At 37.9% G+C, this 72,089-nt stretch overlaps 1 protein-coding gene and 1 pseudogene across 1 annotated transcript; both read left to right on the forward strand.

Moving 5' to 3' along the window:
• The first annotated feature begins 12,813 nt into the window (after window positions 1-12,813).
• Window positions 12,814-19,130, forward strand: LOC131057395 (ribonucleoside-diphosphate reductase large subunit). Its single transcript, XM_057991566.2, has 17 exons — window positions 12,814-13,242; window positions 13,343-13,404; window positions 13,835-13,922; window positions 14,419-14,682; window positions 15,136-15,376; window positions 15,586-15,662; window positions 15,775-15,945; window positions 16,043-16,135; window positions 16,233-16,382; window positions 16,469-16,555; window positions 16,671-16,835; window positions 16,931-17,050; window positions 17,332-17,534; window positions 17,622-17,771; window positions 17,864-18,011; window positions 18,546-18,629; window positions 18,718-19,130. The coding sequence occupies exons 1-17, from the start codon at window positions 13,015-13,017 to the stop codon at window positions 18,814-18,816; spliced, it is 2,430 nt and encodes an 809-aa protein (XP_057847549.2). The 5' UTR covers window positions 12,814-13,014; the 3' UTR covers window positions 18,817-19,130.
• Window positions 19,131-21,098: 1,968 nt separating this feature from the next.
• Window positions 21,099-27,685, forward strand: LOC131057331 (ribonucleoside-diphosphate reductase large subunit-like; annotated as a pseudogene).
• Window positions 27,686-72,089: the final 44,404 nt, after the last annotated feature.

A 72,089-nucleotide genomic window follows, 5' to 3' on the forward strand; every position in this document is an offset into this window, starting at 1 on the left:
AAGATGGAACTTTATTGCGGATCTGCGATGCAAAATGTTGCTTTATTGCGAATTGTGCGCGGATAGACTGAAGAGAGCTGAAAGAAACTGTACTCCTCGAAACATGTGATGTTCTCAGTTCCACACCCATTACTAGACGCAGGAATTGGCCGTAGTCACAGATAGGATCTGATTTATTATGAATGGCTAACCAATCTCGGGTAGATCAATAACAAGCCATGATGGGCATGGGTAAGTTTATTGTGAGTGAATTGGTCGCGATTGTGTGCGAAGTGAAAGAATGAAAGGGAATCCTGAAAGAGGGAGGAGCAAAGTCCCTACGCATGGCGCTGGTGACCCAGTTTTCACCATGGTACTTGCCCAGGGCGCCACCGAAGTGGTTTTCACCGTTGGACGAAATTATTTCTCTGTACTTTCTTGGATTTTGCAATTTTTTTGTTGTCACAAGGCACCTGTTTGCCAGGTTTTCACCAAGTAACAATTTTTTTGTTTTTATAATTTTTTTTTGTATTTTTGAATTTTTTTGATTTTTTTGTATTTTTGCATTAGGATACTTAAAAAGAGCTTATGTGTAGAACCTGCGAAGGTGCATGCTATTGATAGGGTCCTCCAAAGATTCACCTTCTGTAGTTGAGAGCTGATATGCCCCAGATCCATATGCTGCTGTGATGATGTAAGGACCAAGCCAGTTGGGTTCAAATTTGCCCTTCTTTTCTCTGTCTTGCTGATTCTTGGGGTTCTCTCTGAGGACTAAGTCACCTACCTCAAATGTGCGAGGCTTGACCTTGTGATTGTAACTGCGACTCATTCGTTGTTGGTAAGCCTTGAGATGATTAAAAGCAGTGTGTCGTCGTTCCTCCAACAGTTCTAGTTCTTGTAAGCGAGAGACCCTGTAGTCTTCATCGTTGATTATGTTTCTCAAGGAGACCCGTAAAGAAGGTAACTCGACCTCAATAGGCAAGATGGCTTCAGCACCATAGACAAGTGAGTAAGGTGTAGCTCCTGTAGGTGTGCGGACACTGGTACGATATGCCCAAAGTGCGGGATTGAGTTGGACATGCCAGTTACGGCCAGCGTCGTCGACTGTCTTTTTAAGTATTTTGAGGATTGTTTTGTTAGACGCCTCAGCTTGGCCATTACCTTGGGGGTAATATGGTGTGGAGAAACGATGAGAGATATGGAATCGCTCGCAGAGTTCATGAACATCCTGATTCTTGAAAGGACGCCCGTTGTCGGTAATAATGGAAGTAGGAATCCCGTATCGGCAAATGATGTAGTTCAGGATGAAAGTAGCGATTTGTTTCCCAGTAACTTGTGTGAGAGGCACGGCTTCAATCCACTTTGTGAAATACTCTGTGGCTGTGATAATGAATTTATGTCCGTTGGAAGAAGGAGGGTGAATCTTGCCTATGAGATCGAGTCCCCACTGACAAAAGGGCCAAGGAGATGCAAGTGGCTGTAGTTCTTGTGCTGGTGCGTGTATGAGGTCTCCATGAATTTGACACTGCTTACACTTCTTGACAAACTGATATGCATCTTTTTCCATAGTAGGCCAGTAGTATCCAGTCCTGATGAGTTTCTTGGCCAAGGTAGGACCACTAGTATGCGGACCACATATCCCTTCGTGCACTTCTCGTAACGCAATCTGAGCTTCGTCACTCTCTAAACATCTAAGGAGGGTGCCATCTAGACCTCGCCGGTATAGGATATCAGCTAGGATAACGTATCGGGAGGATTGGCGGATGAAAGTGCGGCGTTGGTTGTTCGATAAATCGGGAGGTAAGATGTTGTCGCGAAGGTATGTGAATATGGAACCATATAACTGGGATTCAGGACCAACAACACATATCATTTCCGTGAGAGTGATCTCATATGACGGAATCAGCAGGTTGTCAACCAGGAACTCATAATAGGTCTCATTTTGTGGTAGGTCAATGAGTGAAGCAATTGTAGCCATGGCATCAGCAGCGCGATTCTGTTCTCTTGGTATCTGCTCAAACTCTATCTTTGCAAAGTGTTGTTTCAGATCATCTACCAGTTGTTTGTAAGGCATTAGCTTTTCATCTTTTGTTTGATAATCATCAGTTGCTTGACGGATGACAAGTTGAGAATCGCCAAAAACACGAAGTTCCTGGATCTTCCACTGAACTGCAATTCTTAACCCCGTTGTTAATGCCTCGTATTCCGCTATATTGTTGGTGCAAGGAAATGATAAGCGGTATGACTTTGGTATAGAATCGCCTTGGGGAGTTATAAAGAGTATACCCGCTCCTGCCCCGTGCTGTGTGTATGAGCCATCAAAGTATAGTTGCCATGGCTTTGCAGGTGATATTGTTAGAATGGACTCATCTGGAAATTCTGACTGTAGAGGAACATCATCTATCATGGGAGCATCTGCCAGTTGATCTGCAATGGCTTGTCCTTTGATTGCTTTTCTGTCCACGTATTCTATGTCGAATTCACTCAAAATCATTACCCACTTGGCCAGTCGCCCAGTAAGTGTAGCTTTGTTGAGCAGATATTTTAGTGGATCAATTCTGGCAATCAACTTGGTCTTGTGAGTGAGCATATAATGTCGTAATTTTTGTGAAGCGAAGACCACAGCGAGACATGCACGCTCAATTGGTGTGTAGTTGAGCTCATATCCCACCAATGTGCGACTGATATAGTAGACTGCTTTTTCCTTGCCGTCAGGTATTTGCTGTGCTAGTAGTGCCCCCAGTGCTGTTGGAGTAGCTGATATGTAAAGTAGCAATGGTTGATTCGGAATTGGTGGCATCAAAACTGGCGGGTTCAAAAGATAGTCTTTAAGTGCCTGAAAAGCCTGTTGACAGTTCTCGTCCCATTTGAACTTAATGTTTTTGTGTAGCAGGTGCTGGAAAGGATTACACTTATCTGCAAGTTGTGCTATGAATCTTCGTATGGACTGGAGTCTCCCTTGTAAAGACCGAAGTTGACTGATATTCTTGGGTGGCGGCATGTCCAAGATAGCCTTGACTTTTGCTGGATCCGCTTCTATTCCTCTTTTAGACACAATGAATCCTAGGAGCTTCCCGGAGGTTACTCCAAAGACACATTTCTTTGGATTTAATCTTACCTTGTATTTTTCCAGCCTATCAAAAGCAACTGAAAGTATGTCCAAGTGTGTATTTCTGTCTATTGATTTAACCAAAAGGTCGTCGACATAATCTTCCACCTTTACATGCATGAGATCATGGAAGATAGTAGTCATGGCTCGTTGATACGTGGCACCTGCATTTTTCAGCCCAAAGGGCATGACATTCCAGCAGAAGGTTCCCCATGGACAAGTAAATGATGTTTTATGTTGATCTTCAGGTGCAATCCTGATCTGATTATATCCAGAGAATCCGTCCATTAAAGATAACATCTCATGGCCTGCTGTGAGATCAACAATTAAATCAATGTTTGGTAATGGGAAATCATCCTTCGGACAAGCCTTGTTGATATCCCTGAAATCTGTACATATTCGGATGCTGCGATCTGGTTTGCTAACAGGCACTAAGTTGGAAATCCATTCAGGATAATCAATTGGGCGTATGAATCCGACATCTAGTAATTTCTCCAGCTCTGCCTTGACTAATAATGCCACCTGTGGATGCATTTTTCTCAATTTCTGTTTTACTGGTTTTGCCCCCGGTTTGACTGTTAAATGATGCATTACTAAGTCGGGGTCTAGTCCAGGCATATCAGCATAAGACCAGGCGAAGTTGACTTGTCGTGCCTTACAGAAGCTTATGAACCTTGCTTTCTCGGCCTCTGTCAATGATTGAGCCAAAAATATGTTGTGTGGAACCTCGGCTGTACCAATGTTTGTCTTTATAGTCTCCTCTACCAACATGGATGATTTTTCCTCGTATGATGCTGGGAGAATGTCAAGCCTTCCATCTTCGGGCGCCTCAGAGAGGTTTTCACCCTCAGATACGTCCTTTCTTTTTACTTTTTTAGAGTCAGAGAGCGCCACAGTGTGGTTTTCGCCATAAGACCCTTGTTTTGTCTTTATTTTCACATTTTTGCGACTAGAAGGCCCGACACCCTCACCAAAGTATGCCATGTTATTTAGCTCTATGGCGTATCCTGCTTTATGGTCTCCAAGAGGAAGATCATCGCGAATGCCAAGATAATCAACAATAGCTTCGTCATTTTGAAATGTATCGATCTGTGGTGGTCCATCCTGATCCCAGTCAATGAGTTGGGGGTGAACGAGGGGAAGGTCTTTAGTGTTTTTAGAATCCGCAAGGCTAATAGTGAAGATGTGGTTATATTCAGGTATGTCAAGGTAGTCATCGAGGTCGTCAATGGCACTCTCCTCATCAGTGTCGATCGTGAGTGAGTCCAAATTATCATCACTAGTAGCACCCTCAGGGACAGGTGTCCTCATCCTATGTGATCCTGACCTAGGGCCCTGAAACGAAGCTTGTGCGGGATCCTTATGGGTCGGTTCTTGACCAACTCTGAATTTCTTGTAAAACTCCTCCTCCTCTGTAGGTTCATCTGGCTCTCTAAATGTCTCATTAAGTTCATAATCGCTGGAGGATTTGTCTGAACCCCATTCCCACTCATTGGAGTCTGTGGAATAATTATCCTCTTGTTGAACTTCAGCCACTTTGACTTGCCATATCTGTTTTGTTTTCTTGTGTTGAATCTTGGGGTTTAGAAAACCAAGCCCCTTAGAGCGTTCCCTTCTTGTAGTTAGCTCAGGTTGTAGAGGCTCCATGACACCTTCTTTGCGTAGTCCGAGAGGACTTTTTCCATCATACCCGAATCTCTGCAGAATTTTGAAACCTTTACCATAGTTTTCACAGGGTATTATAATTTGATCATGTGTATCATCTTCAGCGTCCTTATATAGCATTTTATATAAACTTTCTTCCTCTAGTTCGCCCCATTTTTGAAAGACGGTAGGATCCCATTTGAGGAGCATGATGGAGATTTGCTTATTTGGATGTGGTCGCCCATATTCCTTGGGGGAGTTCATGACTTGTCGTAAGAACATTGTTTGATTCAGAGTGTATTCTCCCATGCCTTTGTCTTGAAACTTGGCTCTAAGTTCACCCTGTTTGGATGTCGAGGGCTTTAATGACTCAGGATCAATATATGCTGAAGAAGGAGTAGCCTCACGATTGCTGGGAATGATAACCTCAGTATGTGATCTCAAGTTATTGCAATATATGAATGGATTTGGATCACCATTGACCGTTACCTCGACTCCATTATGAGGAAATTTTATGCACTGATGGTATGTTGATGGGACCGCTCTCATTTCATGAATCCATGGACGTCCTAGCAATATGTTATACGTGAGGTCTAGATCCAGGACTTGACAAATCACGTCCTTTGTTACTGGCCCTATTCTGAGTGGTAAGATGACCGTGCCCTTGGACGAGCGCTCTTCATCATCATAAGCCTTAATAGTGATTTGGTTTGTAGCATTCACAGCTTTGTCAGAATATCCCAATTGTCTGATGGTGCTCAATGTACAAATATTAAGACCTGCTCCTCCATCTATCAGGACTCGTTTTATTCGGTGTTTATGTATGAAGGCTTCAATATGTAGAGGTGCATTGTGAGGCTGACTTATGGAGGCGTCATCGGTTTCTGTAAATGTGAGGGAGTGTGGAACGGATAGGTATCCCACCATGGCTTGAAACTGATCCACGTTTAGATCCGTAGGGACAGCAGTATCTCTCAAGGTTTTGTCAAGGACAGCTTTATGTGCAGGAGATATACGTAAGAGCTCAAGAATAGAGATGAGTGCGGGTGTTTTCCCTAATTGCTCTACAAGATCGTACTCAGGCTTAGTTGACGGAAGATTGGTATTCTTAGAAGAGGTTCCTGGCAATGTGATCTTACCTCGACGAGTTGTAACATGACATTCAGAGGTAGCTTCGGATGAAGATCCCACACCTTTTAGGACAATTTTAGGTCGCTGAGGAGGATTCTCAGGATTTTTATTTTTGATAGTAATGGTAGAAATATGATTGTCCATTGAGATGTGGTTAATAGTGGAATCATAATTGTAAGATGTTCTGGTGTAATTGGCTTGATCATCTGTGACTTTGCCTTTTCCCTTGTCATGTTTTGGGAATGGTTCCTTAAACACCTCATGCTCTTGGTTAGATGAATGTCCCTCAATCTCAATATCTCCTCTGTCAATGAGATCTTGTACAATGTTTTTCAATCGATGGCAATTACTTGTCTTGTGACCCTTGCTCTTATGAAATTCACAATATTCATCATCATTCCACCAATTCGGTTTTACCTTTGGTTCATATGGAGGAAAATCTGGGACCGTGATCACTTTGTTTGCTACAAGCTTTTTGAATACTGATTCAAGTGGTTCTCCCAATGGAGTGTACTTCCTTCGTGGTTTGGAAGCTGTTTGATTGTTCACCTGATTGTTGGTAGAATTTGATCCAGAAAAGATGAACTTTGGTCTCACTGTGTTAGCATCCACAACACCATCATTAACTGTGTTCTTGTTCTTGTTCCAAAACTTTGGTTTGTCTTTTCCCTTAAAGTCCTCTTTGTTTTCTTTGAATAGTTTGATAACTCCTTGTTCAATTAAGACTCTTTCTGTTGCTAGGCCCTTTTCAATGACATCCTTGAATGTAGACAAACAAGCTTTTCTGAGATCATAACCAATAGCCTTGTTAACATTTTGTGTGAACATTTCCACCATTTGTTTTTGCGGGATTTCACAAGAGCATCTGCTAGCTAAGTTCCTCCATCTTTGCAAAAATGACGCAAAAGATTCTCCTTCTTTTTGTTTCGTATTGCACAAGGTAGTAACTGAGACATCTGTTTCAATGTTGTAAGAGAAATGTTGAATGAATGCCTCTGCCAAGTCACCCCATGACTTAATACCAGGAGGTAATTGAGAAAACCATTCCATCGCTTGATCTCCTAAGCTCTGTGGGAACAACCTCATTAAGTATGTTTCTTCTGCCGCTACCTCAATGCAAGCTGTGAAGAATTGTCTTATGTGTGCCTTGGGATCTCCTCTCCCTCTATATTTGTCAAATTTCGGTGTTGCAAAGTGCGGAGGAAACGGAGGCATGGGAATGCTCTTATCAAAGGGATAAGGGCATATATCTCTCATAGTATATGTGGGTTTTGATGTGCCCATGTCTTCCACTTTCTTTTGTAGATCTCTAATTTGTTGCTCCAAATTATTTTTGGGAGGAGATGGATTTCTTGTAGCATATCCCATGTTTGAAACACCCATTTGAGGAGGAGCTTGTTGCATGTATGGATGATACTGATCGTAGACATGTCCATATGGAGGTCTATATTGTTGCGACATGTATGGAGCACTTGGCATAATTTCTTGTTGAGGAACCCCATATCTGTTTTGTGTGTATAAACCATATTCAATGGGCCTTTCATTTTCCATTGTGTTGCCCCCAATTTTGGCATGAGGTCTTCTTGTGTCAAAATTTTGAGGAAGTCCTTGAGTATCCATGTGTCTTGGTTGACCTATATCTTGAGCATGTGTTTGAACATAAGGCCTCCATGATGGTCTTTGAGTGTAAGTATCGTGCATTTGAGCTTGTGTATGTGGGATTGCTGGTTTCTGAAGCAAAACTGATGGTGACTCCGGCATCATATTATTTGGTCCTCCACTATTTGGTTGAGTTTGTTGTGAAGGTCTACTTTCCATAAGTTGAGATAAGTCAAAATCATGTGGTATCTTAGCTCCACTTTGTGCCATCATGTTTAGAAAGTATTGACGATCCCTCCTCATTATCTCTTCAACCAATCTATTGAATTGAGGATCCATTATAGATTCTTGTATGTCTGCTGATAGTATTGAAGAATTGTCCACATTATCATTGTGTGTAGCGTTGTGTATAGCGTTTGCGCTTTCCATATTTGGATTGTGTCTATAAACATTCATGTCTGGTAATGTAGTGTGCTCAGGATTGTAGAAGACATCATTGTCATACTCATAAGAACTCATGTTTACGGGTCCTTGAGCTTCTTTAGCTTTTCTCCTAGATTTTTGAAGACGGGTTTCAACCATGAACTAGGTGTTAGACCAATATGTGAGAGACTTAGACGAAAATGACAAGGGTATGTAAGACCAAGAGTTGTATGGAGTGTAAATGAATCTGAAGTTTACTTGCAATGTCCAAAGTGTAAGACCAAGTATGTATGTTGTAGAGTAGGTGTGACTTCCAAAGAGAGGATAGTTTCTCTTGATGAGGTAAGCTGACCTTGACTCTAAGTAAGACCAAATGAGACCCAAAGGTAAGAAACCTTGATGAGGGATCACTTAGCAAAGTGTTGTAGTATGTAGTGTGTTGACAAAGTATAGTGAGGACAAGCAAGTGACTCTTTGACTCAAGTTTAGACAAGTATGACTGTAAAATGAGGTATGAAGCAATGGTGGACTGTGTAAGACCTTAGAACAGGCTGAATGCTAGATGAACCTGAAGAGATAACCTAGGAAGCTCAAGTGTGCCGAAACTGATTTCTTTGTTTGCTTGACTGTTAAACTTTTTTCAAATCCTGACACAGACGCCTCTGTATACTTCACAGACGCGGTTTTAAGACACAGACGCTATTCTGTTTGACACAAACGTGATTCTGAGATTTCCTGTTGATGTTTGCTAAGACTGACAATTTTTGCAATTGTGGACACAGACGCACCTGTATACTTCACAGACGCTATTTCCAGACACAGACGTGTCTCTGTTCGACACAGACGCTGATAAAAACACAGACGCTATTCTGTACTTCACAGACGCGTTTATCAGACACAGACGCGGTTTTAACAGACACAGACGCGTTTCTGTAACCTTAGTGCAATCTTTCCTATCTGTGAATTTGTTTTGCTGTGACCAAATCTGATTTTTCGACTGTTTTTCGTGACAAGAGGACACAGTGTTGATGACCCAATGTTTGCAGACTGTTTAGACTCCAAAAAGTGTGTTGTTTGATGTAAAAAGTTTTTGCATACACTTGAAGACACAAAAGACACAATGTTTTGCTGTTTTGTCTTGATTGTTTGAATGTTTATCATAAGTCAAGCACAATTCTTATGGCTGGCCAAGACAATAATTGTTGATCCCACATGGGGTTTTACCCCCGAGGCTACGCTATTCAGAGCGGATACTTAGATGCTTGACCTCACTGGCTCCACCCTCGGCACTCACTTCTCGGGTCAGCCAAGCATCAGTCCCCATGAAAACTCCCCATGGCGAACTTTGTATCTCTACTAAGAACCGTATGTGTGTGGGCCGCTACCAGAGGTCCGACCTCCTGCCTCAACAACTAGAAGGATTTGGGCATCTAAAACAATGAGGCGCTAGTAAGGGCATCCGCTCGTGTGGCCATACATGCGGCACTTTCAGCTCTGTAAATACAGAAGGCTCCCAGCCGGTAGGGGTTACGCCCTACAAATGATCAAATAAATTTGATCAAACGGGTTTATGGGGAGACATAGTGTCGGTATGAACTAATCAGCACACGTTATTCATAGTTTTCACCATGAATACATTTGATTATAGTGGTTTGGATGAGGTGGGTTTTCCTCGCTACCACTTGGGTCGTTCTCTTCTCACTAGTAGTCCTAATGACCACATGGGAAGACAGGCCCTCTAAAGAATAAACACAAAGAGCCTATTGCTCAAGACACAAAAGACAATGGTTCAATTTTAGTGCACCAATTGAAGTGTTTGCTAAGCTATGAAGACAAGGCACACAAATAAAATTACAAAACCCTAGCTAAGGCCCTGCAACAAAATTGTTAGTAGTTTGGGTTGTTTCAAATGATAACCCCTTCCTGCAAACACACAAGTTAGGTAAATTTTAAGAAAAACCCAAAAAGACTTTGTGAAAAGGGGCCTTCAACAAAAACGTATTTGCCTCCAAAGTAAGCTGCACAAACCAGGTTAGCTAGATCTGCAAAGGTTAGCCAAAAATAAACCAGATCTGAAAACCCTAAGTACAAAATCCGAAAAGCCGAATCGAAAAACTTGAAAAAAATTTGCAAAAACAGAATGCACAGACGCTGTTATACCAGACACAGACGCGTCTGTCCGACACAGACGCGGTTCTGTGATTTGCAGACGTGATTTCAGAACACAGACGCCTCTATATTCTTCAGACGCGATCAGAGGGTTCACAGACGCGATTCGGGATCACAGACGCGACTTTCGGAAACCTGCAAAAATAGAAAATGACAGAAACACAGACGCGATAAAAGATGTCACAGACGCCTCTGAAATACAAAAACGCGATCCGAACACTCGCAGACGCGAAAAAAACCTAAAATGTCGTCGAAATCGTCCGATCTGCAACTTCAAAAATGCAAAATCTGCAACAAAATGTTAAATGCAAAGGGACAAGAGTCCCACCGGGCGTGCCAAAATGTATATGGTGAAAATGGATAGCAATAAACAACAATATTGAAAGACTAAAATGGATTCAACCACCAAACCCTAGCCTAACAATGAACAAAGATCCACCATAACATATGAAGATAACCTAAGACAATGCAAAATAACTCAATAACTCACAAAGATTATACCATCACATGTCCACTAGGGTTTTTGATCTCCATTCTTCCTATCTCCATTGATCTTGTTTGATATGCTTGCTCTCAGATTTTTGTATGCACAAGAGCTCAACAAAGAACGGAATGTGGTTGCAAGTAGGATCGTAGTGTAGCCAAGTCCTCCAAAATTAGTCATTAGGGTCTTTGGTAATGAAGAAAGCATCTCCTTAAATAGAAGACACAATAGAAAATGGAGGGTTAAGATTGAGAGGTGTAAAAAGAGAGGTCGGCTAGGATTAGAGGGTAGGTATAAGAAATACCAAAATAATGAAAGGGGTAGGTAGTGTAGGAAATAAGAGATGAATGACATGTGTCATGTGTAGAAAAGGTTAATGAATTAATTAAATAAATAAAGATTTATTTAATTAATAGAAGAAGTAGGGTAATTAAATAAATAAAATATTTATTTAATTTAGGAAAGGGATAATTTAAATAAATAAATGTATTTATTTAAATGAGAAATAAGGCTAGAAGAGGATAAATGAATTAATTAAATAAATAAAGATTTATTTAATTAATAGAAGAATTAAGCTAAAGTAATTAAATAAATAAAATATTTATTTAATTAGACATGACAATTTTAGGTGTCTACAATATGAATGAGAAAAAAAAAATCAAATGGCTTGGGCCCCACTCAAAAATACGAATATCAACATCACAAGTAAAACATTGCAGAGGAAGAAGGCTGCTTGGTGCACACCTCGTCTAGGGAGGTACAAGTTGAACTTTGACAAGGCAATTAAAGGCAATCCTGGTTCGGTTGGGATAAGATGCATAGTTCAAAATAAAAAAAAGGACATTGTGAGTGGTATATGTTCGATTCCGTTGGGAAATCCACCAATAATGAGGTTAAATTTTTGACTTAGGATAGGGGATTGCAACTGTGTTGATTAAAAAGGTTTGAATGCCATTGGCATAGAAGGAGACTCTCAAGTTATGATAAATGCAGTAAAAAAGGGGACACTTCAGAATTGGAAGCTGAAAGATAAGCTAGAAAACATTCTTAAAATTTAAACACAATAAATGACTACACAGTTACACATGTATATAGAAAGGCTAATAGAGTCACAAACCATATTGCAAACTTTAGGGTCACATCTAGTTCCAGAGAAATAATAGAAAACAATATTGAGAGATATTCAGATTTACATGCACTTATTGAATCTGAATGTCAGAGGAACGAATGTACAAATAGAACAAGTGTTAGGTAATTGACAAATTCTTTAGAATAAGATAAGGAATTAGATGATTGCAATATTATGATAAGAATGAAAAGTAGGAATTGGCAGAGATTTGTCATATCACATAGAGAAGGTTGCAATCTCTATGTTTGGTGGCTCGTGATCAGATTTACAAGCAATGTCTCACGCTTCATTCGTTGACATAGAAAGTTACACTGTGGTTCTTAGCCAACATGGGCCAACATGGGAGTTAGAGATGAGATCCATCCACAAAAAGGCCTGGGTAGTTACAATATGACTATATTTGGTAATTATGTAAGTTTGTTTGGAGATTCGTCTTTTGTTTCACAGTTGGAGAGAGCTAATGTTTGGCCGAGGGGATCATTACCTTGACCCGTCGGATGTACTGATTTTTTTAACTTTCAATATAAGGATCTACCCCTTTGGTAGAAACTTACCATATATATATATAAATAATTTTAAAAGTAGATTGAAATCTAAATAAACTAAAAAATAATTAAAAACAATACTTAAACAATAAAACACTAAATTAAGTACAAAACAAGATAGACAAACACATTTCTTATTAATTTTTATATAATCGCATAACCTAATTTACTCGTTTAAATTAATAAAAAATATATTTAACAGTAAAACATTAAATTAAATACAAAACAAAATGGAAAATCTACAAATTATTACAATTTCTTATCCAAATTACATTAAATTAAATACAAAACAAAATGGAAAATCTACAAATTATTACAATTTCTTATCCAAATTTCTACCTAATCTTCCTCCATGGGACCATAACCTAATTCACCCTTTTAACATTGAATAATCTAAACCACGAAGAAAAGATGGGAAAAAAATCGGCGCCAATTCGAAAAAAAGGGGTAGCAGGGCGGGAAAGAATCGGGCCCAAGCATCCAAACAGTCATAATGCCAACGACTCATCTCACCCAAACCCACTCTGGCTAGGTATACCCTTTTTCTTTAATGCTCTCATTTGAACACTGTAATAGCGGGAAAACCCAAGAGCGGGACTTTAGGACAATTCAACTAGTTATTTAAGCCTCACCCCTCCTTGGCTTCTTCGTCAAGCCTCGACAGAGAAAAATTCAACATCCAATTGAATGCTCATCTCAGAGGCTCCCTTTCCTATTTAAAGCCTCGATACCCATTTACTATTTTCATTTAAATTTGAATACTCTTTCGGTCTTTTTGTAGTGTCTTTGTGAAGCTGTAACAATGTATGTCATCAAGAGAGATGGGAGGCGCGAGGCTGTGCATTTTGACAAGATTACCGCAAGATTGAAGAAGCTGAGCTATGGGTTGAATTCTGAGCACTGTGATCCAGTTCTAGTTTCGCAGAAGGTTTGCACTGGGGTCTACAAGGGTGTTACTACCAGTCAGCTGGATGAATTGGCTGCCGAGACTGCTGCTGCCTTGACTGCAAACCACCCTGACTATGCTCTTGTAAGTTGTAGGTTTTCCATTTGTACACTCGAAGATCAAGTGCTCTCAATTCGTGAATCCTATATTGATTTTTTGGTATTCGCTTGGCAATGGGTTGCAGCTGGCTGCCAGGATTGCTGTCTCAAATCTTCACAAGAATACCAAGAAATCGTTTTCTGAGACGTGAGTATTATATTACCACTAGCCCTAAATCAGAGAAATGCATGCCCATTTTGTATTGTATATGTATTGTAGTCATGCCATGCTAGAAGCTTTTAGTTGTATATACACACTATATACGTCCTCATTGCAGTATCCCGACCGTAAGGTTATTTTGTGCAATGTGTGTTTTGTAAACGCTTTTTGTAAGGTTTTCCCATGGCACAGTCCTCTATGCCATGTATGCATTGCATACTGTTATTATCTGGTTTTTCTGTCATATATGCATTGTGTATGTCATTATTGCAGGATTTGTCTCTACCCTACATATGTCCTTGTTGTAGTGGTCATTTATACATTATACATATATATTGGGTGCATCCTTGCAGCGCTTTGTAAAATGTTTGTTATCCTGAATTTGACATTTTGGTGTCTGGATCTATTTGTGATGCAGAGTCAAGGACATGTACGCCCATGTAGACATGAGATCTGGTCAGATGGCACCTCTGATAGCGGATGATGTTTACAATATCATCATGAAGGTACCGTTCAAAGTTTCCTTGCATACTCTGTAAATTCTGTAGTTGGTGAAACTTTTGCTAGAAATGTCGTGAAATTTCATTGGGGCTTTAAAGAACGTGGTTCATAAGTGGAAATCCTTAAAGCTATTAATCAGCATAATTTTGGCAATCTTATTTTTGTTTTCGCATACTCTGAAAAGAATAACCGCAGTACTGTCTACATTCTGTTTTAAACTTTTTAGTTTTCTTGTGAAAACTCCATTTAGTTAAATTAATGTTTTAGATCAAACTTTGTAGTTCATTATTGGGACAAAAGAGGTGGTGATCATGGAGTGTGATCGCAAAATCAGAGAAGTTAAATGTAAATGGTTTTGATCAGAGGCCTGTTAAACCGATGCTGATGATATTACGCCTTCATAGATCATGCCTTTTTAAAAATTTTTTATCTTTGGTTTTCTGTGCATTCTCATTTATGACTCAAATACTGGTTATGACTTGTGCAATTTTGTGCTTCCAGAATGCTGTTCGTTTAGACAGTGAAATAATATATGACAGAGACTTTGACTATGATTACTTTGGCTTTAAGACTTTGGAGAGATCATATCTTTTACGATTGAATGGGGTTGTTGTGGAAAGGCCTCAGCATATGTTGATGAGAGTATCTGTGGGAATTCACAAAGATGACATTGAATCTGCTATTAGAACTTACCATTTGATGTCACAGAGGTGGTTTACACATGCTTCTCCAACTCTCTTTAATGCTGGAACTCCAAGGCCCCAGGTATGTGTCTCCTGTACCTATCACACCTATGGTTTTGTTTGGTAGTCTTCCAAAAGTTAGACCAAATGTAGTCGCATATGTTCAGTCGAGCGTATGATTTTAGTGCATTTTTTGTTCAGAATTGGTATCTTGAAATGCTTCTAGCAGTAACGCATTATGACATCTTGTGAAATTGTTGTTGTAGGGTAGGGTTTACCTGAAGGTTGCATGCATCAAATGGCATAAGTCATTTTTGCTTGCAACCAAGATCTTTAGAACCTTGAATTGATGCTTGTCTGATATGACAATTAAATTTGGGATACATTTTTGCTTCACACATTTAATTTTGAGAAACATTCGAGACTTCGAAGGTTGAAATTGAAACGTTATGGTTTGATTTATACTGTTTTTAGGAGGTGGGTTCCTTTTCTGTTTTGTCCATCTGATACTATATATGTTTTGGCTTTTGGGCAGTTGAGTAGCTGCTTTCTTCTCTGCATGAAGGATGATAGCATTGAGGGTATCTACGACACCCTCAAAGAATGTGCTGTAATTAGCAAATCAGCTGGGGGAATTGGAGTTTCTGTTCATAACATTCGTGCAACAAATAGCTACATTAGGGGAACAAATGGCACATCAAACGGTATTGTCCCAATGCTTCGTGTGTTTAATGATACTGCTCGCTATGTGGACCAGGGTGGAGGCAAGAGAAAGGGTAATGCTTGTAATTCTTTTAGATTTAGTAGTGCCATTTTGTCAATCCACTCTTCTTGGATATGGTTAATATGAAACATATACTATTATGATCTTACTTTTAAGCTAACGATGCATTTATTCTTGTAAGGGGCAGCTGGTATGAAACATACCCTGTCATGTTTTGGTTTTCAAATGAAAGTGGGAAATCCGATTATAATGTTCCTGCAGGTGCCTTTGCTGTATACTTGGAGCCATGGCATGCTGATGTTTTTGACTTTCTTGATTTGAGAAAGAACCATGGGAAGGTAATTTTTCTTTTGTTGTGGTATTAAGTAATTGACATTAATTAGGAAAAACTTGCACCCTAGGTGTTTGATATTCTAGGGTCTCATTTAATTGATTTCTATTATCTTACAGGAAGAGAGCAGAGCTAGAGATTTGTTCTATGCGCTCTGGGTTCCAGATCTCTTTATGAAGAGGGTTCAGGACAATGCCACCTGGTCATTATTTTGTCCGAATGAATCTCCTGGCCTAGCAGATTGTTGGGGTGAAGAGTTTGAGAAACTGTACCTGACATACGAGCAGCAGGTAAAGCGTTTGTTTCCCTCTTTACGGTTTAATTGTTTGGTTTAATCTGCCACTAGCAGTGCATTTTGGCTCAAAAAAGCTTGCACCTTTGAATCAGGGAAAAGCAAAGAAGGTTGTGCAGGCCCACAAGCTTTGGTTTGCAATACTGGAAGCTCAGATAGAAACGGGAAACCCTTATCTTTTATTCAAGGTAGCTAAATACTTATTTGAGGAATTTAACTATCTCTTAAATTGTATTTTCATTGTTTGTTTGAACTTTGAAGCATTAATCCTATTTTGGATTTTAGGATCATTGCAATAGAAAGAGTAATCAACAGAATCTTGGAACAATTAAGTCCTCGAATCTTTGCACTGAAATTATCGAGTACACTAGCCCAACAGAAACTGCAGTTTGTAATTTGGCATCGCTTGCTCTCCCGAGGTTTGTAAGAGAAAAGGTGAGTTGAATGATAACAGATTCTTCTCACTGTATTGAATATTTTTCCATAGGACTGCTAACTGATTTGGGAGCTACTTCTTGCAGGGAGTTCCAGCTGAATCTCATCCATCCAAGCTTGTTGGTAGCAGGGGTTCTTATAACCGTTACTTTGATTTTGATAAGCTAGGAGAGGTCAGCTTCTGATTTCCATTTTGTAATATATTAGTATTTTTGGCTGGACGATAGTGTTGAACTTGTCTCTGCGGTTTTGGCTAATGTGTCGTTAATCTTTACAACACTGTAACAGGTCACAGCCATAGTTACTGCAAACCTAAACAAAATCATCGATGTGAATTACTACCCTGTGGAAACTGCGAAACGATCTAACATGCGACACAGGCCAATAGGCATCGGAGTCCAGGGTCTTGCTGATACATTTATTTTGCTTGGCATGCCATTTGATTCTCAAGAAGTGGGTGGTTAAACAACAATGAATTGGTTATTTCATGATTTAGGTTTCTCTTCATTAATATGCTAATTCTAACTCTTACAATCTGGATATTTTAGGCCCAAAAGTTGAACTCTGAGATCTTTGAGACAATCTATTATTATGCACTCAAAGCATCCAGCGAACTTGCTGCTAAGGATGGCACCTATGAAACTTATGCTGGAAGTCCCGTGAGCAAGGTATTTTAGAGTACTTTTTTTTAAAAAATGATGCCCCTTTTGAGCTTGGGAAGGCTGTTTAAGCTTGGTTATCTATGGTCTTAGTTAAGACCACATTAATTAATATATGCTGTGTTATAGCGTATACCTCAGTGAGAAGTATTGCTTTATAATTATACATTTAATATGGGGTGTTATAGGGTATACTGAAATGAGAGTAATTTTGTTATAATCTTATGAAACGTATGCAAGGTTTTTTAATGAGATGCATCGCATTGTATCTGTACCATGCAATGCTACAGGGTATACTTCAACCAGATATGTGGGGAGTTAAACCTTCAGATAGATGGGATTGGGCTGCCTTGAGGGAAATGATTGCAAGGAATGGAGTGAGAAATTCCCTTCTACTCGCTCCTATGCCAACAGCCTCAACCAGTCAAATTCTTGGGAATAATGAATGTTTTGAGCCATACACATCTAATATCTATAGCAGGAGAGTATTAAGGTGAGCCCCTTTCGCCTTTGAGTGCGGTACTTGTATTGTATTTACCAAGGAGTTATTAAGTGTATAATCTGTTTATCGAATTGCCAGTGGCGAGTTTGTAGTGGTGAATAAGCATCTTCTCCATGACTTAACTGATACCGGGATCTGGAATCCTGATTTAAAGAATAAGATCATTTATCACAATGGCTCTGTTCAAAATGCTAGCGAGATCTCTGATGATCTCAAGGCTATTTACAGGTGAATCTCTTAACTCATTTGCAAGTTCTTTTAGTTATGCCATAGTTTAGAAGAGTCTCTGAGGTGTTATATGTTGGGTCATAATTAAACAGGACTGTCTGGGAAATCAAGCAGCGTACAATTGTTGACATGGCAGCTGATCGGGGCTGTTACATAGATCAGAGCCAAAGTCTGAATATTCACATGGATCAACCCAATTTTGGGAAGCTAACTTCACTGCATTTTTACACTTGGTCAAAGGTAAAAACTCTCAAATTTGCATGATCTAATTTAACGGTATCAAAACCAGGAATGCATATAAAATGGCTTATTGCCCTGAGTCACTTATAAGCAATTATATCAAATTTCAATTATTTTGTCACACGGCTACATTAAAGCCTTTGTGGGTATTCTTATTAAATCTGTAAAGTGAGGCCAAATATAGATTTATGTCAAAACCAAGACAAGGTTGCCAATTTTATGAACTGCTAATCCAATCTGTAACTTCCTTATAAGCTTCCCTGTTTATTTGCTCCATGTATTTTTGTTTTTGTCGAATTTACATTCACTGCATTCTACTTGTTTTGCATTTGCTTGATACACAAGGGGGTAATTGCCAGTAAGTTTTTGTGTATTTATTAATACATTGGAAGGCACTCAGGATCAACTCAATCAATAATGGAGATCTTGTTGAAATTGCACATTTTAGGTAGTCGAATATTCAGTATAATATCTAGGCTAAGAATCATTTCAAGGTAGTATCTTAATTGACAAGCTGGTGTTGCTGCTGATCAGGGCCTAAAGACTGGAATATATTATTTACGGTCTAGGGCTGCTGCAGATGCAATCAAGTTTACAGTGGACACTACCACTATAAAGGTACTCATCATTTCGTATTTCAATATCATATTTGTTATTGTGGGTGTTGGGTTTTTCGGTAATTGCAATGGTTTTCTTTTTTGTATAGGAAAAGCCCAAGTTGGCAGATGAAGATGTGGATGCAAAAATTGCACAAATGGTATGCTCTTTAGAGAACAAGGATGAATGCCTGGCTTGTGGGAGCTAAAGCACTAATGGAGCCCATTTCTATTCCGAAGTATTCAAGCACACAAGGCTTTGTTGAAGCAATTGGATGACGTAGTGTGCAAATCCTATTGCAAAGGCTCGTGACCTGAATGATAGGCGTGTTGTAAATTTAATTTCTATCGTGGTTGAAATTGCGATCTTCGAGATTGGATCTGAATCTTTTCATGAGATCCATAATAAGTCTTAATACCTATTGCCAAGCTGATCAGGTTATGTAAAATTGGTGCTCTGATAGTTTCTGCGGTGTAATTGCAATGGCTTATAATTAATTTGCATTAATATTTGCGTATATAATCTCATGAGTCGATTTTTATGTGTTTTTGTTTGTGGATAATCTCTTTGGATGGTGTTGAACATGTTTATTTTCCTCACAAGATGATTCTAAATGGAATATAAAATGATTTTTTAAAAGTAAGATCACTGCAAAATGAAACAAAACAAAAATAAACATCTGCTAAAGTCAACTATTTATTTTTGGTATGTCTCTTATTGGTATACATCCTAACTGTTTCGAACACAGTATCTTTTTCATGGAGCTTTAAAATTTAAAATATAGTTTTTTCACATGTTCATTGGGAATCTTTGGATAATTGAGAACATAAAGAAACAATTTAGAAAATGATTTTTTTTTTTTAAGGAATGTTATGATTTTAAAACATTGATAAACATCTATTTTTTATATATTAGATGTATTTTTATATTTCAGAGTTTATTACAACATTTCAAATATCAAAAGTTTATTAACTTTTTAACATTAAATTCATAAAAATGATAAAAAGATAATTAAAAATAATATTTAATATTTTGCTCACCAATAATCTCAAAAAGTGTGTTTCAAGTTTTTATTGTGTTGAAAAATGGACATTTAATTGTTTGAACTATCTTACATCTCAATTTGTCACCCATAGGTTTGAAATATAAGATTTTCAAGCTGGAATTTGAGCAATAATCTTAATTTTATTACTTCTAAACATGAGCATTCAATTTTTTTTTGTCTTTTCTTAGAACTTGCCTTTCTATTTTTGATTCGACCTTGGATTTAAAGACTAAGTTCATAGGAATTAATGATTTAACAAATGACAAATTCTTTCACTTGTTGCTTAAGCAAAAATAATTACAATGACTTCATTGCCAAGTCGCTAGGGTTTTTGTTCGTTTGAATTTTGTCATAACTTGTGATAGTTTGCTCTACACTTATACCTATTTCATAATAGTTAGATCTAAATTTGTACACAAAAAATGGGAAAGAAGAGTTGTGCTATATAAGGGCTTGCTTAAGGCAAACCTCACATTAGTGTTTCCACCTCCACAACAACTAACAATGATGTAAAAGAGAGCTTATCCCTAGTAGGACAAAGGTCGAACAATAATGGAAATTCTTGAATTGATATTATATTACCTCAAATATGAAACCCTTGGCAAGGAGTCTGACATAAGGCTTGATGTTGCTACGAGATGTTAATGCATGCTTTCATCATGTAGAAATTTATAGATCTATAAATTTATAAATTTACATACATATAACTGTGCAAGAGAGGGGTTTTATAGTATTCCCCATGTGTGGAGTCATTCTAGGGTGTTGGATAATCCATAACTCCATTGCTAATCAAATTAGGACAAAAGTTGTCATGACAACTTTTTGCAACTTTGCACTTTTTGCTCTTCTAATCTATGAAACCTATTCTAAGTCATCACTCATGAATTTTAAAGCATTCTTAAGACTAATTTAACCCTCCCTAATGCCTATACCAAGTTTTGACACTTTTGACCATTAAGAAGGTCAACTGCCTACTCAAACCACTACCTAGGTACAAAATGCAAACCTAAAAAGAACTAACTCAACCTAGGCCTACATTTTACTCATCACACTCACTCTTGGACCCACATGGAGTCTTTATTCACCACTTGACTTGGCTAGGGTCAGTACAAGCCAAAATTGAGAAAACTAATAGAAAGATAGCAAAGATAGATAGTACAGTTATTTTTTTACGATATATATAAAATTTAATAAATGTTACTTTAAAATTATTTATTTATTACCTATTTATTTAATATTTTGATGTATGTTAAAAATAAATGTTGGCTACTCCTTTCTACCAATAGTAAATTAGAGACCTCTCAATATAATTAAGCAGGTCTAAACCAAATAATATCATAGTTTAAAACGCCATTTTTATTCTCTTACATGACGGTGTTCTTCAAATAGCCATATGCAGATTGTGTTTCCACGTTACGAAAAAAGAAGTGAAATTACAGTTCTTCAACTTACAAAACGGGAGCACACGTTATTACAATTATGACAGCGTTCGGTTAGCTACAGACGAAATTCATCTCATTCCATTTTGGATAATATGAAAGTGAAAATTATCTACTACCAACCAGAACTACATAGGGCACACTAATAATTACGCAGAAGGAAGATCAGCTATGACAGTAGACAGAGATGCCACCGACTCATCTAACTGAAACCTAACCTGGCCACACCTTATATTCTTTGATGCCTCCTTAGCTTCTTCCTCAAGCCTCACCATTGAGAAAGATTCAACTCCAATTGAATTCTCCTATTTAAAACTTCAATACCCATTTGTTCATTTTGTTCAAAAAGTCAATGCCCAACTGAATGCCCAACTGAATGCCCATCACAGAGGCTCCATTTGCTATCTAAAACCTCAATACCCAAATGCTATTTCTGTTTAAAATTTGAAAGTCATATAAAAGAGTGACTCCCTGATACATGTCGTTTAGAATCTTTTGCATGTACATCCCCGTATTGAAAACCATTTATGGTTTTTTCTTTACCTCGGAAAATATATTGGAGCTTGGAGTAGGAGATAAGTGTTTTTCCCGATACTGTAACAATGCATGTTATCAAGAGAGATGGGAGGCGAGAGGCTTTGCATTTTGATAAGATTACTGCCAGATTGAAGAAGCTGAGCTATGGTTTGAATTCTGAGCACTGTGATCCAGTGCTTGTTGCAGAGAAAATTTGCACAGGGGTTTACAAGGGGGTTACTACTAGTCAGCTGGATGAATTGGCTGCTGAGACTGCTGCTGCCATGACTGCAAACCACCCTGACTATGCTCTTGTAAGTTATGGATCGCCCATTTATACCTTGGAAGATATGTTCACTAAATTCATGAATCCCAAAATGGTCTTACTGATTTTTCTGGCATTCGTTTGGAGATGGGTTGCAGTTGGCTGCCAGGATTGCCATCTCAAAACTTCACAAGAACACCAAGAAATCGTTTTCTGAGACGTGAGTATTGCATTATGTAACTAGGCTTAAATCAGAGAAATGCATGTTCATTTTGTGGTATACATGGCTTATTGGAAGCTTTTAACTGTATATACACATTATATACGTCCTCATTGCAATATCATAGTCATCTAATTAGAAGTAGTCATCTACTTGAGGCATGAGTGATTCATTGTTGTACTCAGCCTCGTCAACTTTGATTAGGATTTGTTAGATGTTATATATATGTGTATAAAATTGTTAATTGTTTTCAAATATATATTAGTACAAAGACCAGATTAATAATAAGTCTTATTGAGTCACAATTTAGAAATTTATTTATTTATAAAACACAGTCATATGAAAAGCAAGAATCACAATTTATAATTCTATATTAGATATCTTATTAAAACTTCTATTTGAATTTTCACATTGAATACTCAATACTTTAACCAATTAAATCAAACTTTTTATATATATATATATATATATATTCTCTTGCATTAGGTGCATCTTACAGCAATTTGTAAAATGTTTCTTATGACCAATTTGACATTTTGATGCCTAAATTTATTTGTTGCAGAATCAAGGACATGTATACCCACAGAGACATGAGATCTGGTAAGGCGGCCCCTCTCATAGCGGATGATGTTTACAATCTCATTGTCAAGGTGCCGTTCATAATTTCCTTGTATACTCTCTAAATTCTGTGGTTGAGGAAACTTTTAACTTTTGTTAGAAATATGATGAGATTTCCCTAGGGTTTCGAATGGTGCACTTCTTAAGTGGAAATATCTGAAGATGTTAATATATTTTTGTATTTTATTTTTGTTTTACACAGATTTTTAAAAGAATAAACATGAGATTTTCAGTCTGTTTTAAACTGGTGAAGACTCTGCATTTGATTGATGTTTTGGATCATAGTTTGAAGATTTGATTCAACTATCCAGTCTAAAATTTTGACTCGGATTTGAGATTCAGCAAAAAATTCAGCATAGATTACAAAAAGAAAATTTCATAATTACACAAAAAAAATTCATGCATTTAAAGAACAGAAAAATTTGATTTGACTATCTATGTATTATAATATTACATATTCTATGATTTTTAAACTCACAAAATTTAAAATTTCATAGTTTCAAAGTTGAATAAACACTATAATACAACAAAATTATAAATAATGAATGTGTAACAGCATTATAACTGTTTACTCATCATGTAAAAAAAATAAAAAATATCGTCATCTTCAACTTTCTCTTTCTATTGTAACATAATTCAAACCTTGAACCATATGATAAGTCAGTATCAAAATGATAGATTGTTTCTTCAAAAGTGTCTTTTGCTTTCTATCATTGCATCCAATTTTACTTCTGTTTGATAATTTCATCAACTTTGAATGCTTAATATATTGATGCTTCACTGGGTGAAATGGGTGAATAAGAAAAGAAAAGAAAATAAAAAAAAAAAAATAAAAAAAAAAATAAAAAAATAAAAAAGCACGACTGTTATGTACAAGCACCAAACAGAAGAGTCTGAGCTCAAGACTCGGGAGTACTCCCCAAGATTCAGCCAGACTCGACACAAGAGTTTGGTCAACTTTCAACTTGGCTCTCCTAACTCAGAGACTCAAGAGTTTGCAGAGTTGTGCAGAGTACTCAGAGAGTCGTCAAACTATGTTTCGGATCATATTCTATGGTTCACTATTGGGATAAAAGAGAGGAGATCATGGAATGCATTGATGTAAATTGTCAGAGGCATGTTAAACTGATGCATACTTTTTTTAAACGTTTGGTCTTATGTGCTGTCTCATCTGTAATTCAAATTCTGATTATGACATATATAATCTTGTGTCTCCAGAACGCTGTTCGTCTAGACAATGAAATAGTGTATGACAGAGATTTTGACTATGATTACTTTGGCTTCAAGACTTTGGAGAGATCATATCTTTTAAAATTGAATGGAGTTGTTGTGGAAAGGCCTCAAGATATGTTGATGAGAGTATCTGTGGGAATTCACAAAGATACATTGAATCTGCTATTAGGACTTACCATTTGATGTCACAGAGGTGGTTTACACATGCTTCTCCAACTCTCTTTAATGCTGGAACTCCAAGGCCCCAGGTATGTGCCTCCTGTACCCATCACACCTATGGTTTTGTTTGGATTATCTTTCAAAGTTAAGGCCAAACGCAATCACGTATGTTAAATCGAGTTAACGATTTTGGTGCATTTTCTATTCTGAGTCGGTATCTTGAAATGCTTCTAGCAGTAGGTTATTGTGACATCTTCTGAAGCTGTTGTTATGAAGCAAGGTTTACCTGAAGGTTGTATGCATCAAGCGAAATGAGTTAAATTTTGCTTGCAACTAAGATCTTCTGAATTGATGCTTGTTTGATATGACAATTAAATTCGGGAAGCATTTTTGCTTAACATAACTAATTTTGGGAAACATTCTAGATTTTCAAGGTTGAACTTGAAGCATTATGGTTTGACTTATATTGTTAAAAGGGACGAGTCCCTTCGCTTTTTTGCCCTTTTATTACCCTATAGTGATTCACTTCATATTTTGTCTTTGGGCAGTTGAGTAGCTGCTTCCTTCTCTGCATGAAGGAAGATAGCATTGAGGGTATCTATGACACCCTTAAGGAATGTGCTGTAATTAGCAAATCAGCTGGGGAAATTGGAGTTTCTGTTCATAATACTGCTACAACAGGGGAACGAATGGCATATCAAGTGGTATTGTTCCAATGCTGCGTGTGTTTAATGATACTGCTCGCTATGTAGACCTGGGTGGAGGTAAGAGAAAGGGTAATGCTTGTAATTCTTTTCGACTTGCCAGTGGGTAATTTGTCAATGCATTCATTCTTGGAAGAGGCAGCCGATATGGAACATACCCTGTTATGTTTTGGTTTTCAAATTAAAGTAGCAAGCTGCTCTTTCTGATCACAATGTTCCTGCAGGTGCCTTTGTTGTATACTTGGAGCCATGGCATGCTGACGTTTTTGACTTTCTTGATTTGAGAAAGAACCATGGGAAGGTAATTTTAGTTTTGTTGTGGAATTAAGTGTTTGACAGTAATTAGAAAAGACTTGTTAACAATGTTGTTTGACATTTTAGGATCTCCCGTAATAGATTTGGATGATCTTACAGGAAGAGAACAGAGCTAGAGATTTGTTCTTTGCGCTCTGGGTTCCAGATCTCTTTATGAAGAGGATCCAGGACAATGCCAGCTGGTCGTTATTTTGTCCGAATGAATCTCCTGGACTAGCAGATTGTTGGAGCGTAGAGTTTAATAAACTGTACCTGACATATGAGCAGCAGGTAAAGCCTTTGCCTCCCTCTATTCCATTTATTTGTTTGGTTTAATATTTTCTTAGCATGCAGTGTGGCTCAAAGATTGCACAATTGAATCAGGGAAAGGCAAAGAAGGTTGTGCAAGCCCATAAGCTCTGGTTTGCAATTCTGGAAGCTCAGATAGAAACAGGAACCCTTACCTTTTGTTCAAGGTAACTTAATAAAATTGTATATTCATTGTTTTTTTGAAGCATTAATCCTATGTTGGGCTACAGGATCACTACAATAGAAAGAGCAATCAACAGAATCTTGGAACAATTAAATCCTCAAATCTTTGCACTGAGATTATCGAGTACACTAGCCCAACAGAAACTGCAGTCTGTAATTTGGCATCTCTTGCTCTCCCAAGGTTTGTAAGGGAAAAGGTGAGTTGAATGATAGTAGAATCTTCTTACTGTATCAGATGTTTCGCAATGGGACTTATAACTGATTTGTGAGCTATTTCTTGCAGGGAGTTCCAGCTGAATCTCATCCATCTAAGCTTGTTGGCAGCAAGGGTTCTTATAACCGTTACTTTGATTTTGATAAGCTGGGAGAGGTCAGTTTCTGATTTCCATTTTGTAAAATATTAGTTTTTCTTTGCTGGATGATTGTGTTGAACTTGTCTCTGCAGTTCTAGATAATGTATCTTCAATCTTTACAATATTGTAACAGGTCACAGCCATAGTTACTGCAAATCTAAACAAAATTATCAATGTGAATTACTATCCTATGGAAACTGCCAGACAATCTAACATGCGACACAGGCCAATAGGCATTGGAGTTCAGGGTCTTGCTGATACATTTATCTTGCTTGGCATGCCATTTGATTCTCAAGAAGTGGGTGTTCCAACAACAATGAATTGGTTCTTTCACGATTCTGTCTTCTCTTCATTGATATGTTAATTCATATCATCTTACAATCTGGATGTTGTAGGCCAAAAAGTTGAACTCTGAGATCTTTGAAACAATCTATTATCATGCATTGAAGGAATCTACCGAGCTTGCTGCTAAGGAGGGTCCCTATGAAACCTATGCTGGAAGTCCTGTGAGCAAGGCATGCTAGAACAAAACTTGGTTTTACTTCTTGTCCGTGTGAGCTTTGAAAGCTGTTTAATCTTGGAGTCTTAGCTAAGACAATGTTAATTATCATATGGAGTTTTAATAGGGTACACTTATATGAGATTTATTATGTTATAACAATCTTATGAAATGTATAAAATGTTTTTCAATGAGATGGATCCCATTATATTTGTCCTATTCAATAATACAGGGTATACTTCAGCCAGATATGTGGGGAGTTAAACCTTCAGATAGATGGGATTGGGGTGCCGTAAGGGAAATGATTGCAAGGAATGGAGTTAGAAATTCTCTTCTAGTTGCTCCTATGCCAACAGCTTCAACCAGCCAAATTATTGGGAATAATGAATGCTTTGAGCCTTACACATCTAATATCTATAGTAGAAGAGTGTTAAGGTGAGTCCCTTTAACTTTCAGTACAGTACTTGTGTTGTATTTCCATAGAATTTATTTAAGTGCAAGCTGTTTATTAAATTGACAGTGGTGAGTTTCTAGTGGTGAATAAGCATCTTCTCCATGACTTAACTGATGCTGGGATCTGGACTCCTGGTTTAAAGAATAAGATCATTTATCACAATGGCTCTGTTCAAAATATTAGCAAGATCTCTAATGATCTCAAAGCTATTTACAGGTGAATCTTTAACCCATTGGCAAGATCTTTTAGTTATGGCATTCTTTTGGGTTGTCTCTGAGGTGGTATTTATTGGGTTATAATTAAATAGGACTGTCTGGGAAATCAAGCAGCGTGCAATTGTTGATATGGCAGCTGATCGAGGCTGCTACATAGATCAGAGCCAAAGCCTGAATATTCACATGGATCAACCCAATTTTGGGAAGTTAACATCGCTGCATTTTTACACTTGGTCAAAGGTAAAATACTCTCAACTTTGTAGCATTTAAGTTAACCAAATAAATACCAGGAGTATGTATAAAATGGGTTCTTATCTGTGCTCCATGGGGACGCGTTCCCTGCTCCTAGGGGCCTGTTTTCTGTAGGAGACGTCCTGTCTCCCACACCTTCCCTTTTTGTAGTTATGAGGAAAAGTAAAGGGTTACAATTATAAAAAGAACACACAGTTTTTATAACCTTGGAGAGATTTATGAGACCTTTGATAGCATGCTTGGACAGATAAAGCAAGCAATTCATAGCAGGGAATCTACTTTGGGATTTTATGAGAATCATAGGCCCACTGTGATGTGACAGTAGAACATTATGATACACCCCGCTATGCTCTTAATCCCAAATAGTATGCATCGTGACTTGGGAGAGTGCCTCTATTTCGTGATGAAGAGGTGAAAGAAGGCTTCATGAACATTAGAACATTATGATACACCCCACTACGCTTTTCATATGCGATCCTACTTGCAACCACATTTCCGTTCTTTGTTGAGCTCTTGTGCACACAAAATCTGAGAGCAAATATATCAAGCAAGATCAATGGAGATAGGAAGAATGGAGATTCAAACCCTATTGGACATGTGATGGTATAATCTTTGTGATTTCATTTGATTTGTATTGTCTTAGGTAATCTTCATATGTTATGGTGGATCTTTGTTGTTGTTAGGCTAGGGTTTTGTGGTTGAATTCATTTAGTCTTCCAATATTGTTATTGTTGTTATCCATTTTCACCGTATACATTTTGGCACGCCCGGTGGGACTCTTGTCCTTTTTTGCATTTAACATCCTTGTTGCAGATATTGTATTTTGAAGTTGCAGATCTGACATTTTCGACGGCATTCTGGTATTCTTGCATCTGCGTACTTTCGGATCGCGTTTATGATTTTCTACCGCGTTTGCGACATCTTGGATTGCGTCTACATCCTCGACAATATTTTATTTTTGCAGATTCTGAAAACCGCGTCTGTGTTCTTTAGTCGCGTCTGTGGTGTTTTTAGGCGCGTTTGTGTCTAGAAGCCGCGTCTATGTTCTGAAACCGCGTCTGTGTTTCACAGAAGCGCGTCTGCGTCAGAGAGCCGCGTCTGTGTTTGGGGTAATCGCGTTTGTGTACACTTATTTGCATTTTGGATTTTTATTGATTCAAGTTTTTAGTCATTCGGTTTTAGTTTTTAGATCTGGTTTATTTTGAGCTAACAGTTACAGATCTAGCTAATGAAATTGGTGCAGCTTGCCTTGAAAGCAAAATCGTTTTGTTGAAGGCCCCTATTTTCACAAAGTCTTTTGGATCTAAAATTTACCTAACTTGTGTGCTTGCAGGAAGGGGTGATTATTTCAAACAATCCAAACTACTAATAACTCTTTGTTGCAGGTCCTTGGCAAGGGTTTTAGATTTTTATTGTGTGCCTTGTTTTCATAGACTAGCAAACACTTCAATTGGTGCACTAAAATTGAATCATTGTCTTTTGTGTCTTGAGCAATAGACTCTTTTTGTTTCATCTTTAGAGAGCCTGTCTCCCCGTGTGGTCATCAGGACTACTAGTGAGGAGAGAACGACCCAAGTGGTAGCAAAAGAAAAGCCATCTTCTTCCAAACCACTATAAATAACTGTATTCATGGTGAAAACTATGAATAACGTGTGCTGATTAGTTCATACCGACACTATGTCTCCCCATAAACCTGTTTGATCAAATTTATTTGATCATTTGTAGAGCATAACCCCTACCGGCTAGGAGCCTTATGTATTTACAGAGCTGAAAGTGCCGCATGTATGGCCACACGAGCGAATGCCCTTACTAGCACCTTTTTTTTTTAGAAGACCAAATCCTTCTAGTTGTTGGGGCAGGAGGTCGGACCTCTGGTAGTGGTCCACACACATACGGTTCTTAGTAGAGATACAAAGTTCACCACGGGGAGTTTTCGTGGGGACTGATGCTTGGCTGACCCAAGAAGTGAGTGCCGAGGGTGGAGCCAGTGAGGTCAAGCATCTAGGTATCCGCTCTGAATAGCGTAGCCTTGGGGGTAAAACCCCATGTGGGATCAACAATTATTGTCTTGGCCAGCCATAAGAATTGTGCTTGACTTATTTTAAACATTCAAACATTCAAGACCAAACAACAAAACATTGTGTCTTTTGTGTCTTCAAGTGTATGCAAAACATTTTTACATCGAACAACACACTTTTCTTTGAGTCATTTTGTCTAGACACTTGCAAACATTGAGTCCTTATCAACACTGTGTCCTCTTGTCACGAAAAACAGTCAAACATTCAGATTTGGTCACAAAATAACTTCACAGATTGGAAAAAATTGCACAAATTTTGCAGAAACACGTCTGTGTCTGATATAACCGCGTCTGTGTTGTATAGCCGTGTCTGTGAAGGGTAGCAACACATCTGTGTTCTTAGTATCAACATTGCATTTACAAAGTCTCAGAATCGCATTTGGGTTAAGCAGAACCACGTCTGTGTCAGGAAATCGCGTCTGTGCAGTATACAGGCGTGTCTGTGTTCAGTATTGAAAAACTTTTACAGTCCAGCAAACAAACACAGTCAGTTTCGGAATTCTTGAGCTTCCTAGGTTATTTCTCCAGGGTTTCATCTAGCATTCAACCTGTCTTTGGGTCTCACACAGTCCATCATTGTTTTACACCTTACATTACATTCACATTTGTCTAAACTTGAGTCAAAAGGTCACTTGCTTGTCCTCATATTACTTTGTCAACACACTACATACAACAACATTTTGCTAAGTGGTCCCTCATCAAGGTCTATCACCTTTGGGTCTCATTTGGTCTTACTTAGAGTCAAGGTCAACTTACCTCATCAAGAGAAACTATCCTCTCTTTGGAAGCCACACCTACTCTACTACATACATGCTTGGTCTTACACTTTGGACATTGCAAGTACACTTCAGATTCATTTACATTCCATCCAACTTTTGGTCTTCCATACTTTTTCCATTTTCATCTAGTCTCACACATCTTGGTCAAGACCTAGTTCATGGTTGAAACCCGTCTTCAAAAATCTAGGAGAGAAGCTAAAGAGGCTCAAGAGTCCGCAAACATGAGTTCCTATGAGTATGACAATGATATCTTTTTTAATTTTGATCATACTACATTACCTGACATGGATGCCTATAGAAACATTCCAAATGTTGAGAACATGGTGTAAAGCGGAAAATCGCGATCGAACCCTAGTTGCTCTCCCCTCTTCCAACTCCAAGGAGAGAGAAGGGAGATTCACTAGGGTTGATGGTTTTCACTTAGGGGAGAGACTTTACATTCAAAAGAGGGGTTGAAACCCACAAGATCCAATCCCATGCAATGCAAGATTGGATGCTAAATGTGTTTCAAGGGTTATGACAGCAAGGCTACCCTCTTTTGTAAAGAATGTGCATAGAAGAATTAAGCTAGGAATGCATAGAAAGTGAGAAAGATTCGCTTATAAACTGAGATAGGAATACAGTATGAAGCTGCGGACCTGGAATTAACAGTAAAATGTCGATACGGCGCTGTCCTGCAAATTTGAGCAAAAGTTGTCGGGACGATGGCGCCCGAGCGCCACGGTCCTCCGAAAAATCCGCGAAACGAAGGGGGATCTGTTCGTCTCTGCACAAGGATTCCAGATCTTCAATTTCAGCCGCGTACCTGCAACCTACACACAGAAAAGCGAAGACGATTGGGGGGTTAGGGATTAGGGGTTTGCCTTTAGGTCAAACCCCGGTTTTGGAATTAACCAAGAAATGAGCAATGCTGTAAATGTAAATGTCTGTAATGTAAAACAAGTACTAATACCTTGTTGTAAGGATGTTTGTATCCTTATGTGCGAAGGTATAGATGTTGTATGTTGTATGTTGTATGTTGTAGTAGTATGTAGTAAGTGATCTCCTCTTCAATGGTTGAATCCTTGTCTTGAATGCAACACTTAGCCTTGAATGGAGACTTGAAATGATCAATTGCTTGAAGTAATGCTTGAATGCTTGAATGCTTGAGTATAATTTCCACGCCTTTTCCATCATATCGAATGAAAGAGGAAAATGTAGTTTATATACTTGTCAATTAGGGCTGATAGACTGATTTTCCCGACCTTAGGCCGACCAGGAAAGTTAATTTTCCAATTTGCAAACAAAAAGACCCGAAGTCCGAAAGAGATCGGGCCCAAAATAGGACCCAGGGACCAGGGCGCCGGGCGCCATGGTCCTGGGGGACCAGGGCGCTGGGCGCTCTGGTCCCACCTCCCGGGACAGCAGGGTGCAAAGGAGGTTCAGGCCAGGGTGCAAGAAAATGCAGTTTTTGGTGTCATAATCAGGTTTCGGGGTCTCCATTCAGGTTGCGTGTTGCGTCGCCATCGTGAAGACCGAAATGCAGTCGAAATTGCAAGTGTCGCAATTTTAGGACGCTACACATGGACACTACAAACAACAATGATACACACAATTACAATATGGACAACTTCTCCATACATTCGGTAGATGTGGAAGAATCCATTATGGATCCCCGTTTCAATCGATTGATTGAGGAAATAATGAGGAGGGATAGACAATACTTCATACAAATGATGGCACAAAGTGGAGCCAAGATACCTCATGATTTTGACATGTCTCAAATAATAAAAAATAGACCTTTGCAACAAACTCACTCCACCATGGATCAAAGGAGACCTAATAGTGGAGGCAATAGAGGACCACATATGGTGCCGGAATCACCATCATCTTTGTTTCAAAAATCAGAGGTCCCATACACACATGGCCAAGCATATGATACTCACCTTCGCAGACCATTATGGAAGTCTTATGCAAAAAAAAATGCTCAATCACATACCAATGCTAAGGATCAACCACCAAAGCAATTGGATATTCAAAGGCATGCTCAAAATTTGGACACAAGGAAACCCCGCGTCAAATTTGGGGACAACACATTAAAACATGACATGCCTGTAGAGTATGGTATACATGGACAAAGCAGATATTTCGTTCCTCAACATGAATCTATACCAGGTGGTCCATATACGCAGCATCATTACAAACCTCCTCCATATGAACATGTGTATGATCAATATCATCCATATATGCAACATGCTCCTCCTCCAATTGGTGCCTCAAGCATGGGGTATGGTCCAAGAAGTCGATCTCCACCTAAGAGCAATTTGGAACAACAAATCAGGGACTTACAAAAGAAAATGGAGGACATAAATCCACCGAAGCCAACATACACAATGAGAGACATATGTCCTTATCCATTTGACAAGAGCATTCCAATGCCTCCTTTTCCTACACATTTTGTGACACCTAAGTTTGATAAATATAGAGAAAGGGGATCTTAAGGCACACATACGACAGTTTTTCACAGCTTGCATTGAGGTAGCTTCAGAAGAGACATATTTGATGAGATTATTCCCACAGAGCTTAGGTGATCAAGCTATGGAATGGTTCTCCCAACTTCCACCTGGAATTAAGTCATGGGGTGACTTAGCAAAGGCATTTATCCAACATTTCTCGTACAACATAGAGACAGACATATCAGTCACTACCTTGTGCAACACCAAGCAAAAAGAGGGAGAGTCTTTTGCATCATTTTTACAAAGATGGAGGAATCTAGCCAGCAGATGCTCTTGTGAAATCCCACAAAAACAAATGGTAGAAATGTTCACTCAGAATGTTAACAAAGACATTGGCTATGATCTAAGAAAAGCTTGTTTGTCCACCTTTAAGGACGTCATTGAAAAAGGCTTAGCGACAGAAAAGGTCCTAATTGAACAAGGAGTCATCAAAATATTCAAAGAAAACAAAGATGACTTTAAAGGAAAAGATAAGCCAAGATTTTGGAACAAAAACAAGAACGCAGTCAATGATGGTGTTGTTGATGCCAATACAGTGCGACCTAAATTCGTTTTTTCAGGATCAAGTTCTACAAACAATCAAGTGAATACTCAAACAACTTCTAGATCACGGAGGAAGTATACTCCATTGGGAGAACCACTTGAGTCAGTTTTCAAGAAGCTAGTGGCGAACAAGGTAATCACAATTCCAGATTTTCCTCCATATGAGCCAAAGGTTAAACCAAATTGGTGGAATGATGATGAATATTGTGAATTTCATAAGAGCAAGGGTCATAAGACAGGAAATTGCCATCGACTGAAGAACATCATACAAGATCTTATTGATAGAGGTGACATTGAGATTGAAGGACACTCATCCAATCAAGAACATGAGATGTTTAAGAAACCATTCCCAAAGCATGACAAGGGAAAAGCTAAAGCCACAGATGACCAAACCAACTATACCAGAGCATCTTATAACTATGATTCAACTATCAATCACATCTCAATGGACAATTATGTCTCTACCATTATCATCAAAGACAAAACCCCTGAGAATTCTACCCAGAGACCCAAGATTGTTTTGAAAGGCGCTGGATCTTCTTCTGAACCTACCTCTGAATGTCATGTTACAACCCGTTGAGGTAAATTCACTTTGCAAGGTGCTCCAGCTAAAAACACCGCTTCTTCATCAACCAAGCCTGAGTATGACCTTGTAGAACAGTTAGGAAAAACACCAACGCTTATTTCCATCCTTGAGCTTTTATGCATATCCCTTGCACATAAATCCGTTCTTGACAAAATCTCGAGAGAAACTGCTGTCCCTACTGATCTGAACGTGGACCAGTTTCAAGCCATGGTGGGATACCTTTCCATTCCACACTCTCTTACATTCACAGAAGCTGATGACGCCTCTGTAAGTCAGCCACATAATGCACCATTACACATTGAAGCCTTCGTACACAAGCATCGAATAAAACGAGTCCTGATAGATGGAGGAGCAGGTCTAAACATTTGTACATTAAGCACTATTAAACAATTGGGATATTCCGACAAAGCTGTGAATTCTACAAACAAAATCACCATCAAAGCATATTATGATGAAGAGCGTTCATCCAAAGGCACAGTCACCTTACCTCTCAGAGTTGGGCCAGTTACGAAGGACGTGGTTTGTCAAGTCCTAGATCTCGATCTCACATACAACATATTGCTAGGACGTCCTTGGATTCATGAAATGAGGGCGGTCCCATATACATATCACCAATGCATCAAGTTTCCTCACAATGGAGTTGAAATAATAGTTAATGGAGATCCTAATCCATTCATATATTGCAATAACTTGAGACCAAAAACTGAGACCATCATTCCCAGTAATCGCGGAGCTGTTCCTTCTTCTGCGTACATTGATCCTGAGTCATTAAAACCTTCGACATCAAAACAAGGTGAACTTAAGGACAAATTCCAGGACAAAGGCATGGGTGAATACACTTTGGATCAGACGATGTACTTACAACAAGTCATGAATTCACCAAAAGAATATGGACGACCACATCCTACTAAGCGAGTATCTATCATTACACTTGAATGGGATCCTACAATCTTCCAAAAATGGGGTGAACTGGAAGAGGAAGACTTATACAAAATGCTTTACAAAGACCTTGTAAATGATACACAAGATCACATCAGATTACCATGTGAAAAGTATGGCAAAGGGTTCAAGATTCTACAAAAATTTGGGTATGATGGCTAAAGTCCTCTTGGGTTAAGAAAGGAAGGCATCATTGAACCTTTACAACCTGAATTGACATTAAAAAAGGAACGCTCCAAAGGACTTGGTTTTGTAACTCAAAAGATAGAAGAAGCATTACAAATCAAAGATGCCAAAATTCAACAAGAGAATCATTATTCCAAAGACTCCAACGAATGGGAATGGGGTTCAGACAAATACTCTAGTGACTATGAGCTCACCGAGACATTCAGAGAGCCAGATGAACCCACAGAAGAAGAGGAATTTTATGAAAAATTCAAAGTTGGTCAAGAAACAACTCCAGAGGAACCCATACAGTCTTTGTCTCTAGGTTCTAGGTCGAAATCACATAGAATGAGAACACTTGTCCCAGAATGCGCTACTAGTGATGATAATTTGGATTCGTTCACGATCGAGATTGATGAGGAGAGTGCCAATGATGACCTCGATAATTACCTCGACATACCTGAATATAACTGCATCTTCACTCTTAGCCCCACTAACTTCAAAAACATTAAAGGCCTTCCCCTCGTTCATCGCCAACTCATTGACTGGGATCATGAAGGACCTGCATAGCTTGACACATTCCAAAATGATGAAGCTTTTATTGACTACCTTGGCATACAAGATGATCTTCCCCCTGGGGACCATAAAGCGGGATACACTATAGAACTCAATAGTGTGGCATATTTTGGTGAGGGGGTCAGGCCTTCTAGTCGCAAAAATATAAAAATAAAAACAAACCAAGGGTCTTATGGCGAAAACCACACTGTGGCGCTGTCTGATCCCAAAAAAGTAAAGAGAAAGGACGTATCTGAGGGCGAAAACTTCTCTGAGGCACCTAAAGATGGAAGGCTTGACATTCTCCCAGCATCATATGAGGAAAAGTCATCCATGTTGGTAGAAGGGACTATTAAAACAAATATTGGTACGGAAGAGGTTCCACACAACATATTCCTGGCCCAATCTTTAATGGAGTCAGAAAGGTCAAAATTCATAAGTTTCTTCAAAGAATGACAAATCAACTTTGCATGGTCATACATTGATATGCCTGGATTGGATCCGGATTTGGTAATGCATCATTTGACAGTTAAATCAGGGGCAAAACCAGTGAAACAGAAATTAAGAAAGATGCATCCACAAGTGGCATTACTAGTCAAAGAAGAACTTGAGAAATTATTGGATGTCGGATTCATACGCCCAATTAATTATTCCGAATGGATCTCCAACTTAGTGCCTGTCAGTAAACCAGATCGGAGTATTAGAATATGTAGAGATTTCAGAGACATCAACAAAGCTTGTCCTAAGGATGATTTTCCATTACCAAATATTGACTTGATTGTTGATCTCATAGCAGGTCATGCGATGTTATCTTTGATGGATGGATTCTCTGGTTATAATCAAATAAAGATCGCGTCTGAGGATCAACACAAAACGACATTTACTTGTCCTTGGGGAACCTTTTGCTGGAATGTCATGCCCTTCGAGCTAAAAAATGCAGGCGCTACATATCAAAGAGCCATGACTACTATCTTTCATGACCTCATGCACGTTACTATGGAAGATTATGTTGATGACCTCTTGGTCAAATCAATAGACAGAGACACACATTTGGACATACTTTCAGTCATCTTTGATCGGTTGGAAAAATATAAAGTAAGATTAAACCCCAATAAATGTGTCTTTGGAGTAACCTCTGGGAAGCTCTTGGGATTCATTGTATCAAAAAGAGGAATTGAAGCCGATCCAACAAAAGTTAAGGCTATCCTAGAGATGCAGCCACCAAGAAATATCAGTCAACTTCGATCTTTGCAAGGGAGACTCTAGTCTATACGAAGATTCATAGCACAACTTGCAGTTAAGTGTAATCCTTTTCAACACCTGCTACATAAAAACATCAAATTCAAATGGGATGATAACAGGCTTTCCAGATACTCAAAGATTATCTTCTGAATCTGCCAGTTTTGATGCCACCAATTCCAGATCAGCCTCTACTACTATACATATCAGCTACTTCAACAACACTGGGGGCACTCTTAGCACAACAAGTTACTGAAGGCAAAGAAAAGGTAGTATATTACATCAGTCGCACATTGGTGGGATATGAGCTAAACTACACACCAATTGAGCGTGCATGTCTCGTCGTGGTCTTTGCTTCGCAGAAATTACGACATTACATGCTAACTCATAAGACTAAGTTGGTTGCAAGGATCGATCCGTTGAAATACCTTCTCAATAAAGCAACACTTACTGGGCGACTAGCCAAATGGGTGATGCTCCTGAGTGAATTCGATATTGAGTATGTGGACAGAAAAGCAATAAAAGGACAAGCCATCGTAGATCAATTAGCAGATGCTCCCATGATAGATGATGTTCCTCTAATTTTAGAATTTCCAGATGAATCCATTTTAACAGTGTCACATGCAAAACCATGGCAATTATACTTTGACGGCTCATACACACAATATGGGGCAGGAGCTGGCATCCTCTTTATAACTCCTCAAGGGGATTCTATACCAAAATCATACCGCTTATCATTTCCTTGCACTAATAACATAGCGAAATATGAGGCATTGACAACAGGATTACGGATTGCAGTTCAGTGGAAGATCCAGGAACTTCGTGTTTTTAGGGACTCTCAACTTGTAATCCATCAAGCAACTGATGATTACCAAACAAAGGATGAGAAATTAATGCCTTACAAAAGAATGGTAGATGACCTGAAACAACATTTCACAAAGATAGACTTTGAGCAGATACCAAGAGAGCATAATCGAGCCGTAGATGCCATGGCTACAATTGCTTCACTGATTGATCTACCTCCGAATGAGACCCGCTATGAGTTCTTGGTGGATAACCTTTTGGTTCCCTCATATGGAATCACTCCTACTGAGATGATATGTGTCGTTGGTCCTGAGTCTCGGTTATATGGTTCCATTTTCACATACCTTCACGATAATACCCTTCCTCCTGATCTATCCAATAACCAACGTCGCACTTTCATTCGCCAATCTTCTCGATACGTCATTTTAGCCGATGTCCTATACCATAGAGGTCTAGATGGCACTCTTCTTAGATGTTTAGAAAGTGACGAAGCTCAGATTGCGTTACGTGAAGTACATGAAGGGATATGTGGTCCACATTCCAGTGGTCCTACCTTAGCCAAGAAACTCATCAGGACTGGATATTACTGGCCCAATATGGAAAAAGACTCATACCAGTTTGTCAAGAAATGTAAGTAGTGTCAACTTCATGGGGACCTCATTCATGCGCTAGCACAAGAACTTCAACCGATTGCGACTCCTTGGCCTTTTTGTCACTGGGGACTCGATCTCATAGGCAAGATTCACCCTCCATCCTCCTACGGTCATAAATTCATTATCACTGCCACAGAGTATTTCACAAAATGGATCGAAGTCGTGCCTCTCATGCAAGTCACTGGAAAACAAATTGCTACGTTCATTCTCAACTATATCATTTGTCGATACGGTATTCCTGTTTCCATTATCATCGATAATGGGCATCCCTTAAAAAATCAGGATGTTCGTGAACTCTGTGACCGTTTCCATATTACCCATCGTTTCTCCACACCATATTACCCCCAAGGTAATGGTCAAGCTGAGGCATCTAATAAAACAATCCTTAAAATCTTAAAAAAGACAGTCGACGACGCTGGCCGTAATTGGCATATCCAACTTAATCTCGCACTTTGGGCCTACTGCACAATTGTCCGCACACCTACAGGAGCTACACCCTATTCACTGGTCTACGACGCTGAAGCTATCTTGCCTATTGAGGTCGAGCTACCCTCTTTACGAGTCTCTTTGCAAAACATTATCAGTGATGAAGAATACAAGGTCTCTCGCTTACAAGAACTTGAACTATTGGATGAACGAAGACAAACTGCTTTTAATCATCTCAAGGCTTATCAACAACGAATGAGTCGCAGCTACAATCACAAAGTCAAGCCTTGCACATTTGAGGTAGGTGATTTGGTTCTCAGAGAAAACCCCAAAAATCAGCAAGATAGAGAGAAGAAGGGCAAGTTCGAACCAAACTGGCTTGGTCCTTACATCATTACAGCAGCATATGGATATGGTGCATATAAACTCTCAACCACAGAGGGTGAACCTTTAGAGGATCCTATCAACAACATGCACCTTTGCAGGTTTTACACATAGCTCTTCGGAATATCCTAATTCAAAAATACAAAAAAAATTAAAAAAAAAAAAAAAAAAAATAAAATAAAATAAAATCATAAAACAAAAAATCGTTACTTGTTGAAAACTTGGCAAACAGGCGCCTTGTGACACAAAAGACATTGAAAAATTGAAAAAATTAAAGAGAAATAATTTCGTCCAACGATGAAAACCACTTTGGTGGCGCCCTGGGCAAGTACCATGGTGAAAACTGGGTCACGAGCGCCATGCGTAGAGACATTGCTCCTCCCTCCTTCAGGATTCACTTTCATCCTTTCACTTTGCACACACTCACAACCTATCCATTCATAATAAACTTACCCATTCCCATCATGGCCTGTTATTGATCTACCTAGGATTGGTTGGCCATTCATAATAAAACCTCCCTTTTCACCCCTTTCCATCCATAATAAATCAGCTCCTATCTGTGGCTAAGGCAAATCCTATGTCTAGTGATGGGTGTGGAACCGAGATCATCACACGTTCTGAGGAGTAGAGTTTCTTCCAGTTTCCTTCAGTCTATACGCGCACAATCCGCAATAAAGCAACATTTGCATAGCAAATCCGCAATAAAGTTCCGTCTTCTCTACAATAAAGTATCAGTTTCATGGATTCAGTCAGTTTCAGATGAGACACAATAACAACAATGGGTTTCAACAAATCAAATCTTTCAACAGACTCAGACAACATTATGGTTCAGTGCTATCTATCCTTTTTGTGAAAGCAAACATTGTGACCGCAATCAAATAAGACTTATACAAGTGACAAGAGACACTTAACCTGAGGACTACAATGAATGTTGGTGTCGAGTCTTGGTTTTCTTTTGATTTTATCTTTTTGGTGACATGTCTTTTAGCTTTTCCGTGATGTCTTTGACTAGAGATTCTATCTTCAGGATGTCTTTGACTAGAAAGGCGAGGATGGGATATCGTCCCCTATTCTTCTTTTGCTGTCTATGGATTGTCTCTTAGCAATGCTATGACTTGTCCAAGGATATGAGGACATTGTGAGTCTAGTGTGACCTGGGGCATTCTTTGTTTGTGATAGTCTTATCTCCATGCAAACAAGTACAATGACTTTTTGGGTCGAACATATGCCTCGATTGTCATAACCTATTTTTCCATAATAAAGGTCAATGATGATAACGCACAAGAAGCTCTTTCACTTTCATATCTTCTATCTTCCATCCCCATTTCTTGATTGACTTCCATCATCCTTCTTGAGTCCGTGTACCCCACTATCACATGACTGAGTACAATGACATGCCAAAAATATTTGCATTTCATGTAGTTGCACCTGCATTACCACATATTAGGCATTTCATACATACATATAGATATCACAATTGCACCATATCCTGCACACAACACATGTTAGCACATTTTACATTCTCATCATGTAAATAATCATTTGCATTATAATATTCATCTGCATTTCATACATTCACATTTGCATTGACATAACATATTAAAAACATAAAAGAACAAAAATATTGCATTCCATCATGTACATATTTGCATCCATATCATAAGCATCACATAAGAACATCTCATCACATAGATACACATGCATATAGGTGCCGCAAAGATGAATCATCTCATATATATAATCATAAGTGTCATGATACAATGATGTCAAAATCATATGACTACAATCACCCGCAGGTGTCTACATCATAATACAAAATGGTACAATACTGATACATAGGGAGCCCTCTATGGCTATGATGAACTCCCTCCCTCGGAGTCGCCTTGCCTCGACAGAATCTGAGCCCTGGAAGGACCCGCCCCAGGATCATCCCTCCTGTCCCCCCTATCTGGTGGTGGTGGAGGACCCATAACCCCACCACTAGACGCCTATCTCCTCTGGCTCCCTCCCGTAGCCGTCGCTGTCCGCGATGGTCTACAGAAGCTCCTCGCTCGCTGATCTAGTGGCACTGCACCATAATATAGATCTCGGCAGTAGCCTATCTCCTCTCTTGCCCGCAGGACATAGGCATATCCAGCCCCTGTGTCCTCTGCCACCAGCCTCCCAGCCTTAAGTGCTGTCTCAGCCTCTGTGTAGCGCTGAATGGCCTGGTCCCGCTCCCGCTCAGTATCTCTGAGCTGTCTCCTCAGTCGATCCCTCTCCCTCTCCAGCTCCTGGATCTCATCTGCCTGTCCCTGACAGATCTCCCTCAGCTCAACCAGCTCATCCTCCTCCGCCTCGGCCCCTTGTGCCTCTGCCTATGGCTCCCCCTGTACGAGTGCCTATCCCTGTGCCTGTGCCTGTACCTGCCTCTGTCCCTGTCCCTGCACCTGTCTGGGACCTTGTGTTGCTGGCACCTATAGCGGCAATCCACCGCGACCCCTCACAATCCGAGTCTGTCTGTCCTCTCCACCCTCCCTCCGCGGCGCCACCCTCCTCTCTCCAACTACACCCCGCCTCCTCCGTCGACCTCTACCCCCATCATCTCCATCATCATCACCATCCCCACCACCATCTTCGTCTAGTGGCTCTCCTGGATCTTTCAGGCATGGGAATGGATGCTCGGCCCAATACGCTGTGTACTTTGCATCCATGCTGACATCCTCGATCTCTGGCCACATATCCCAAGGTAAGGGCATTATTTCCACTAGCTGTGTAACAGCCTGATCATATGATAGTAACGGACCAAAGTGCGCCTGATCCGTGACCTTCCGCGCGTACATACCAGAACCCCATGGCATCCGCTGGATCCTGCCAAACTGCCTGCCCACCCTATCAACCAGCTGCCTCTCCAGTACATAGGGCGTCCGCCCAATCAGATACCTGCTCCGGAAGGTGTAGGGTAGCTCTACTGCATCATCCTCCCACTGCTCGCATCCTAGGTATGGCCTCCATATCACCGTATCAATATCATCAATAGCCCACCGCCAGTACTCCAACCTGCCTATTCGTGGCTGCGAGGTGATCATATCGTACAAATGCACAAAACTGTGTCCATGGCCCCTACCCCTAAAGTGTATCGGTCATGTCACTGGAAGATGCTCATATGCCCACACCTGTAGCAATGTCACTCCGCAGCCCAATCCCACTGATCCGTGGTACACAAACTGATGCAGCTCATAATATAAATGTGCCAGCACACACGGTCCCCAGGCATGTCTGGTGTGCTGAGTAACTAGTGTCTCTAGTGCACCTCCCCAGCCCACACCAACCCTCGTGTCGCTCTGTCCGGACACAAGAACCCACTAATCACTCCTCCCAGTACCGCTGGTAGCGCTAACCCTGTCGCTACCATGGTATCCCAAGCAACATGTCTAGCCCTCATCTCCAATGCCGGATCCTGGAACACTCGTCTCAGGGCATCCCTGTCTCCGTCTCGATCATACGGAATCAGCTCCCCATTGATCGGTATCTGTAGAATCTTGTATACATCCTCTAGGGTGACTGTCATCTCACCCATCGGCAAATGGAACGTGCAAGTCTCAGAATGCTATCTCTCCGCTAGTGCAGTCAACAATCCCATGTTCGCCCGAAACTCAGGCACATACAAAATATGTCTCAATCCCATAGCCTCAATCGCAGCTCGGTCCTCGAATGTCAACTCAGGTCACAACCTCTGAGTCGATGGGAATCTCTCCCATGACTCTAGCATAGGCAGATACTCCTGCAATCAAGCAAATCAATCATGTCAGTCATAGTGGCATTCACTGTTCATCACAAAATGCTACTTTTTATCTACATACATATGGTACTCTATCCTAGTGACACTCACTGTTCATCACAAAGTGTTGCTTTTTATCCTAGTGGTACTCCCTGTTTATCACAAAGTACTACGTGTTTTGCACTCCCTGTTCATCACAAAGTGTTGTTCACATTTGCACTCCCTGTTCATCACAAAGTTCTGCCCGCATTAGGTACTCCCTGTTCATCACAAAGTGTTGTTCACATTTGCACTCCCTATTCATCACAAAGTGCTGCCCGCATTAGGTACTCCCTGTTCATCACAAAGTACTATGTCTTGGTACTCACTGTTCATCACAAAGTGCCTCGACCTATCCTAGTCTTCCCTAGAGGACCTGCTTGAGTGTATCCTCTCAGCAGCTTATCCAATCGACAACGTATGTTCATCATAGAACTACCAATTTGACCTAGAAGACACAAATTCATTCTTAGACACAAACGCGCTTTCATGACATAAACACGCTTATAGACTGCACAAACGCGCTTGAAAAACATAGACATTCCTATGCTTTGCACAGACGTGCCTACCTTACACAGACGTGCTTGAATTTCACAGACACGCCTGCATGACATAGACGCGACCGCATTCTGCACAGACGCTTTTCCATACATAGATGCGCTTGGCACCAACACAGACGCGCCTAGCGAGCATAGACGCGCCTGGCACCAACGCAGACGCGCTGGACGTTTTTGACATTTTTTGGACCCTATCCTAGAGCGCATTTATTACTCTATCTAGCATGCATTAATGACAACAATAAATGCAACAAAGTACAAGGAGGTTTTGTGGTACTTACTGGCTCTCTTGCATCGCTGGCCTCTGGAATCGGTGAACGCTGTCGAATATGTGAATCATTGCCATCGCTGCTGACTGTTGCTGCTCTATCTCGCTCTGCACTCTAATCTCTTGAAGGTGTAGATGACAATGAGGATGTTTTCCCCTCGTGGTCTATTTATAGACTGCCCTAGCCTTAGTCCTAGCCTTCATTTCCCGAGTCAGTCTTCGTTATCCCGTGATTCTGTCACTTTATCGGGTCAGTCCATTCTAGCCTTTCTTTCTTATCGAGAGATTGTCTGCGATCTTTTTAGACGTTTTTCATCCAATCTCTCGAGGAGGCATATCATTCCCATCTTGAGGCAACTTTGTATTAGTTCATCTTATCTTCTTTGAAACAACGCGACAAGCCGCATTGTCTCAAAAAGGGGCAAAATGTAGACACCTAAAATTGTCATGTCTAATTAAATAAATATTTTTATCTATTTAATTACTTTAGCCTAATTCTTCTATTAATTAAATAAATCTTTATTTATTTAATTAATTCATTTATCCTCTTCTAGCTTTATTTCTCATTTAAATAAATACTTTTATTTATTTAAATTATCATTTTCCTAAATTAAATAAATATCTTATTTATTTAATTGATCCCACTTACTCTATTAATTAAATGAATCTTTATTTATTTAATTAATAAATTAACCTTTTCTACCCATGACACATGCCATTTATCTCTTAATTCATACACCACCTACCCCCTTTCATTATTTTATTATTTTCTCTACCTACCCTCTAATCATAGCCGACCTCCTTTTACACCTCTCAATCTTAGCCCTCCATTTCATATGGTGTCTTCTATATAAGGAGATGCTTCCTTTATTATCAACCCTAACTAACTAACTACCCAACTACTTGACTACACTACGCTTTTCATATGCGATCCTACTTGCAACCACATTTCCGTTCTTTGTTGAGCTCTTGTGCACACAAAATCTGAGAGCAAATATATCAAGCAAGATCAATGGAGATAGGAAGAATGGAGATTCAAACCCTATTGGACATGTGATGGTATAATCTTTGTGATTTCATTTGATTTGCATTGTCTTAGGTAATCTTCATATGTTATGGTGGATTTTTGTTGTTGTTAGGCTAGGGTTTTGTGGTTGAATTCATTTAGTCTTCCAATATTGTTATTGTTGTTATCCATTTTCACCGTATACAACATATATTATTGTCTCAAATGAGTCAAATTATAATATGTGATTTTGTTTCTTGATAATCTCTCTTGGATTTTGTTGGACATGTTTTTTCCCCTAGATGATTTTTAATAGGATTATAAATTACAAGTTTGAAAGATGGCTTGTCAAAGATTAACACTGCAACATACCTAGAATAAATATTAAATGGTTTAGATTTGTGCGGATTAAACATAAAATCTCTTTTTTATTCTTAAACATTTGTAGAGGTGAAGGAGGTTGATTGAGCTTATCTCTCTTTCTTCTTCTTATTATTAATGTTTAATTGTTTTCTTTTAATTATTATTTTATTTGTATCTATTTTGTTTCTATATTTTTTCTTTATGCATTATTTAAAACAAAATATAAGTATATAAATAGATATTATTATGTTTTTGATTAAGGTAAGAAAGGTTTTGAAAGGACCCTACATCATGAAGGATAGAGCACCAATCATAACATGATACAAGAAACAACTAGAAAAAAAGATAACAACAAAACTACCAAGAAGAGTAAATAGAATTTCAACCAAGCATAGGGACAACTGACATAACCAAGCATAATAAGAGAACTAACAAAAACACAACCAAATCATGGGGGTTTGAAAAGTAATCTAAAGATTTTTTAGTTAACCTTATAACCATGGTCCTTCTCCCCTAAATTCCTTTTCTTGAAACAAGGAGAATCCCAAGAAACACCATTAGGAATCATAAGATTCAACATATGAGAATTTCCTTTATTCTCCCCTTTCTGCTTCTCCATGCTTGAAGGAAAAGGTTGATCCTTCTCCTTAGACACCTTTTCTTGTCCAACAAAGCACTAGTAGAATTCTTCCTCATAGCATTAAGAGAGGAAAGGTGCTTAAGTGAGGATTCCCATTGTTATCCATCATTTGTTTCAATGGTCATCCTTAATGCTCTTACAACAATAGTAGCATGACCCACTTTGCTACAGTAATTGTAGACAATTGAAACTTTCAAATTGATTTTTTTGCACCCATTTACTACACTTAGAAGATAAAGTAAGTTGAGTGGGGAACACTTCATTCTTCTTCACCAGCGCACATAGTCTCACATATAGCAAATGTTTCATGAATTTGGTAATAGGGCCAACATAAAATTATCCAAAAGAGTTGGCAATGGACTGAAAATTCTTCTCACTCTAATATTCCAAAGGTAGCCCTGTAAACAAACCTAAATAGTGAACTTGAAGTCATTCAAAGGGTTGAAACCAAGAGACCATTTAGAAAGATAGAGGCCATTCAAACCTAGGATCCACAAACCTTCACAAAGAATTATAGAACATTCCTCAAAATAAAAAAAAGGAGAAGAGAAAATATTTGTTCAGCATTGCAATTACTTTGGATTTATTTTTAATGAATTTTCATTATGATTTTTGTTATCTTATTCTTATTTTTTATTCCACATGCTACCTCCCCTCTTTCTTCCCATTATTTCACTTCTCTTTTTAGTTAGTCTTGGTCTACAACTAACCATTTTATTATATGTATTGTTATACATTTATCATTTACAACTTATTTATAATTTCTATTATTGTATCCATTCTCATAATTTTTTTTTTGTCTTAAGATTCACATCTTGTTGTCTTGGGTTGAATCTTGTACCACACAAAATTAACCTCCAAAATAAAAAATTTCAAATTCAATTTTTGTTGACTCTTACCTACATTACTAGTCATAAGGTACACATTTATGTGATTAATTATTTACCTTATATGTGTTATTATACGTTTACCATTTAGGACTTATCTATTACTTCTATCATTACATCCATTCCCTTAAAATTATTCTTTGTCTTAGGATTCACATTTGTCTTGGCTAATAGTGTACTATACAAAATTGGCCTCCAAAATTAAAAAGTATAAATTCAATTTTTTTTTGACTCTTACCTAATTCATTAGTCATTATAAGATAAACATTTATGTGGTTAATTTTTATGTATTGGTATTTAAAGGCATTTAATGTATATTAATTCACTTCCAATTCATAATCCTATAGATTGATTTTGAAAGGTTTACATGACATATATTTTGTATTTTCTTTATTATGTTAGTATTTGAGGTTGGTGCCGCTTTATCTGAGTTGCTGCTTAGTTCTTTGGATTAAAGGATTGGTGTCTCCTATAGGTTGGTGCTTGCAAATTAGTTTGGATATTAGTGTATCTTTTTCAGGTTGAAAATCCTGTTTGTTGATTCTTGCAAAATCATTGTAAGTTCATTATTATTTTTTGAGGCTGGATTTAGGCAATTTATCCAAGTAGCTTTTCTTACTGTGGTTTTTCCTTCTTGGTTTCCACATAAATCTGGCGTTCTCTTGTATTGATGTGTGAATATCATTATCTCTTAATATTTATAAATTTGATGATAATGTTAGATGCGGTAAAGGTATTAATATTGCTCCAAGTTTTAAAGTTGAAATTTGTATATACTAATTCACCCGCCTCTCAGTATATATATGTGCATAACAAATTTAATTGTAAAGGGCCAAATAAAGAAATGCAACATCATAGCCATCCATAAACCACATGAATCTCCAACATGCTCTCGTGCTCCAACAAGATATCTGCAATAACATCTAAGATGTCCACCATATCAAGCAATAATCCTCTCATCATCCAACATACCACCTATGGGAGAACGAGAAAGAATCAAAGGTGAAGATGCACCAATCTAAATAACACAAGCATGAAATAAAAGTGATAATAAAGGCTAAAAACTACTATCACAACTCCATTGTGATCATGAGTTGTATAGAAGAATTGATATATCCAACTTCAAACTTGTTCCTAGAACACAACTCTAAAATTCAAAAAAATTCTCCAATAACAAGATCAAACATGAATGTTCCAAAATAGTAAGAACAACAATCACAATTGTTTGTTTGCATCCAACCACAAAACCCACTTGACATGAAAACAAACCATTACAAATGCTAATCTATCCAATCATCCATACCTTAAAGGTATCTAAAACATCATTAGGACTCATGCCAACGACATATCCAACCCATAAACTATAGTTACGATCTTCATCTATTTAATGAAGAATATGCACATCCAAGAGATCCCACTACATGGGCAATGTCAAATATAAAAATAAATCATGGCATACCAAGTCTACCAATCAACACTTATAATAAAGGTGTGGCTAATAATTAAACCATGTAGTAATCAAAGAAAAATCAAAATGATCTAATACATGCAACAACAATCATTGCATAGTCTCCGATAGCATGCCACCATAATTCTCCAAAGTTCATCAAACTAAACCCTGTGATCACAAACCTTCAATAAATAGCCATAAAACAAAGAGACAACTTGTTAATCATATCCAAATCATGTCCTTATACCAACACCTCAAATTTCTATGCTATGTTGAGTAAGATCTCCTTCATAACCCTAACGAAAATCTTCAACAACACCCAAGTTCGTTGAATCTCATTAGATTAAACAAAACATATATATTAAAGATATCACCAATATGGATGTAAGCTTTTGCAAAACAAGGAAGATCAAAATCAAAATGATTCCCATATCAAGAAAACAACCCACCTAACATCTCCAAAACTTCTCATGAACCAAATCAAATAATAAAATACCCAAGGAGATAAGAATACCAAACACTCCTCAAATGAACATTCCAAAATTGACAACTATAGTTTAAGATCCATATAAATGAGAAAACATAAAATATAATGCATTTGAGATAAAAATGGGTTACACATTTTAAATTATTATCTATTGAGTAAACCAAGAGTGGGGAATGAGATTGCTCCCCCAAGATAGACCATCTCATAGACTTTCTTTAAGAATAACCTTCTCTCATGCCCATTTTGAACTTATGTTCATATTTAGGTCAAAGGCTCCTCAAAATTTTTTCTGAAACCTCCAAACCGAAATCATCTCAATAATTAAATCAATCAATCAATCTATTCTATGCTCCAAATGAAATATAACACCATCAATGCAGCTCACAAGAAAGTGAGCAATGTAATCAATTCCAAGAGAACTAGAAATACGATTGTCAAAAGTTCCAATTTTAAAATTAAGAACCAATAATGACAACATGATTTCACATCTCCTCATGAGAAGATCATATGCTCAAGTGAACATATCATGCTCCCAAGAGCACCCACATCTTGCCAACACTCTAACCAATAATCAAGAGTACATTATGACATAATACCAAACCATCTTATAAGCAAGGATCACCTATAAAAACCAAACAAATCATAAAATAACACCTCAACTAAATACTCCAAGATTCCTCCATGACTAACCAAGATGTCAACATCTCCAATCGCATAAAGATATCTATCTCTTGATAATGAAATTGTTAATGTGAATGAACTCATCTACAACGATAGGATTTAAGAGCTCCTCTAGGACATCCACAAAAACTAGAGAAGATCATCTATCATTAATGATGAATCCATATCATTGTGAATAACTCTCATTAAATCGAGATACCAAGCAACACATGGCATTGTGACAACCATATCCTAACATAAACAAATATTTTACTTTGAATATTAGTAACAATAAGTAGAACTAAGGATAAAGACGTTAACTCAATTGACTAAAGCATCTTATTATAGGAAAGAGGTCACAAGGTCTAGTAAGCCCTCATCCCCATGGTATGAAGCATATGTCATGCCAATGTCATTGGTCATGTGAAATATTTTTACTAGGCATGATGTAGTTTATAGGGGACCTACTCAATTCCTACAATCTAAAAATAATAATAAGTAGAACCAAGGTCTCCAAATATAGAAGATAAATAACATGCTATAAGTCCTAGTAACTAACTATCTAGGTACTTAACATCACACATTATCTCATCTTAATATGACATATCAATGCACAAATGACCATCGACAAGTCCAACTAACCGAATCTATCTCAACACTAAAAGGACTTATGGATATAGACAATCCACATCTGAGTCATCCCACTACAAGATAATGGTAGCTGATCCACAACGTACACAAATCAAAGATCCAAAATCAATGAAGCATTCAAAATAAACATCACATTGCTAACATGTAAAACTGAAATATCAAAGAGGATAACATGTAAATTTTAAGACAAAAAAACATTGAATCACTAGCATACCCAATTTTCCAAACAAATCCATAATTGAGTACCATAGTCAAGAAACAAAGAATAAACACTCTTGCAAATCTAAAATTGTCTACATCCAAAAATATCTAAGAGTCTAAACACAATATTTTCCATAGATCTACACAAGCACACAACTTTTAGTAGGACTAGAAAACTGCAAACCCTTTAGAGGAAACATGTTGTCCAAAAGCTTAGAAAATGTAAAATGTACCAACTTCACAACCCATAAATAACTAGTGGAAAATCATATACCAAAATTTCCTCATCGAGAAAGATACAAACATCTTCATACCTACATGAAGATACATGCAAAACCACAATTATCTTTTTTTCAAAAATAAATCCAAAGAATCATAATCTAAAAAATAGCTTATTTGTAGATTTACAAAACCATAAGTTTTAATTATCCATGTAAAACCTACAAAACCACCGTGTTCACAAACACACATATAAATCCATATCTACTCACCATTTGAAGACCCACAAGTCTAGAAAATTGCCAAAATAGTTAAACCATAACAATGAAATACCATAGATAAGTATAACCATAGATTTTGAACGAAAAATATATAAAAACCTCAGATCCAACCAAAATGATATTGATACATGCAAGTACAACCAACCAAAAGGATTTAGAGATCTAGGAAATCCATGACCATTTTTAGGCTCACTCCACAACCATCATCAATTGCATGCATATCAAGGAGTTAGATTTATCCAAATTTTTTTTGATGCATAAGCATCTAGGCTCACAAGCAAACTTGCATCCTCAAAAAATAATTTTATTTTCATGCTTATATTTTGCATTTTTGGTGTAGTCTTGAGCCTAAAGAGAATATTTTGAAGTGTTGCAATAATAAAATATCCGTTCATCAAGACTTGGATTTCATTTCAAAAATCAAAGTTAACTAGGTTGTTTAATGTGATTATAATACATAATTTCAAGGTTCAAACAGTAGAAGAGGTCAATTGACATGTTAGAGGGAACTTGTAAAGAACAATTAGTATTTATTTTATCAATTTTGATTCCAAGATAAGTATTCATAAGACAAGTGAGTTTTGGCATTCCATTCTTCTCTTATTTTTTCAATTCAAGTGCCCAAATAGAGGAAAAAACAAATGAATTTTGGAAAAGCAATAAATGACTCTTTAATTACCAAAAGAGCACAACTGGTTTAGTATTTATTAATTTTCTAAAGTAAAATACATCAAAAAGGCATTATATATCTTGAAGCTTTTGAAAGAAAAAAGTATATTTTATTTCATGTTTTTGAAGGAATTTGAGAGGTAAAGTTGAGGGAAATGAAAGAGAAGATTTGGGTGTCACTCTTTGGTGTCTCACAAATATTTTAAACTCTATAAAATTTATCATGTAATGGTGTCAAGAAGTAGAAATCAACAATAATAAGGTTCAATAAATAACTTGTAGGTTGCTCCAAAGATTAAATGAAGAAAGGTGTAAGAAATTAGCTTGCCAAGAAGAGAGGGATAGCGAAAAGAAAAGAATAAATTTTAGGTGTCTTGGTGATATTCAAGGCAGCCATGAAATTCTAAAGATGAAGAAAAAATCAGATTTCAAAATAAGAGTGAATCCAAGAAGGTGTGAAGACATGAGGCTTTCAAGACTAGCAGACAAGATTTGTTTAGAAAGCCTTGTAAAACTTTCAAATTTTGTTTGTTATTGAAATCCTCAATGTATGTAATTGTTCTTGATGTAGTTTGTTGAATGAACATAAAAATGAGAGTTGTAAAAAATATGTGTTTTAGATTTTGTTTGCATATAGTGGATTTGATGACATGTTAAGATTGCAAGATTGGGTAGTTTGATAAGACCCCCCAATCTTGTCTACATCACTTTCAAATCATCCAATGATCAACTCCATAGTCTACATGCATTTGGACTAATGAAATAGTGCCTTTCAATGTTAGAGACTAAATCATAGCACCTAATATAAATACACCAAACTATTGTCTTGAAAATTGTTGTCACAAAAGTTGCACCCTGTGATGATCAGACGATCATCAACCTTGTGAAGCATGGAAACAACCTCCCAAGTGTGGGACTTGCAGATGTGAGGTTGAGTCTCTAGAGAAGGCGAACTTCCTATCAATCTTGAGTGCAATTAGGACACAATCTAGTGAATCTGAGAGGGAAAAAGGAGAAAGAGGGAATGCTTGAAAGAGGGGAAAAGGTTTACACCTAGATGGAATGTGATCTTCCTTCGTGCAACTGCACAAAACATCAATAAAACTACCCAAGGATACACTAGTTTCTACCTAAATCAATGCCCTATTTGCATAAATGAAGGTGGGAATTCTAGAAAATGACAAGGGGGACTGAAGCTAGTCCACATATCACATTCAAAGAGGGATCAACATAGTCATTATGCAAAGGAAACAATAAAGAGATGCATTCAAACAAAGAGGTAAGAGAAATACACACATTTGTTCAAATTGAAACAAGGTAAGGCAAGCAACTTTATTAACGGAAGGCAAGGCAACTAGTGCAAAATAACATAGTTTTCTGTAGAAGAAAAGAGTGAAGATCCTTTGGAAAATTATAAAAATTACCTTTATAGTTGAGGCATAACTCAATGAAAACTATAGCTGGAAACCCTAATCCTCCTAGGGTTAGGTTACAAAAAATCTGCAAAAGGGAGGAAGACCAAATCGACAAGCTTAACTCATAGCATGTTAAAACAACCTCTGCAAGTGGCAACAAGGGTCCTTCTGTAGGAGAAGACATCTTTGTGACAGATGCATCATGGAAGCATGCCAAAGGCAAGAAAGTCTTCAAAATGCATTGAATGGGCATGGTGGCATCCAAAACGGGCCTGCAGAAGTCACCCCTGGAGTAATGGCGAGAATCCCCAGTGGTTGGATGAAAAACAAATTAGAGATTGGGCGCTGACTGAGTCTTTACTACCAAGTCGACAACCACCCCTGACATAGAGCATTCAAATGCAAATGGTCATTGTGAGTTAAAAATGTCCATCGTTGATCAAGAGATCTCACGCGTAGATGGATGCATGAGACCTCACTACATATGCACCCAAAAGGCCTAACTGGAGCTTAAGTCATGACTGCCTGATCTAAGTTCAAGTGATGATCAATGCTAGAGAATGGTCGGGCCCATCGCATTTGACTCTCTTTAGCCCACTGCACAGAAGGGATTCACCAAAGAGACCGGGCGAGGAAGTGGGGAAGGAAAAACAAGTCCCCTGCTTGCTCGCAAGGAAGTTATTGCATCGCCAAAAGATTATGCGGGGAGGCTGGAGGAAAAGGAAAGTCTCTCACTCGCCTTGAATACTAAATAAAAGCAAGCAGAAGTACATGCGAGGGCACGGGAGAAGCAAAACAGACAGCCTGTGGGCCCACCAAATAATGCTAAGGAAGGCAAAAGAAACTGCGGGGCCATGGGAGCCCAAAACTAATTTCTCTTCGGCCCACAATGTAGGAAGCCAAAAATTGAGAAGCCATGTGAGGGTGTGAGTAGGGCCAAAATAGTTTCCACTAGCTCGTCAAGTAAAATGGAAGGAGCAAAAAGATCTTGCAAGGGCGTGGGATCCAAAAGGAATAGCCACTAACTAGTGGAAAGAACACAAAGCCCGACCCCCATCGAGTTGGAACTCTCCAGTTGGTGACCCTTAAGTGATTTGACCAACCAATAGAGGTCAATTCAGAAATAGACTTTGGAGCCCAAAAAAGATGCAAAGGCAAAAAGATCCCTCTGCAAAGAATGTGCATAACACGCAAGTTATGCAAAACAATTAGAATTTCCTCACATTGGATCTGCAACTAAGTTTATAGAAAAAGGTCAACATTTTGGCGACTCAGAGGGGGCCTTATGCCCTTAGGGCAAGACTAGATGTTTGTGTGATACCATTGGGTACAGAGTCACAAAAGGAGAACAAAAAAGGGAACCCTCCCTACATCTGTAAAAGATCAAAATTTGGCCAATTTGAAGGGACTGACCTATGCACGAGGACTTATGGGAAGCAAAAGAACATAAATTACAAATATTCAAAATATTTACAAAAGGATCTGCAAATACCTTAAGCACATGCTTTGAGATGTATGTAATTGACTACAATGAGGAGGCCTTCACCATTTATCCTGGTCAGATTGAAAGAATTAGCTTCCTTACAACCTATAATCGCATAGGGGCCACTCCATATGGCATCAAATTTTGAGTGCCTACTTGGTTTTTCTCTATCAACATCCCATTTTAGGACAAAATCTCCAACTTTGAAGGTCCTAAAAATGGATTTCTTGTCAAAGTATCTCTTTACCTATCCTTGATGGACATTTAAGGTCTCCTTAGCTCTCTCTCTGACCTCTTCAAGCTTTGTAAGTTTAGGATTCCTTACTGATAAGGCATCATTTTCTAGGAGCTCCAACTGATGTGCTAGGTCTAGAGATGGCAATTCAAGGGATAAGGGAAGCCTTTCTTCCCTTCCATATACTAGCATGAAAAGTGAGTTGCCCAAAGCACTTTTGGGAGTAATTCTAATAGCCCATAGGGCTGTTCCCAATTTGAGGTGCCATGACCTTTGATTGTCTTCAAGAGTCCTCTTGATGATTCTAATGAGATTTTTGTTGGAGGACCCAACTAAACCATTGCCTTGGGGATAATAATTTGATGATTTTTTCAGAAACACATCATGTTGGACTGCCCATAGACTAATCTGGGATCCCACAAAGGCCTTAGCATTATTTGATATAATTGTGGAAGGGGTTCCAAATCTAGTTGCAATCTCCTCAAGGAATTGAACCACTGAATTTTCAGTCGCATCCTTCAAAGAAACAACCTTTGTCCACCTTGTGAAATGGTTTGTGGTGGCCAAAATCTACTGCTGGCCTGCACTTGACACTAGATTGATATGGCCAATAAAATCAAGCCCCCATTGTGCAAAGGGTTGATCAATAGAGATGGAATGAAGAGGCAGGGCTGCCAACCTCTGTTTGTCTGCAAAGAGTTCACACTCCTTGCACCGATTGATCCATTTGTGGGCATCATCAAATAAGTAGGGCCAATAATAGCCTGCCCTTATGATTTTCATGGCTGTGGTCCTTGGTGAGAAATGGCCACCTGAGGGTCCATTATGAAAATATTTTAGCAACCTATTGGTCTAATCACCCTGAATGCACCTTAGCAAGATACCATTTAGGTCATGTTATGCTTTGCATAACGCTCCCCAACTTTTCACTTCTTGAGTTCCCCCCCCCTTGCTTCACTTTGTTTCCGTCCTGTTTTCTTTTTATTTTTACTTCGGAACCTCGAGTTCCCGAAATACCGAAGTGCGTTTTGTTCCTTCTATTTTTTTGCTTTGTTTGACTTTGTAGTTTTGGGATTTTGAAACCTCGAAGTCTTCGTTATTTTTTGCTTTAACACTTCGGAACTCCGGAATCTCGAAATCTCGAAGTGTCTCTTCGTTGGTTTCTTTTTGATTTCGGAACTCCAAAAACCCGGAGTCCCGAAGTCCCGTGTTTTCTTCTTGGAGCCTCACAGAATTTCAGAATCCTAGGTTCTCTCTTCATTTTCCATTTTGTTCCTTCTTCAGAGTTTCAAAACTCCAGAATTCCAAGGTCATTTTCCTTTTGACCTCCAGAACCTCAACATCTTGGAACCTCGAAGCTATTTGTGTGAGTCTTCTTGTTGACCATTGTTTTCATCTTGTCGTTGATTGTTCGCATTTTTGTGTGTGTGTGTGTTTTCTTGCTTTCATAATTTAGGGTTAGTCTTAGTTTCCCTCTTTCAATAAAGTTGGTTTTGAATCAACAGTTAGGGTTTTTATGTTTTCTTGGCCTTGTTTCTCCGTCTTGGGATCTCGGGTTCCCGAAATCCTGGATCTCCCTCTATTACCCTATTTCTAAAGTCTGGAACTTCGGGATCCTAAAACCATCAATAATGGACCCTGAAACCACAAGATCCTGAAACCATCAATAATGGACCTCGGAGCCCCGGGATCCCGAAACCATCAAGAATGGACCTCGGAACCCCAGGATCTCGAAACCATCAATAATGGATCCGAGAACCCTAGGATCCTGAAACCATCAATAATGGACCCCGAAACCTTGGGATCACAAAACCATGAATAATGGACCTCGGGACCTCGAGATCCCAAAACGATCTATAATGGCCTCTATGAAGACCCTGAAACCCCAAAATCCCAGAATTCCAGAGTCCCTTATGGTTTTTCCAATATGATGGAGCTGATTATGTATCTTGTCTTGCAGGTTGAAGTAGGCTTATAAAACCTTCTACCTCATCCAGAAAGAAGACTAGAGGAGAGATTAAATTGGAGAAAAACCCACCAACCATGAAATTTCAATATCGGGATCGGACCTTGATATCTAAGACAAAATAAAGAGTACAAAGGACAAGTTTAGGATGGAGTACATTGCTTATCCACTAGCCGCTTTCATAGAATGCTTCATCAACAACTACCAAAACTACAAAAAGAATAAAAGATAAATAGGTAGTTAGAAAAAGTAAATGCATGCTGAAGTAGCGCCACCACCATAACCATTGCAAATTCAACTGGTACTGGATGTCACACTGGCTTTTTATTTTGTATCATTTTTGCATGGTTCGAAGCTCTTGAACCTGAGGCATCGTCATGGAAATGAGTTGCAAGCAACAATTTTGTAATAGTTAAGTGCAGTTCACAGGTATCAATTTGCATGTCGACTGTGACTCCCACCATTTTGTAATCCTAGTTTTTAGGCGTGATTCCTTCCTAGGATGTGGGGGTAAACTTCTATAAATTGTAAATTTTGGGTCATTTAGGAGGTCCGCGAATTGATGATTCAAGGCCATTTTAATTAGAGAATTTAGTTCTTATGCAATTTCTTCTCATAAACTCTTGAAGTACTGTTATTCATTTTACAAAGATTAATACAAAAACAAATTGTGGATTGTCTGATCTACAATACATGTTCTCTTGGTTACTATTCTTCATAGTTTGGTATCTTCCTCCATTTGAATCAACAACTTTCCGTTATAGCTTTATTGTCTTATGAATCATATTACGCATGCTTATGGTATACGAGGAATGAAATGGAAGAGCAATTATATGATCTTATGATATTCATTTCCGTTTATATGTAAGTTGTCTAGCTTTGCATATTTGCTGGAGCATTACGTTGAATGCTGATTAAGTGTTATTGATAATACCTTACCATGATACATTGACTTCGTAGTTCATTCAGTTGTTATGTATTGATTTTGTTATTGTCTCTTGTTCTAATTAATTAGAAAAACATGTTTTAAGGACCTAAAACCTTTTACATAAAGATCAAAAGAAATATCATCAAAGAGAAACTAGAGCAACTAGACCAACATAAAGACAACATACAAAAGACTGGCAAGAAATCCAGCAACCCGAACGAACAACAAAAAACTAGGAACAACAAAGCAAAAAAAAACCAGAAAGAAAGACCTAGACAACTAGCAACACCTTTAGAGACTTAAGAAGTTCGATAGCCTTGATGACCAATAGGTCATAATTCGTCGAAGCAACTTTGAGCTCTTTGATTTCCTTGTTTGGCTTTTTCTCCCTCTTCTTGCCTCTGGTCCTCGTGCGTGGTCCTTGTACACCTTCCATGCCCTCCATGTCAAGTTCCTGCTCCAGGGATCCCTTCTTATTCTCCAGCTTACTGATCAAGATTTTGATATTGTCAGCCGAGGCCTTGAAAATGTTATAACTATGTTCAACAATGCTTCTGAGACAGGTATCAATTTTGTTGAGTTCGTTTTCAGCATCCACCATTGTCTGGTCCCTAACAATGTCATTGTTTTTTATTTCTTCCAAGGCCTTCTCCACTTGCTTAAACCTTGGATTGAAGGCATCCCTAATCTCTTCAACTCTGGCAATAGTCTTTCCCAAATCATCAACATGCTCAGCCATGGGTTTATCGTTACCGATGCTAATAGTCTCCAGAATTTGAATCCTATGACTCAGGTTCTTGTTTTCCTCCACAGATATCTTGTGACTATTTATGAGCTAGTTGAGGGTGTCCACAAATCCCTTTAAACCCTCAACATAAGGGTTAGAAGGGGGGATTTTTCCACCAACCTTGGCCTGATCAGTTTCGGGGTCTTCACCACCGGTATTCTGTTCAACATCACCAACAACACTCTAGTTGAAACCATCCCCCATAATCTCCTCCTCAATGTTTTGGTCATTGTTATCGTCTCTTGTTACTCTGATCAATCTTTTGACATTTTTTTGATTGAAATTGAAAAATACAAATAGGAGGAACTTTATTTATTTAGTTACAACCAACAGGCCCCTTGACATGTACAATTGCATCAACCACTAAGTGATCCAACACCATCATGACTTGACTATAGAGACCTTGGAGTAATTAGTCTTTCGAGATTGATTTTTTTTTAGGAGAGGTGGTATACATTCTCATATCCTACCCGACTATTGATGAGTGTGTCAAAAAACACGTCAACAAGTCCCTTTTAAACAAAATCCCATCCACCAACCTGAGATGTCTCCTCTTGGTTCTATCAACCTGAGATGTCTCCTCTTGGTTCTATCAAAGTGAGGAGGACAACTTCCATCCCTTAGGAAGGCAATCACACTCTAGAACCAGTCAGCTTGCACATTTTCCTGGTTCTCAACTTGTCCTTCTTCCTACAGCAAGAGGGAGACTTCTAAATCTTTTCCAAAAGATGAATTGAACTGCTCACAGAGTCCTCTTCCCCTCACCAACCTGGTAATTTTGATGTCAAGGTCATACTCCATGACCTTAGTGATCCATCCAATTCTTTTCTCACCTATGTCCTTGTTGAGAAGGAAATCCTTAGCACTAGCATGTGGAACCAAAATCTGAATCCAATTGTTTGAGAGCATGTGCCTAAACTTTTTTAATGCTTTCACCACTGTGATGACTTGCTTTTCCACATAATTGTACTTGAGTTCATAGTCCTTTAGGACTTCACTAAAAAAAGATATGGGTTGCTCCAATCCTTCCTGATTTAATTGTGCTAGGACAATAGTTATACTTGCATCTCCTCCCAATGTATAAATGATGAAATCCTTCTCATAGTTTGGAATTACTAAGGTAGGAGCCTAAGAAATGGTTTGCTTGATCTTATCAAAGCCCTATTTCCCTTCATTGGTCCATCTAAAAGGCAAATCCCTCTTGAGCATGGTGGCGAGAGGTTTAACCAAGGCTGCAAGGTTTGGGATAAACCTTCTAACAAAGTTGGTTCTTCTCAAGAAGCTTTGAAGGCCTTTCTTGTGATGTGAAAGTGGAAGAGACAATGGATTCCACTCTCTCCGGGTCTATGGCCAGACCATATTTGGATATAATACATGTCCCAGTAGTTTTCCCTGATCAGTAGAAAATACACACTTGTTGGGGTTCAAAGACACACCATATTCTCTGCACTTTTTGAATACTTGCTCAAGGTGAGCAAACTGGTTTGTTGCATGCTTGGAGTATACAGTGCTATCATCAAGATATACTAGTACAAATTCTGCTAATACTCCCTTAAAGGCCATACCCATGGCTCTTTAAAAAGTTGCACCTTCATTTGTTAGTCCAAAGGGCATTTTACAATAGGCATAGGTGCCCCACTTAGTAGTAAATGCAGTCTTAAATTGGTTTGATTTTTGGACTAGGATTTGATTATACCCTGAGTATCCATCCAAGAATTAAAATCTTTCTGAGCCACTAACTTTTTCTAAAATTCATTGCATAGAAGGGAGGGGATAATGGTCTTTAAGGGAGGCTCTATTGAGATCCCTAAAGTCTACACACAATCTGATTTCCCCATTCTTCTTCCTAACCAGAACATGATTACTTGCCCAAGAAGAATGCTTGATTGGAAAAATAATACTGGATTCTATAAGCTTGGATAGTTCTTTTCTCATCAAAGGCTAAATTTTGGGGTTTATAGGTCTTTGCTTTTATCTAAATGACTTAGAATTTGGATCTAATTCTATGGTATGCTGAGCTAAACTAAGGTCAAACCCTTTTATATCCTCATATGTAAAAGAAAAATATCATTATACTCTTGACAGAGACTGATAAAAGTACCTTGATCACTTTGGAAACATATATTTCCCAAGTTGAGAGCTCTCCCATCAGATATAGGGACTGATTTGTAGTCTCCTTTCTTTGCGGCCAGGTTCATTGCTCTCCCTTTCATCTGATCATCAGTGTTGAAGATCCCCTCCAAGGTAATCAATTCCTTGGGCAGTTTATTTGAGCTCAACTGCATAATCTGATCTCCATACCGGTCTTGCAACATGCTTTTCTTTTTGTGTGAGAACTCTGCCTCATCTTGTAGGAAGCTCACAATCTGCTTATTAGAATCAAAGGCTTGCCAATTTACTTGATTATCAGGCACTGCCAGTCTCACTACAAGTCTGATCTGTTGTTCATTCTCTACTGCAACATGAGATGGAATTTCATGTTGAGCACAAATTATTGCTAATCTATCATCATGTTTATTCTAATTTCTAGGCACACTAGAAATATTGAAGGTCTCAAAACCTTTAATTAGATCCCATGCTTTATTCTTGTAAGATTTGAGAAGGTTGTTCTTGGTGGTGCTTTGGACTCTAATTTGATTCACAACCAGATCACTGTCTCCATGCACCTTCAAGGATTTGATCCCTCTCTTTTGTGCTGTTTGGAGACCCAAAATCAGAGCTTCATAGTCAACCACATTGTTAGTGCAACCAAAATGAAGTCTGAAAGAAAAGTAATATTTCCCCCATCTTCAAGAAATAAGAAGCACACTGACCCCTACACCATTCTTGTTCCTTGAGCCATCGAAGAACATATCTTATAGTCCATGCATGTCATTGTCTTCTTTTGAGAGATTTGGGATAGGGGCATCCTCCTCATGGATTCAATAGGTACCTAGGCCTATGTCTTTGATCTCATCAATGGGATCAAACTGAAATGCATTTGCCCATTCATCAGGTAGGCAATCAGGAACTTCCTCCAACTGAGTTGTTGGTTCTCTTACTGAAATTTCTTCTTTCTCCTCATGGAGGGTACAATTCATATTGATAGGACTTGGGGTATAGGGCTCTATATGATCACTAGCAATAGGATCAGCCCTAATGGTTACTTTGGTACCATATCTTGTCTTAAACAACATGTGAGACCAATCAAAAGATAGGTAGAAACCTATCTTAGCAGTGAATTCCCTAAATAAGAAAATAGAAAAGTGAGCAAGGAGTTCAATCACTGAGATGTCTTGCAATACACTACAACCCAAGTAGACATGCAAGGCTAGATTTAAATCCTTAATAACCCACACAATTTTAACTAATGTACCATCAAGTTGTACCACCCCTCTTTTGATAGGTTCATACGTGATACCTAGGCGCTCAACTACTCCCTTAGGCATAACTAAACTACTAGCCCCACTATTTATTATGCAATTATAATTTTTTTTATCTCCTATAATTAATTAAAGATAAAAAGTGGGAGGCTTAATGATTTTCTTTGGATTTTCTGACTCCAAAGGTTGCACCAAGTTTGCAGGAGTGGAAATGCTGCTACCTTTATTTGGAACCTTTGCAACATTAATATCCTTTAGGGCCTCTTGGAGTAGGTATCTTTGAGATAGGATAGTAAGAGAATCTCACATAGATACATTGAGGCCAACTCTTTTCATCTATTCAACAATATTAAAGGGAATGATAGCCTTAGCAGGGACCTTTGCAACAACAAGGTCTGAATTTGATATGATAGGAGCCCTAGGTGACTCCCCTTGCAAGACCTTTTGAGTCAAATCCTGTTCTTTTTTTGGAGTAGCCACCTTATAAGGGGTCTTTGGCATTGTATTATTCATGAAAAACTGTGGAGTCTGAGCTTCTATGGTAGAAGAAACAATAGGGTCCATGGCCCTCCTTTTAGATCTTGTATTGCTGGCCACATTGTCACCACTTGTCTGATTTATTCTACAGAAATCAGCCTCATGCCAATTCATAAAGGTTGTATATCCTTGTGGATGAATTAAACAATCAACAAATTATTGTTGACTTGATGTTGTTGTCTCATTTTGTGCTACTAAGGCCTGAGAGAACTCACCATTCTGACATGCGGCCTGATTATGTGGCTGATTTCCTGGGACACACCAATCTTGTTCTTGAGCAAGATTGTTCTGAATTGGCACTATAGCCTTTGAGGTCCTTGTAGTTGAGGAATTCAAGATATTCAAGGGCCTAGCAGTTACCTATTGGTTTTTCCCTTGGAAATTGGATCTCTGTTGCTGATAATTCTAATTTTTCTGCTGGTAAGGCTTATTGTTTTGAAATTGTTGCCTCTTCAAGGTCACCAACTTATTGCTAAGTCCATGCATCAGAGTCTCAAGCTCATGCAACTTTGGTGGAGTTGGAATAGGTGCCAGTGTGAGTAGATGGCTTGTGGAAGCCACTGGAATAGGAGCCAAAACGAGGTCACTGGGTAGGAGCCTCTAGAAATAAGGGCATTGGAGGCCTAAGAGACAACTTCCTAGCCCGCATTAAATAGTTTTCTGCCCTTACGATAATATCTATGCCCCTGGAGGATTATCTCCTCTCATAGATTGAATCATAACAGCTATATCACTGTTTAAAGCCTTAAGAAAATACAAAAACGCATGGTTTTATGAAGGCTTTACTAATGATGGGATTTATATCCCATAACTTTTGAAACCTATAGTTAAAATCACTCACAAATTCATGGGGTTCTCTTTTGATTGTATTTAACTGCTCCATAAGTGACAGATAGTCACTTTTGTCCTTAAAATGCTTGCACAACTTCTCCCCTAACTCATCCCCATTGTAAACGGAGCTAGGAGCTAGTCCTCTATACCACTGAAGGGCCTTTCCTTTTATAGAGGAAGCAAGAATCCTCACTGCAACATTGTCTTCAGTGACATCAAACACAATGCAAATGCTTGACACATCCTTGATGTGTTCCTCCGAGGAGGTAGATGTCGCTCCAGTAAAAAAGGGTAAAGCCTTTAGGGCTGTTGTTGGAATGCTATCTTTTTGAGATAGAACTAAGGGGCTGCCATCATTAAAGGTGACAAAGGTATGTGCTCGAGGAACCGCCATGAAAAATAGTGGCCTATTGATATGAATGGTAGGCCCTCTAGGTTGAAAAAATATTATAACATGAGGGATAGAGAGAGACCTCAGGGGTGTGGATGCTTCTTCCTAGGTTTTCCTTACAGGTGAAAAAGAACACCTACCCCTTCTACTCCTATAATTTGAATACAGAAGCTTGATAAATTGAAAATTACCTTTTGATGATGATCTGGTTTGTCTTCTTGGCATAAAGTTGCAACTAGAATCATTAAGAGTCTGAATTTGTCCTTAGAGTTGCCAAGTGCTTGAATTGATTTCCTCCAAAGGAAGGGATGCTAAGAGTAACACTAAATCCTTAGCATAAATGTTGAAATAGCTATCCCACTGGGTGTGCCACAAACTGTGTCACAAAAGTTGAACCCTGTGATGATCAGACTTGATCATCAACCTTGTAAAACATGAAAACAACCTCCCAAGTGTGGGACTTGCATAAGTGAGGTTGAGTCTTCGGAGAAGGCCGACTTCCTATCAATCTTGAGTGAAATTAGGACCTAATTTAGTGATTCTGAGAGGGAAAAGGGAGAAAGGGGGAAATCTTGAAATAGGGGAAAAGGTTTGCACCTAGATGGAACGTGATCTTCCTGCCTGCAATTTCACAAAACATCAATACAACTACCCAAGGATACACTAGTTTATACCTAAATCAACTCCCTATTTGCATAAATGAAGGTTGGAATTCTAGAAAATGACAAGGGGGACTGAAGCTAGTCCACAAATCACAATCAACGAGGGATCAATATAGTCATTATGTAAAGGAAACAAGAAAGAGATGCATTTAAACAAAGAGGTAAGAGAAACACACACATTTGTTCAAATTGAAACAAGGTAAGGCAAACAATTCTATTAATGGAAGGCAAAGCAAAATTCACAAGTGAAGAAGAACATAGTTTTCTGCAGAAGAAAAAACAGAATATCCCTTGGAAAATTACAAAAATTGCTTTTATAGTTGAGGTATAACTCAAAATGAAAACTACAGCTAGAAATCATAACCCTCCTAGGGTTAGGTTACAAAAAATCTACAAAAGGGAGGAAGACCAGATCGACAAGCTGATCTGATAGCATTTTGAAGCAACCTCTGCAAGTGGAAAAAAGGTTCCTTCTATAGGAGAAGACATCTATGTGATAGATGCATCACGACGACACAACAAAGGCAATAAAGTCTTTAAAATGCATTGAATGGGCATGGTGGTGTCCAAAATGGGCCTGTAGAAGTCACCTCTTGAGTAATGGTGTGAATCCCCCATGGTTGGATGCAAAACAGATTAGAGATAGGGCACTGATTGAGTCCAAAAAATTCTCGACTACATGGTCGACAACCACCCCTGACAAAGAGAATTCAAATGCAAACGGTCATTGTAGGTTCAAATGTCCATCGTTGATCAAGAGATCTCATGCACAGATGGACGTGCAAGATGTCGCCACATATGCGCCCAAAAGGCCTAACTAGATCTTAAGTCATGACGATCTGATTTGAGTTCAAGTGATGATCAGTAGTGGAGAAAGGTCGGGCCCATTGCATTCATCTCTCGCTAGCCCACTACATAGAAGGGATTCACCAAAGAGATTGTGCAGGGAAGTGAGGAGGGAAAAACAAGTCCCCTGCTCATTCGCAACGAAGTAATTGCATCGCCAAAAGAGTATGTGGGGAGACAAGAGGAAAAGATAAGTCTCCCACTCACCCGCAACACTAAACTAAAGGAGCTAGAAGAACACATTGGGGCGCGGGAGAAGCAAAACAGACAACCCACGGTCCTACCAAAAAATGCTTAGGGAGCCAAAAGAAACTACGGGGCCACGGGAGCCCAAAACTAACTGCTCATCGACCCACAATGTAGGAAGCCAGAAATTGAGAAGCCATGCGAGGGCGCGGGCTAGTCCAAAATAGTTTCTACTAGCCCACGAAGTAAAACAGATGGAGCAAAGAGATCCTATGGGGGCACGAGAGCCAAAAGGAATAGCCGCCAACCCATGGAAAGAATGCAAGGACTGGTTCACCAATGAGTTGGAACCCTCTAGTTGGTGACCCTTAAGTGATTTGACCGACCAACGGAGGTCAATCAAAAATAGACTTTGGAGCCCGAAAAAGATGCAAAGGCAAAAAAGATCCCTCTGCAAATAATACATAGAACACATAGGTTATCCAGATGTGCATAACATGCAGGTTATGCAAAACAATTAGAATTTCCTCAATTGGATCTCCAGCTAAGTTGATAGAAAAAGGTCAACAAAAATCCAAGTTTCTCCATATTATTAGGGATCCAAAAACGAACACCCAATATGAATACTTTGCTACACACAACTATATGATAAATGAACACCACCATGCATGAGGGTTATTATATAATTTTAAATAGAAACTCCAAATTAATATCAAAATGAGTGTAGCAACATGATCAACTCCATAAAACCTCCATTCTTCAAGGTGCTTGTTGTATCCAAAACAATAAGATTAATTGCAAGACTTCCACTCAAAAAAGGATTAACAATCAACCAATTCCTTGAAAATAGATTCCCTCAATCTTTCCAAGCTAAGAAATCACAACATGAAAAATACTTAGAACCTTAAAACATCATGAATCCTTCACATGCAAGCAACATGCAAGTTCATGCAAGTATATTCAACACACATGCAAGTACATGCAACTCGCATACATTCACTTGCAACCAACCATGGATCTTAGATTTGATATGAAATGAAAGGGAAAGATGAACCTAGAAGGACATCTAAGATCCAGTATGAACCTTTAGTATCCTATGTCTCATTCAATCAAATGTTCAACAAATTGATACAAGCACATACTACTATTCCTTAAGTAGAAATAGACATAGTTGTTTTCCTATTATGTTAACCTTTAAAGGAAAGAAAATGTAGTTTATAGATCTAAATAGATTTTTATAGTGAGTTATAACTAACTATAAATAGTTTATTTTCTTACAATTCCCAACTTAGGTGCCTATATTCTCCCTACGAGGTGCCTTCTAACACTTGTCCAACTTGTCAGAGGAATCCATCGTAACTTGTCATATAATAATGACTTACACATGTTTCTAAAATATCTCTACATGACATAATATCTCTACCAAATAAGGATGTCTACTTTACCATGTAGGGATATGATCACATCCTTGTCATCTTCTATGTCACATTCCAAAATGAAGACAACAAACTATGCCTTGTCACAATAGATGATAAACTATGATGAGAAAGAAATTACAATTTAGGCATTAAATAAATAAAGACAATGCTAAGAATTTCTAAGGTTGAGACACCTTAAATCCCAACGATACATCCTTAAAAGTTTACAATTTTTTTTTCAATAAAAACTAGAGGTTCTAGTACCTAGATAGATTCCCAACTAATTATCAATTGATACAAGTCTTCATAATATAAAATTCAAAAAGAACATATATATTTCTATTGTCAATTGATAGTCTTCATAATATAAAATTTCTAAATTGAAGGTCAAGCTGTATTTGTACGTCAATGTAAAGGGAGAGGCTCGTCAGCTTTATATTGAGAGATAGAAGGTGGGTTTCCAAGGTGATGCAATCAAAATTATAGACCAAGGTTCACCATTTATATAAATGAATAAAATTCAATACTAGACACTAGAAGTTTTCTAAATAGCCAACTCATATCATAACATTCACCATTAATGACAAAATTAGAAGAAACACAAAAAACTCAAGAAGTTAGATTAATTGTCCTTTGTTATTCTCCATCCATTCAACGTCTACAACTAACAGTAAATCCCATATATCTATAATTTGAAAATTACCTTTTTTGGCAGATTTTTGCAAGATTTTCAATTTGCCATTTTTTGGTAATTTTGGATGCTTATCCACATGGCTATAGAAATTACTAATTATTTAATGCTAACTCAAGTGACACAATTTGTCAACTCGCAATACCTAGTTACATGCAAGAATTAAACGATAAGTGAAAATTACAAAATTTTAAAATCTCAAAAAAACTTTGAAAGTCTTATTTGAGGCCTCATATGAAGGAATTTGACCTCAAAAAAGTATTGAGACAAAGTCCAATGAAATAAACTCTAGTGGCAACATATTCAACTCTTTGAAACGTTTCTCCATGTAAAATATTAGCCCAATCAGATTCCCGAGTCAAAATTTATGACACTTGGAAGTCTTTGCATCACAAGGGGTGCTTATGAAGTTTTCCTATAGCTTGGTTACCTCCTTTCCAATATTATAATTTCTCATTAATCCACTTAACCTTGACACTAACATGTATTGAACACCCCACCTCAATTCCTCCAATGCCAACTCATTCTTTACCTTTAAAAGACTTTCTTCACAAATGAGTAGGCATGTAGAAGCCAATGATGAAGGAAGACTCACAAAAGGGTTCACTTAATGCAAATATGTCTATCAACATATGCACTCTCATTAGTAATTTCGGATTCTCACCATTCATTCCTTGGATGTAGTCAAACAACTTAGAAAAAAATAATCTAAGAATATGTTAAAAAATATCTTTTCAGATTTCATATTTTCACAACCCAAAAAAGAAATTACAACACACATAAATTACAACACACATAAATTACAACACACATAAATTACAACACACATAAATTACAATACATGGTTATCAAGACCTAGGTAACAAAAAAAACATAATTTTTGGTACATATTATTAGAAAAAGAAGAAGACAAAATTAACATTTGAATTGTTCCAAAAACATATCAAACAACAACATAACACATTTACAAATTTAGATAAAACATATTTTTTAAATACAAATTAACATTTGGGCCACTTAAAAAATCAAACACCAGCATAGCCCAAATGTAAATTTAAACATACATAAGATCTATGAAAATATTTGGAAAAAATCTACGAATTAGTGGTAGGAGAGAGGGTGAGGCAAAACTAAAGCATTCAATTGTATTCAAGTAAGAAAAATCATCTAAGATCATCTTATGTGCTCTTGGTATTCTATTCTCAATTCATTATCAATGAGATTCAATGCATTTAGATAAAATTAAATTGTATCTTATTTGTATATATCTAGTTGTTCAAAAATATTTTAATAAATGAGGAGAGATTTTTTTAACATGTAGCAAACTATACAACATTTTTACATTAAAAAACACATTATATATACACAACTTTTTGACTGAACATTCACATAAATATAACCTATCAACTAAATCTAAATTAATTTTTTTTTGCTTGATTCAAATTTTAAATCAAAATAGAATCTAATAGATAAAATTTAAATTTAATTACTTTTATAATATTAAAATTTAATAAGTGCTTACAATCATTTCTATTTTTTTTTCGACATTAATATTGAAAAAATAGAATCATTTCATTTTCAAACCTATTTTCTTTTTCAACTTTTCTTTTTAATATTGCTTTTTGATTATGCTTGAAGTTGCATATATCTATTTATAATGTGTTAATAGAAGTATGAAGGGTGCCCTACTACTTATATGGGAGGTCAATGGGACCAAATATGGCTTTGTATAAATATAAAATTAATATTTTCATCAAGAATGTTAGGCAAAGCCTAAAGTGCAAAGGAGAACAATCCATTTTCATGTTCATTGGCCACTGTTCTGGGAGTCTTGATCATTGAAGGTAGCTACTCCATAGGAATTATCAAGAAATCAGTTGGGAACACCAACACATTCCCGCCAAATTACAATGATATGATTTGAGAACCTTTAAAAATGATTAATTAGCTTGCACTTGATTTATTCAATTTTCAAACACTCCCTCACATAAGATATGATATTTTGAGAATGACACGCATAGAATGCAACTCACATTACACATAGTCTGATATCTCATGGAGCCCTAATTACATAGCATTCCACAACTAAAGTCATCCTAGGACAAATCCTAAATACTTATATATTTGAATTACAATTACAATTATATTCATGTTTCAACCCAAAAAATAGAAATAATATCAACAAGTCAGCCACAAAACTACTCCTTAACCAAATGTGTCAAAACATATAATAGTCCAGGTCCAATAACCCATACACTACACTAGAAGATGGAACACACCACTCAACTCCCAAAGTAGCTTCATTTGGTCCCATTAGTCATCCACATGCTACCTCTGGTGAGCACATGAGAAAAACTAATGCCACATCAAGTGGGAATTGTTAATTTTTTTATTCACTAGTGTAGATGTTGAATTTGAACTTATAAATATTATAAATCCTAACAAGATTCAACCACAAAAACCTTATGTCTATAATGAAATCCAACACAACATCAACGAAGAACCATAAAATATGCAAAATCATGAAATAAATCAAATGATATCATTCACAAATTCAATGGGTTTTATCTTCATTGTTCTCCCATCTCCATTGATCTTGCTTTTGATATTTTTCTCTTAGATTTTATGCTTGTATAAGAGATCAATGGTGAAAGAATATGGTTGTAATGATGTAGCTTGATGTAGGCTAAAGTCAATTTGACATAATGTAAGTATGTTCCAAGTATGCTATATGGAAAATGAGAGGAGTAAGCCTCTTATATAGAGAACATCCTAAAAACAAAGGGATATGATTAAGAGGTGGGATAAAAGATGGTCCACTAGGATTGAAGGGTAGGTAGAGGAAATAAGAAAATAAAGGGAGTGGTTAAGATAAATGAGAGGGAAAAAAGTTAAATGAATTAAGTAAATCAATTAAAGAACTTATTTAATTAATAGGAGAGACCACATTAAATAAATAAATAAAATATTTACTTAATTTGGAAAAATAAAATAAAAATAAATAAAATTGCTTACTTAAATTAGGGTAGAAAAAGGGCTAGAAAAGGATAAGCAAATTAATTAAATAAACAAAAAAATTACTTAATTAATTGAAGAAAAGGGGATAATTAAATAAATAAAAATGTTTATTTAATTAGGCTGGGACAATTTTAGGTGTCTATAACTAGCACAATGATCCTTTTGTCTCTTCAATCTTGCTAACTACTACACACTAACTCTAGAAACTCTAGATTATGCTGAAACTTGTGTAGACATACTCTCTTTTTTTATGTTAATTATCAGTTTACCAACATACAAAGTATATAAGCATGACATCAAAATTACAACTTCATCAGAGAAGTCTTAGTAAGCTGCAAACAACTCCATGTAGTCATGAATAACCAAAGCCTGCCCCAATTACATCATAAATAAAATGGCATAAAGATTATATGCAATAGTTTTCAAAAAGAACAAAAACAACTAGAAATGAAAAAAACCATCATGAGAGGTTGTTAAAAATAATATCTATCCATGCCACCCAACCCAACGGGCCTTCTCTCCACACAAGTTCTCTTCCATCTTGTATTTGGTATAGGTATGGGTGAACAACAAGCTCGACCACTGACATGATTGCCTCTTGATGATATGCCTCTCTTCCCTTTACTTCATTGAGTTCTATCATGAATTTGTGTAGGGCAATCTCAAAAGGTGCTTTGTCCGTATCCTATCTAGCCCACGAAAAACCATTGGAAACTTCCCATTTGAACACCCTTGTAGAACCATCTTGCATCAGATTTTCAAACTTTCTCTTTGACATCTTCATCACCAAAGTAACTTACACACAAATATTTCTCATAATGAGTCTCCTTAGAGTCTCAATAAGTGTTTCCTGCCAATATTATTAAACAAATTATCATTTCTAAGTTTCCATATAGTCCAAAGAATATTAGTTGAAAGAGTAGACCAAAATAAATTGCTATCTTTCTTGAGCTTAGGAACAAAAGCACAAAGAATGTCTTCAACATCAATGTTACAATTAATAACAAGGACAAACATATGCCAGATATCTTTAGCAAAAAAATAATCAAAGAATAGATGGTATACTGTCTTAGGAAGTCTACAGAAAGAGCACAGATTAAAATGTCCATGAAGCTTTTTAATAGACAATCTATTAAGGAGAAGTCACCACATAAAAAAAAATGTTGTTTAGGTTCAATAGGCCTGCGCCAACAACACTCACACACTCTTTGCTAGCCAGCCAAGTCAAGGTTACAAGTCTAGATGCTGCACAGATGCTCAAGAATGTCATAACTCTCAACAAGAAGGCTATAAGTGATTTTGGCTTTAACATCAAGGATGACAATATCATCAATCTACGATAGGACATAAATGCACAAAGGTATTACTGTTGGCAATCGTAGACACCTAAAAGTTGCACAAGGAATTAAGTGAATTTTATTCATTTAATTATTCTCAATTCTTCCAATTAATTAAATTGAGATTTAATTAATATCCCTATTCTTCTAATTATCCTATTAATCAAATTAAAGATTTGATTAAATCCATTTCCTCTAGCCTAACCTATTAATTAAACTAAGGTTTAATTAAGTAGCCTTAGCCATTTAATTGAATAAATCTTATTTATTTAAATTAAATTATCCTATTCCCCTTTTTGATTAAATTCACATTTAATTAAAATCCTTTTTGCATTTAAATAAATCAAAATTTATTTAAAAATCCCCCCGCTTGCAAAATCCTACAAATGCAAGTTGCATCCCCTTTTTGGCTAAATTAAATCATTTTAATTTACCAAAATTACATATTTTCCCTCACCCACTTGCAAAATCCTACAATCCCCTAATCATTCTTCTAGAAGCCTTCTAATCCTATCCTAATCATGTCCTATTCTCCTAATCATATCCCATCCCTAAAATTGGGGGAGTCACTTCTCCAAATTTGGGGAAAGTCTTCAAAATGTGTTGAAGACTCTACCTTATTCAACACGCTAACTTGTTGAGTTTCCCAAATTTGTAAGATCCTTATAAATTAGCCCCAAAAGTCTTCCCAAGAACATTTAATGCTCTTACAAGCCCACACCTCTTAGCCATGATGGTTGTTCCTTTAAGGATTTTCCCATGTTGCACAAGAGTTTACCTCTTGGGTAATAGCATGCCTCCCTGGTTAATGACATTATCCAATGATGTCACCCCTTGAGGTTATCCC

The sequence above is a fragment of the Cryptomeria japonica genome, chromosome 5 (genome assembly GCF_030272615.1).
Source record: "Cryptomeria japonica chromosome 5, Sugi_1.0, whole genome shotgun sequence".
Lineage (NCBI taxonomy): Eukaryota > Viridiplantae > Streptophyta > Pinopsida > Cupressales > Cupressaceae > Cryptomeria > Cryptomeria japonica.

Coding starts and splice junctions, on each gene's coding strand:
- LOC131057395 (XM_057991566.2), top strand. CDS start 13,015: ATGTATGTCATCAAGAGAGATGGGAGGCGCGAGGCTGTGCATTTTGAC. Junction 17,051..17,331: donor CTGGAAGTCCCGTGAGCAAG/GTATTTTAGAGT, acceptor GCAATGCTACAG/GGTATACTTCAACCAGATAT. Junction 18,630..18,717: donor TGGACACTACCACTATAAAG/GTACTCATCATT, acceptor TTTTTTGTATAG/GAAAAGCCCAAGTTGGCAGA.